This window comes from Zerene cesonia, chromosome 1 (assembly GCF_012273895.1).
Source record: "Zerene cesonia ecotype Mississippi chromosome 1, Zerene_cesonia_1.1, whole genome shotgun sequence".
Taxonomy (NCBI): Eukaryota; Metazoa; Arthropoda; class Insecta; order Lepidoptera; family Pieridae; genus Zerene; species Zerene cesonia.
Window position 1 is genome coordinate 3,924,287 of NC_052102.1, and position 72,089 is coordinate 3,996,375.

At 34.6% G+C, this 72,089-nt stretch overlaps 2 protein-coding genes across 2 annotated transcripts in view; one reads left to right on the forward strand and one right to left on the reverse strand.

The window, feature by feature from the left end:
• Nucleotides 1-8,984, forward strand: part of LOC119828693 (T-box transcription factor TBX20-like) — a 54,722-nt gene extending 45,738 nt beyond the window's left edge. Inside the window, exons 5-6 of the mRNA XM_038350936.1 lie at nt 1,466-1,701; nt 7,545-8,984. Coding sequence (XP_038206864.1) covers nt 1,466-1,701; nt 7,545-7,860 — 552 coding nt within the window. The 3' untranslated portion in view covers nt 7,861-8,984. The remainder of the gene's footprint in view (nt 1-1,465; nt 1,702-7,544) is intronic.
• Nucleotides 8,985-25,870: 16,886 nt separating this feature from the next.
• On the reverse strand, nt 25,871-54,767 carry LOC119829056 (T-box transcription factor TBX20-like). Its single transcript, XM_038351425.1, has 6 exons — nt 54,268-54,767; nt 51,938-52,223; nt 36,191-36,464; nt 35,840-36,004; nt 27,552-27,628; nt 25,871-26,943 (listed from the first exon to the last, which is right to left on the reverse strand). Exons 1-6 carry the CDS (start codon nt 54,494-54,496, stop codon nt 26,505-26,507), a joined length of 1,470 nt encoding a protein of 489 aa, XP_038207353.1. The 5' UTR covers nt 54,497-54,767; the 3' UTR covers nt 25,871-26,504.
• Between the last annotated feature and the right edge of the window lie 17,322 nt (nt 54,768-72,089).

The window sequence follows — 72,089 nt, forward strand, 5'->3', positions numbered from 1 at the left end:
TAGAGGTGAGCTAATGACGCCAGCCACGCCTACGAACCTTTGATTCCAGAGAAGGTTATGTGGAAGTCGAAGCTGGAAACTCAATTAAAATATCACCTCACGTCTACACCTTTTCTGTTTAAGTAAATTACGGATTGGTAGAAATAGATACCCACGTGGCTAAATCTTAGATGTAGTTACATATTAAAATTGCTTAGTAGCTAGCTATGTTACTCAAAAATTATTATAATCCTGTGATAATATTTTGCTAAAACAATATTTAGGTACTATGTTAACGTTGTCTCTCCCAATATTTTTTTTTAAGTTTTTATTACGCGTTCGCATAAGATACAATTATTCTCCACGCACGAATATAAGCACAAAAATAGCTCTAAAACATATTTACATTTTTACACCACAAGCGAAGCAATAGGTAGGTAAGGTACTTATACATTTGCAAATTAGTCCTAAAACCCGTACATTACATATTCAAATTAATTAATTAACAAAGTTAATTATCTCATCAGCGGCGGCAAGTCAGAGCAATTTGCCGACACGGGGACTATCAGCGCGTCACATCGCCTACAACGACGCAGGCCGACAAATTAATTACCGACAATGTAATGTGATGAGAAATCGCCGCCACTGTCATTATAATACGTAGATAACGCACGCAGTTTTAATAAATTAATTAACGGCTGGAAAGCTGCATTTGTTTGGTATTTCTAATGACTTAAGTATGTAGCCATGTAATTGCGTGAGCAAGCGGATTTACAAAGATTGAACAATTCGTAATTAGATCTTTGTTACAGATTGTTTAAATCGGGCTTTCTTACTATTAGCCGTTTAATAGTAAGAAAGCCAGATATTGTAAAAATTTCGGTTCATCCTGCCATTATTATTTCGCACACGCGTCGGCAATTAACCATAACTACAACGCAGCTACCCACTTAGATGTAACTCGATGTCCGTTGGGATCGTAATGATACCATAAAATACAATGTAGCAATATTGTATACCTAATTGTCTAATCGTATGCGTGTCTGCGGTGTACCTAATGACTGTATTTGCATATTGGTGCGCCCGTTGTCCCATTTCGAGCATCTGTCTCTCTGAAGATCTGCATAAGTCAGCCACTGTTGTTAACGAGCTTACGAGTTATTTGTCTTTTAAATGTTATTCATTATTTTACGATGCAGTAACTAACGACATATCTAAATGTATGATATTAATTTCACATAATGAAGACATAATTTAGTGACCGTACTTCATGCAGTAATTCCAGAAGCCATTTACATTTAAGTTGACATTAAAGTTTAGTTTGACAAATAGGATTAAATAAATTGTGTCTATAGAAAGTATAAAACGATACTAAATTAACTTGTATGTTTATCTACATCTAAACTCAAGTTTTTTCTCCGCTTAATCAAAAATATACGCTGTATATAATATATAATATTTCATAAAACTATTCTTCCTTTCACAGATCGTTCTGAACTCAATGCACCGGTACCAACCACGGATCCACCTGGTGAAGATTAGAGAAGGAGGCGGGCCCATCACAGACCTCTCCAGAGAACAACACCGAACCTTCATCTTTCCTGAAACAGTATTCACGGCTGTCACAGCGTATCAGAATCAATTGATAACGAAGCTGAAAATTGACTCCAATCCTTTCGCGAAAGGCTTTCGAGATTCTTCGAGGCTTACAGATTTTGATCGGTAAGTTCAGAATATATTGAATTTTGCTTTAAATGTTACAAAAACGAATAAATGTTAGTAAGAGTATAAAAACATTTATACACATATGTTATATTTCATTGCCCAAAATTGCAAAAGTAAAAGATTTATAACATAATTCGTTTAAATTTTTACCCAATTAATCATCGTGTAAAAGCCCATGTGCTTAGTAATTTGCACCTTTTATACAATGTCAGTCAAGGTAACATCAAAACTGGTGAGGATCGATGCGCTTGAGGCGAGTTTGATAAATTGGCAGGTTATTAGGACCAGTTGAAAGGCATTAGGTTGGCCGCCCTGCAATTTGTGCGGCGTGCGGCACCAACATGAATAAAAGATTAAAAGTGCTTCGCTGATTGCGACCGATACGAAACTGCATGCTGATCGAACCACCGATTTAGGCCCAGTGTTAGCGTATCACCTTAATCGAAACCTAAAACGAAATTACAGGTGTAAAATATTTTTAATTTATCGCATTCCGTGTGGTGCGAGGTAATGCTTCAATGGCATCTTCATGCTTTATGGTGATAAGTTTGACGCAAATTATCAAGATTATTTTATTAAAATCATTTTGAAACTGCATATTGTCGGTTGATATAAAATATACTTTTATAGATAGGACTTATGTTTTCAAGTAAGACTTGAGCGACAATTATGCTTCCGTTACATATGAATTTAATTGTACCTACTTAGATTCCATTTAATTGTATTAATTGAAAAAAAATATGACCAAAGTTTTCTTGTGGTATGTTTTTTGAACGAAGTTTATTTCACTTTTAATGTTAATAACCCAATTGCGTTGATAAGTTGAAATATTGACAGACAGTTTTTGTATATAAGTAATATATACTATCATAACTGCATCGTTTAAGTGTGATTTTAGAATAATATTGAAGAAGCTCTTAAAATAGTGCTGTAGTTGCTCAAAAATATATTGTATTGGTATCATAGGTCAATGTTTCTTCAATGTATTAAAGCTTAGATAAAAACATATAGAAAATTAAATGTCATGATACATTTTACTTTTACTGTTTCGATTACGAAAATGAATTTAACTATACCATAAAAATAACACGTCGCGTCCAGAATTATAGGCACATACTAAAGCGGCGATGATTAAACGATATTTACATTCATAAATGTGAAGTACCCATACTCTTGGAATTATTTCATGTAGCGATTTCGAGTTTCGACTCATTACGTTTAAGCTGTGCCGTCCGGTGCGAGGCGAGAATTAGCCGGAGGCACACCTCGCCGTTCCCATGAGTTCCGCTACTAACCGCACTCGACTCACTCTCACCACGATTTATATCCGCGATGTTCGAAGCTAGTGTAAAATTAAACAACGTAAACGTAATAGTACTGTAGTACTATAGATACAGGTAAAATATTACGATTTTTAACTATATAATGTATAAAATATCTTTGCGGAAGTTCTTATCTATGCCAAATGTAAAGCGGGCATAGGTGAAACATAATGCACATTAAATGAAAGATTTTCAAATCCAATGTAAATAACTAATTCAGAAGATTGTTGCTGTTGAAAAAAAACGCAATAAAACATCGTATACATAATGAATAGCCAGATCGATTCACATTTTCGAGAAGTTGTAGTAGCGTGCACAAGGCATGTGGAAACAGTCGACGTCAACAGCGGCCGAGGCCGGCGGCGGCGCGGCGCGTAATCACAGGGCTCGCTCCTCATTATGCCCTAAACGACAAATTAAAGCGCATTTCTATTAACTGCCCATCGTCGGCCGTCGCGACCGGTTCGAAACATCGTGCCCTGTAAACACGAAACTTGCATCTCTACACGATAAAACTTCCACTCTGTCTTCACTTTAATTTCCAAACTAATAAAGCAATCACAAATATTCTAGAAAGCAAAGTGATGTAGATTTATTGATATTAAACATGATGTATTAGTTTTATTGAACCACTTAAAATTTCAAGCGCATGAATTAGGAAATGATGCAACGAATATCGTCTCTAGTGGTTGAGTCACGCCTACGCTAGATGTAGCGATCAGCAGAATTAGTGAACCTTTTAATAATCTAATCTCGGTGCACGTCAGTACTCGGCTACCGATTCGGATTAATTGATATAGCATCGCCGGCGTTGATAGTTCACCACTCGACTGATTGACGGCTAATTCGAGATGTTATCGACACAATTACGGGGCTTCCTTCATCTCGCTACCGATTCGACCATGAGTAACTCAAATTATTCGTGTTGATACGTGGCGAGTAAAAAATTAAGTACTTACGTTTTTGAAATTAGTTGCTCGTCAGTAAGTTGAAGGTTTTCTTATTTTAACTCTTTTCAACCGTCAGGTATTTCCTCACCGTATTATACTCCCGATAGTCCTAATTTAGTTTTGTTTTTTTACCTAGATCATAGTTTATTATGTAGGTATAAATAATTAGAATAATTGGAGACATCAAAGCACGGCTTTAATCTCACAAGTTGTAAATTGACATACATGAAAAATTACACTGTAAGCATAATATTACATGCGCAGATATGGCGCAGATCATTAAATTTCGACGCTACACTGTCATAATTATCGTTGAGCGCCTTAACAGTCGTCTAAAAAAGCTACAGTTCATTCACACCTAGTAACACTTCACCAGAAGTCTATTAGAAAGTGGAATAATTAATGGTCGTATCGTAAGATCGATGCTGGCTGGCTACTGTTCGGCTCACACTTGTAATTCAGTTCAGCTCGCTGATAATAATCAGGTAGTAAATTGCCACTCTCGTTCTGTCATTTCACTTGATCTGACAGTTTTGACCTTTATGGATGCTTTTAGTGTTGTTTTTTAAGACGAAAATGCTACCGCGTTTGTAGTGATGCCTTCCGATAAATGTTGACGGTATGTTGGTCTTAAAAAGCGGTTTTTTGTTCATTGTTTTTCGATAAAGAAAAATAAACAATTAATGATCTATAAATGGTGTTACTTTTGAGTCTTCCTAATGTATTTATCTACATTCTGCGTCTTTCGCATGGATATTATATAAGAGTGGGTATTTAATGGGCGTGGATTAGCGCCTTGCATAGGTAATATTATATTCTAGCATCGCAACATTTCCTATAACCTACTTAACGTGTCCTCCTTTTAAAGACCTACTACTATCATTTTTATTATCTATGTGCAATGTTATTTATTTTTATTATACATTTCCATCATTTTTTAATTCGTTTTGAAGTAAACAATTACGTAAGTATAAAATCTATTATTTAAACACTATGTTATAACCACCAATGTTATAACCGGTATTTATATTTGTTTTTATATTTACACATTAATTGTAGCATGTTTAGTATCATAACCATGCTAAGAGCCAAGTCTCAACATTAATTACTTGTGATTCACTTACTAGATATTAATAACGACAAGTTGTTAACCGCAAGCGTTAAGGTTTCACCTCGTCAAGAGTTATAGCTGTGATACGGAATTAATTGTGCGACTAGTGGCTGTACCTACATGATAAATTAATGGCCATTCATTCTTTTAACAATTACGTCGATATTCAGTAAGGTTCCGTAGCCAAAGGGTGAATTGGGACATTCCTAAAAATTCGCTGTCCATCTATGTCTCACCAGACTATAGATATCATGAAACGTGGTAGTTAGACATTTGTAATTTTCAAGGGTTGTATTTCTTTAGGCGCTATCATAACAAATTATTAAAAGTCAAGGTTTAGCATACAGCATAGATGAATGTACATACCTTCATATAATTTTTCACGTTTTCGAACCTAAAAATGATTTATGCGCAACATCAAAGAAAGCAATTTAGCTAAATGTCAAAACATTATCAATTATTGCAAATCGTAAAACTCGTATCGATATATCGATAACTCCATTCGACTCGGCCGGCTTCTAAGAGCGGCCGCCCTGTAATTTGTCGGCAAGTGTCGGCAATTACGACTGATACTGAAATCATAATAAATACACCATTAACGCCCCCATAGCACCCGAAACATACACAAGCTCACACAACATTTACGGCTTTAGTTTAACTATAGGATACAAACCCTACTTTTTATATTTTAACCACAATGTTGCGAGTCACAGAAATTATATTAAATTATACTAAAATAGTTTAGTTGTTGAAGGATACAAGTGTGACCAAAACAAAATTTTAAATGCGAAAGTAATGCTGTCTCTTCTTCACGTTTAAGCTGTGAATTAGATAAAATTTTGTACATGGATAGGTTGTCACTCGGGATAAAATATAACATGATTATCCTGGAAATCCAATGGAAATCGAAACCATGCAGGGTATACCCCGGGACTGTTTATCTTTTCCTTCGCTAAAGAAGCAGAAAGCTAGGTAGAAATATCCTGTAACATGGCCGTAAATGCATTTAGTATTGTTAGTAGGATAATTTATTTTTGTTATATTTATGTTACTTAGATGTCTGTCTAATTTTTAAGTTTAAGACGAAATTACAAAATGATGCTATAATTAAAAGCGTATGTTCTTACTCACCAAAATATGTTCCACTACTACAATTACAAAAAAAAAACAATTTGGAATTGTGGCACCTTTACACCTCAATCTTATAATAACATACAATCAAAGTACATTGTCTCTTAAGATAGCGTGTGGAAAGTAAATTCCTGCCACGATACACAGCATCTGTAACATCCCTCTATTATCTATGACATTAGTAGATCTAAATTGTACATTTGGGTTCACACGTGGTCTACCTGATACGAAACACGAAGCGGCGCCCGCGGCCGCGCCGGTGATAGATTAAATTCGACACGCATCTCATATGCCAATTTTGACTCTCCAAGGCCCATAACGTCACGCTTATTTACCGCTCATCATAACTCCGAACGCTTAATAACAATTCCTTACGCTTTAAATTACTAGCCGTTATTTTATTATAGTTCGTAGAGTGTTCAAAATAGCTGGTTAGTGCGAAACGCGATGGCGGTCCTGCATCCGAGAACCGATAAAGGGATCATGCAGTATTCTGTAATAAAGGAGCGGGAGGAACTTTCGCCTCGTTAACTGTAACACTCGTAAACATGCTTCGGCGAAACAATCACCTCTTCGGAAGATGTGCTACGACTTTTCTCACGCTCATAGCAAAGCATTCTAGGCACAGCTAGCCTGTAATTGTTGTTACATACCAAATAATAAACAACTTGTTTCAGTAAGAAAATGAACTAAAATAAGAAACGCTTTAACTTCATAGCCAATTAAAGCTTAATACTAAGTATTTAATCATTGCTCAGTTTTGTAATTTAAAATAGATATCTACATCAAATAATATTTCACAATTTATTTACATCATTTGGTATACTAAAGCAAGCGTTATTAAGTTCCACTTATAAATACAAGTCTTATTAAATATTTGCGTAGTTTACGACGAGCCATCGTTTTATGAGATGCGAAAACACGTGGCCCGTCGGTGGCCGCCGTTCTGCGAATCCAATTTTATAGACCACGCGCTGCTGAAAGCTAACGAACAGGCGAAAACATTGCCTTCGAGGAATCTATCTTGTAATAAGCTCACTCTAAAAGCGCAAATAGTTTCCTATTCACGCATTCTTCCCCTTCCTTTCAAATTCTTCTTCTTGAATATGGTGGTTTTAATATGACTGTTATATGAGATGGTAATGACGTTCTATTGGCTAAATCGTAATTGTAAAATATCAGTATTGAAAGTGAGGAAATTAAGATTAATTTCAAAATAAAGTTTAAGAAATGATGACGACATTGCGTTGATACAATGATGTCATTATACTCACAATGTCAGTTTTGTATATTATGAAAATTAATGTAAACTTCTCTTAATTCCAGAGATCCAATGGAGCTGATGCTAATGGAGCAACAGTTACTGCGGTCACCACTACGCCTGTACGCTGGCGGTGGCGGGGCCAGCGAAGAGGAAGAGAAGCGAGCGGCCTGGGCACGCACCCCACCAGCATTGCAACTTTTGGCCCTCGGTGGCCGAGCTTGGCCCACAGCCTGGCCGCAACCTCTTAGCCTCCCACCAGACCTCTGGCTGCAGAAGCCCCCGGCACCACTGCGCTACTGCCCCTACCCTCCCCCCGCACACCCCTCCGCGCAATCCTCCAGACCCGAACACACCCCCTCACCGAGGCATCCTCTGTAAATACACACGACGTAGCTTAAGTCTTGTCATACGAGATTATGAAAACGTTAATAATATATAAACGGTTAGATTTACTCTAAAATTTTATTGTATGATGGTTCCTACCCGAAAATATTTTATTTGTATAGTTAGATCGATAAAGGCAATAGTTACCTGCACAGATTATCACTAAAATTACCTATATTAATATCTACTACGGGCCCGTTTACGGGAACGAAGTTTCATTTTGTCTCCATTGAATATAAAATCGTGTAACCAAAGATTTTTGTTAAAATAATAAATGTGGATACAACAAAAAATGTACTTATAAAACATTCCATTACAAATTGCAATTCCATTGAAAATATTGTTTAAATGCAGACATATTTGAATTCCTAACAATATTTATGTTAAGAATACATTATTACATAATATTTTTAAACTCTACAGTATATGATAAATAATTAAACACAGAGTATTTTGTTAAACTTTATGTATTTTGATATTTGTTTTTGTTGTAAAATGTAGTATTTCGGAAATAGTTATCCCGGTAAGTCAGTGATACAATTTGACACTAGTGTTAACGTGTGTATATTTAAGTATATTTATATTCCATTATATAAGTTGTATGTATAGTGTATGTATAGTAGTTGATTAAATTATTTTTCTAGAATAAGCAATGTATATAGGGGGTCACGTAGAAAATTCTATTTGATATAAAATTTTAAACTGTAGAATTGAAATCAGTCGCGAAACTGCTCTATACTTACCTTTTTATATATTGAGTTTTTTTTATGAAAAAAGTATACGTTTTGAAAGATTCCTAAATACGTATTTATAATTTGAATTTATTAAGTATAAATCGTTTGAGAGCGAAAATAAAGATAGAGAATGATTTATAATATCGCGAGGGAGTAAAGAGGGGAGGGAAACATACCCTCGATTTGCGCGATTGGAAAAAGTTAAGAATAACTAAGCTTAATTTCCAACAAGCACTTAAAATTATGAATCATTTTGTATTCTTTTCAATGCAAATATTTATATAAATTGACAGTTCCTGTAATTCTGTATGTGCCGAAATGTGAGCAGTCCGCGCGGTAGTACACATATCAGGGTACATCCCTAAGTGTTAATAAATGAAACTAAAATTATATTGTGGTTTTATTTTCTTATAAAATAGTGTTTATAAATTAAAGCTGTCGTTCCATACATAGATTTATAAATTAATTGATGGATATACTTATGGACCATTTGGATAACTTATTTTCATTAATAAAAACAATGATATTTGAATTGTAAAAGTGAAAAAAACGGTCATGAGACGAGATTCGAACCAGCGCCTGCCGCCATACCGGTAGGGCCAAAGACGAAACATTTAATAAATAATTGCATTTAATATTCTTATTAATTAAAATATTATATGAAAATAATTAAATTAAACGAAATAAGTTATCGACAAAACAAGACGGTGACAGCATTTCCTTTTTATCTGCTTTCTTTTTTTAATTTTAATTTTAAATTATGTGTGATAAAGAGGCTATAAAAATTGAAATTTCATATCTGAAATTTAATAAGAATAAATATAATATAGGTACGTCCCTAGTGGTCATTCCGTAAGAACTTTGTGTGTTGTTTTTGCTAAGACTAATAAAATTATAAAAAAAAATTATCAATATCACTGATATTGTAAAATAATTTTATCTGACGCTTCCAAAAACGGGGACCCAACTCGACTATTTTTTTTTGAACCGATCTAACCGAATAATATTTTATGAATTTGAAAATGGTTTATGAAGTATTAGAGAGGTACTGATCATAAAATTATAGAGAGTGTTTTGATATCAGTATTTATTACGAAAGTGTTAAGGTGGGGGTGATTACAAAGTAAGCTTTAAGATATTATATAATTATAAATTTAGGACAGATATGATTCAATTACTATTGTGGGAAGTTTTTATATTTTATGGTTGGAATATATGTATGATATATATGACAGTAATACTTTTCATGTCTATCTACTACCTACCAACTCAGCTTTTGAAGAGTTTTCAGGTAAAATGAAACAGAAAAAGTTATTAGGTATTAAAACTGTATATTCTTTTCTGGTACATTCATCAATATTAGAAATGACTGTGCCGCAATAAGCATTGGTCGAGTTACTTTCAATAATTATTTGAGAAATATTAAAAGCGAGACAAATTATTGCTTATTACCTCGCAATATAGCAAATAATCGTCACACTTCCATTTTCGATCGCCATAAAGTGTCATTAGGCATTATTAAGCGCATATATCGATGATGATCGACCTTCCGTCCGTCCGGTAATTGCTGGCGATGTGGCGGCCTACAAATTGAAAGCGGCCGCGGCCCGAGGCGTGTATTGATGGATCTGCTGCCATCGGGAAATTATAGCCGGCCCTTGCGACAGCTTCGCAAATTGTGCGTATAATGCTAGTAAATAATATGCCGTTCGCTATAAATTCATACGACACTAGAATATATTAAAATATAAGTACGGGTTTCGCGAATCGCGTGTCTAGCACGTGTTCGTTCACACTTCAGACGTGTTCCAAGTGTTTTCCATTAATTTTTTCCGTGACATTTAAAATTATGCAAGTGTGACATCAAAAGACGCAATGCGACTTCATCTCCCTTTGTCTTGCAAAAAACAACTGAACATATTTATGTGAGTGGAGGGAGCGCTGTATGCGCCCGCACTGAGCATAAATTAACGCAAGCGTATTTCGCAGACACCGACTGATTGACTCCTTTCATTACCGTCTCGCATTGTTCGGCTCCAGAGAAAAATTGCTATCCTGTTGGAATCACAACACATTTCATAATTATGGACTATTGTGGCGTTGTCTGAGCTAATTCCTCTTGAACGAACGTTCTTCTCGCCCGAGGTGTGTCCGAGATATATTAGTATACATAACTACCAACTCTGATTCCATAATGGTCTGCGTTGATTAGTTTTCGACGGAAACACTAGTTCGAGGAAAGGTCTTGGGTATTTAATGTTCTGTCAGAGGCAAAGGTACCATCAAAAGTGTATTGTGCGGTGAAACATGTTGGCATTACGAGCTATGAACTTGACAACTATAATGGGAGCTGTTCTAGTATTTTACGAGTGATCATGTGTTTCCCATCGCCCATATGATATCCGAAGATATATTACCAGGGCAGCTCATTTAAGTATATGGCTGCATTAATTGCATTCATTTGTTAGACATTATGGAGTATTGTTCTTTGACGTGTCAGATTATCGAGCGATTAAACGAGCTACAAGGTCCTAGGTTCATGTGCGATCTCCGGTGGGTCGTGGCCTCGCGAGATTATATCTTTTTACATCATATCTGTGAGAGCTGTCTTGTAAACTATTTCATGTTATGTATACGCAACAATATGCCAAGAACCATAATAAATTATGCAATTTCACATCGACCACCATAATTGTTATTTGTTTTGTGTGTAATTAGAATATTTAATTATTATTTTGAATAGCACATAGAATATTGTTTCCTCAACATTCATGTATTAACTTTTTTTTCTGTAATGAGCTTAATTTCTTACCTATCTAAATAATCGTGACAAAACAGCACCATTGGCGAGAAATCGTGAAATTGGGCGCAACGCTAAAGCGAAACAATTTACGATAAGTACCGATTTTCAATCAAGTACCGTTTAGGAATCGAGGAACAATGCAAACGCGGGTAGGTACGTTGAATCGAATTAGCATGGACAAGCTATTTCGTGGCTAACGTTTTTCTAAGTCAGTGTTGCAATTGTAACGGTGTCCGTCTGTCGGGCGCGTCCGGCGTCAGCTGCCAGCTCTGGATAGACAAGTAAATAGAGGAGGCTAATCGTCGCGTCTAGCACGGGAAACGACGAATTACTCCATCACGGAGTGACCAGCGATTGCTTTGTTATGGCCGATAGAAGCGCGATTGATGCGACTCGGCGGCTGCGGTTGTGTGAACTTGGCTAGCTAATTTGTAAATACTCGCAGCTTTAAATAACCTGTTTGTTAATTTGTAACACAAGTATACAAGATAACTCTATGTATATGACGAAAATAATAAATAATTCTGCATGGCGAATATACCTATATAATTTCTCTTTATGTTTTGACCGGATAAGCTTTAGATATTTATTAATTATTTATTGTTTAATTATAAAGAAAATAAGGTGATTAATGTTAATCTCATCAATTATGAAGCGCGGATATGCTCATGAACAATAAAACAAGAAGATTTTTTTCGGTTTCAATCAGGGGTTCGAGCTACCATTTGTGTCCTAAGTTTCTTTTGACATACATTCACTTAGCTTCAGATTAAACTAATATGTATGTCCTAGCTTGGACTTACAAAGCTGACGAATAACATTTCGACATAATTGCTCGATATTATTCATCGAACGCAGATAATTGAGCCGAGATTTGCTAGATTTGCGAGTCAAGGCTAGTCTAGGTGTTTACAAGTCCAGTTGCAATAATTGTATATTGTTAGCGTTTGACTGACAGAACAGTTTGTGTAAAGTATCGTGATTATAGGCATTGTCGTGACTGTTGTTGCGGAGAGGTGCCGTCGTAGCCTTGTGATCGACACCAGACAGTTTAATGGGCGAATACCTACACAATAAATAGCGGCTTCGCGGTTTACTTCCTTGTATGCCTAAAAGGTTCCCTTGTAGAAACTTATTAGAACGCGACAACTTGTAAGCAATCTTGCCATAATGCAATAATGTTTGTTTTAAATCCATAGAACCCATGTGTTTTAGTACAAAAGCATAATTTATCGCTTTTGGTTATTTGTAAATCTATACTACCATAGTAGTTATAGCTAAGATAAAGGTTAGTAATTATCGTTAGTCTATAAACACTTATACATACCGTTGAAGAACAGTAATGAAATAATAAGGTGAAGCAAAATGCTTGAACTTAAATATTTTTATCTTCAAACATTTTGAAAAAACACAGAAAAAAAAGTTAAATAATGGAAATAAAACAATGAAAATTGTATTTTTCATTGTATTGCAGTCATAATTTAACAGCCTGCATAACTTTATGAGCCATTTAGTTTTTTTTTTATTTAAATGCTCTTACTCTTTATGTTTCCCGTACAACATCAATATCTATGAATTTCTTGTGCAACAGTTTTATTGCTTTTTAATTGCAATGAAAGCCGTGCGGCACGGTTCGTTGAGCTCCCGACTCGTCTGTGACCGCGGGATATTTCAACGGTTACTATTTATTTTGATATTTTAAACAAATATATTACTATGTAACAATTATGATATAAAAGTCGTTAAAAAATATGTCACCATATTTTATTCTGTCTTTCGAATATTATAAACGCGATAGTCTGTAATTATAGACGGATGAATGTATGGATGTTTGTTACTCTTTCAAGCGAAAGCAGCGTATCGTATCTGTTTGAAATTTTGTACAGAGATTATAGCCTGGATTAGCCCATAGGTTACTCACCCGGGTTCCACGTGAGTGACGCCATGGGTGACAAGTAGTTCGAATATAAATTCGCCTTCTTTCCATACGGATAGATCTGAGGCGTTAAAAGTTAAATCAAACGATGAATAAAAATTCAACTCCATCTAAGGTAATCCAAGTAAGTAAGAATGTGGTAAACATTCTATTTTAATTGTATATTAAGTATAACATTAAATGCAGAATAGCTAATTTTCATATTCGCTTATGGATTCGCAGCAAAATTATCTTGAATTGTTCGTATAAATTCTGAATATGTACGTAGTACATCGTGTGCACTCTTCATCAGATCGCGATGTGATCCCTCAGGTGCGGGACTCCGCCCTCTTGTTTATTGCTTATTAGCAAGCACCGCGGCGCGTTTGAACCCGTTCTTTGTTCTTACCGACCCCTCCCCGCCCCGCAACCGGTCACGACGCCCGCGCAACATAAATCCTAGTACTTTGACGTTAGGTTGCAAAGACGATATCGATCTAAGCTCAATGATATCTGGATGAAGGAAATGCAAGAGCGTAAATAATAAGCATTCTCATGTTAAACTTATGTGATGTGTTTTTGATAATTTGCTTTGTTATTGTATTTATATAGTTATAATATAAAGCTGAAGACGTTGTTTGTTTAAACATCTTAATCTTTGGCACTTCTTGAACGATTGAAAAAATACATACGCGGTCTTGATCGGAGTGCTATAAGTACCTTTCACGTATGAAGCCCGGGCAGGTCACTAGTATTATATTATTGCGGTCTAATTATTGTAATGTTTTATTCGGGTTTTCTTGTTTAAATTCGCTGTAATGTCTTAATTCTTAACAGGTTATCAAGTTCTAGTTTGCCTTCCACAATAATTTTATTTTTTAAATATCTTATTGTATTCTAATTTTGCAGGTAATTTTACCTAGCATTAACTAAAATTATTAATGTATCATCAAATCCTTTTTCCTAGAAACAGATCTGTATCAGATTGATCAATAAAGAACGCATTAGACATGACACGTGAACTGTGTAGGCGAATTCGTCGAATAACTAACAAGAGAATGACATTTGATGAAGGACTCTCTATTACTAACATTCTATCATCATCGAAAACGGCTGCATCACGCAAATTACTAACTCGCTATCGCGATAGGAGCAAACTGTGAAAAAACTGATCAGTGAAGGATTCGGTCACACAAATTGTGCTCGTAACTCGATTAGTGGCAAAGAAATTTTAACTCTATTTCCGAATAGATTCGGTTGAATTATAGCTGTTGCGGTTCAGATTTATTGTTTGATAGGCGCAGGCGATGCGGTTGAAGCTGGTGGGGCGCGGCACTCACTAATGGGTATGATAAGATCTCGCGACCACGCCTCGTATTAGATGCGATTTTAAGCAGTGCATTCTGACCGATGATAGCGATGTGTTAAAATTCTATATGAGAATTATTTTGGCATCGAGAGCGAGACTTAATTATTATTATTGGTACTACTCCTACACTAATGATGCTTTTTATTCTTGCTTCGTTGTTTTAAATAAAATACGAAAAAACGTTCCATGTGAGGTCTTTGGTTTTCATGTATTATAATCATTGTTTTTAAACGACATAAAAAAGAAGAGGTTGTCAATTCGACTGTATTTTTTGTGTTTGTAACTGGATGAACCGAATATGATGTTTCGTTTCTTATTTGAAAGAGCCTCCTCATTTAAATTTGGTCTAGTTCTGACAGTTTGATCGATTTAGTTATTCGTTAAAAATAATTATGTACAATTTGTAATATACATGACAAATAATTTCCCAATAAGACTTATCATATTAACAATCATGTTAACAACCAAACATTCTAAGGAATTTTCAAGGAAACAAAAGATTTAAGTACCTACCTGCTATGATTGATTTCTTTGAAACAAACTCAGATGAAAGCATGCACCTATAGACATATTGAATACAATAATTACAAGTAGGAGTCCCCTTTTAATTTTCCACACCATACCCAGTCCAGTCATCTTTCCAATCGTCAATCCTTTCCTTATAGCCAACCCGTTAAAAGCAGGCAGCGAATTTACAGACGCACTTCCTCTGCGAATGCGAATCAGACGAACCACTAGCTTAATTGTCCGCTATGACATAAAAAAAGGAAATTCGATGCGAATGTATACAGAATACCGAATTTACGGTTCAAAATTGCACTTAAATGACGTTAAACTATAAGTCTATTTAACCTGAGCTTTAAAATCAAATGTCGTCTATTAAACATCTTATGCATAACACTCATAAAAGTGTGAAATATATACTCGCAAATTTGCCTCTCATGTCGGCTATCGCAGCTTAACAAAGTCCAGACATGTGTTCAGGAACAGGAAGCTATATTAATTTCTTAGAATGAACCCCATCGAGTAGTACGATACACGCAAAATATAATAGGCTTGTTAATTTAGTTGCTTAAATTATAACATTCCGTTGAAAAAAATCTAATACCGCGTGTTAATGTTGGCGTTATAAAGGCATTCACTTTTATTGCTGATTATATCGCGGCTTTCTCATAAGGCGAGCGGTAACTTTTTGTATCGCAATTAAAATAAGCATATTAAATTTACAGCTTAACTGCAGTTAAGTGTACGGGTGCGGAAAATTTTAGGTTTCGTGCTGAACCTCTGATACATATTTTAGCAACTTGCGGTCTTCGGTCTATTTAAAAATCTACCTTATGTGTAAGTGATGTTAAGATTTATTTTTGCGTGATGATATATAATGTGTCAAAAGTCACAGGGACTGATCAAAATCTGTTCAAATTGACTGGTGTATATTGTATAGGGTACGTGGTTTATCTTCTGAAATTATAAACCTAAGCGAAGTGTGGTGATTTGTTGAGTGCAGTCACGCAATCACAGGTGATTACTTATCTGCAATGAAAATACATCAAACTTGGCCTTATGAATTTATTATATATATTTTTGTATACGATATTATATAATTATTCGATATTAGATGCTTAGATCTCGCTCCCAATAAAGGAACATATCTACTTATGAAATTTTCTATCAGCTTAGTGGTTTTCACAAAATCTAGACGAATATTATAAACAGGATACAATGTGTGTATACTTGTAATGTTTTCACACAAAACTACTGGACTGATTCAAAAAAATTTTTTCACCAATTAAAAAGCTGGTTCTTCGCCAAGTGAGCTATACATGTACCTACCATAGAGGAAGGCAGGACGGAGTAATATTTAAAACTAGCGGTCCGCCCCGGCTTCGCATATATAGCCTATAGCCTTCCTCAATAAATGGGCTATCTAACACTGAAAGAATTTTTTCAATCGGACCTGTAGTTCCTGAGATTAGTGCGTTCAAACAAACAAAGAAACTCTTCAGCTTTATAATATTAGTATATATTAATGTTTTCAACGATGCTTTATACAAAAAGAGATATTTATCCAACAATCAAAACTGACTAAAACTGCTATCATTTCAAAAACGCGGGCTGTATTTAAAGCTCATAATATCGTATCTAATTATATAGATAACATAAAGTTGTTAATCGACGTTACAGTATGAGACCGTGACGGAGAATTAAGGTAGCCTAATTATAATAAAAAACGCTTCTTGTACTATAACGAGGAATCAACAATGTATCTTTTATATTTTGTTACCCGCCGAATATTGATGGTAAAGTTTTATAGATTACGACACGATTTAACGATTGTGTTCCGTGATGTTTTTTTACAATTTCTTAATGACTTTAGTCATGAAGAGCTGATTCAATGTTGTATGATTGAATTAAAAAATACCGTTAATAATGTTTATGAAAAATAAACTTAATTGATTGATTAGTAATGTGAATATTATTGTGAATGTGTCATAAAATATATTGACTCCTTTATATATATGAAGAAAAAAAATACCATTAATAGCTTAATAGTAATGTAATTCCAAATATTATTTTCTAGGTAGGTATACGTGAATACAGCAGGCAGTAGGTATATAGCTAGTGCATGAATTATGACCTAATGATACGAATATCGTGTCGCATAGTATAAATGCTACAATTAACCATTGAATCATGTATGGGGTGTATTTAGCAATAAACAATGAAATATGTGAAGGTTTAATTGGAACTTCCGGACAGTGCTAATAAAAATGATAGTAATTCGTTCTACTGTGAATACTAATGAGTAATAACAGTATGCCTTATTAATTGCAAATTTTAATTTTTATGATACGTTAATTAACATCAATCAAGCTACTAATTTGTATAAATGTGCCTTCTGCTTTTTGTAAGGAATTTAAATTAAGAAATGGTGTAAATTACGAGTACATATTTCATTATAGGTAAGTAGGTATAGGTAATAGGTATAGGTAGGTTCAAATAGGTTAACTTCTACATATACTTAATAACTGTATACTTATTTGTGGAATAAAAAGTGGGGTATGGGATAGATGATTTATTTATTTATTTATTTGATTTTTGGATCACCAACAACTAATACATATTACATTCAAGCTACATACATTACATTAAATCATGATATACATCTGTTTCAGTAATCGATTTTCTTTATGAAAGTAGGTGACCAGCCTTATGTGTCCTGGGAATCGAATCTAAGACCCCTCGGTTTTATGCTCGCGAATCAAGAAGGTGAATTGTAGAATAAAGATGTGACAAATTAATACAATCTAGACTTTTGTATTACAATTATTTTGCAAGGTTTCAGTTCGTATATTTTTTTATCTCTTGTTGCTCTATAGGGGATTGAATAAAAATCATTAAATACATTCAAACCCTTTAACTACACGTCCAGACAAATTAGATAAAAAAATGTTACAGCGGAACATAAAACATAGCCTATAGCACTCATGGATCGTATATATCCACGAAATAATTTTTGAAAGCAATCCAGTACCTAGTACCTGAAATCAAACCAACAAACTCTTCAGCTTTATATTATTAGTTTAGGTATAGATGAAAAGAGCCAATCACATAATCCTCCTGCAACAGAATTAGCGAACCTAGCCCACATACTACTTTATAAAATTTTACTCCAATTGGCTCAAATGCTTGTTAATAAAATGCGTAAATACATACATAAAAAAATCTTCAATATTACTTTTTATCTTGCTCTCAATATTCTTACAATACACAGTCACGAAATAATCTCTAATAGGTACAATCCAGGATGCACTATATCATATCGCAGGAAAAGCCTGGATACGAGGATCCTGCTATCGATCGAGATGGGAAGCGATTGCTCTGTCTCCTAAGGCTGAAAATCTCCCAACTAGCTTGCTTAGCGTTTATACATCATATGGCTATTATAATAAGGCATTTAAATTGTAATTTAGTTCGCGATTTATGTGAGATAAGCCGGCACCTGCATCTCGCGATCTGCACGCTTGTACAACACGACCGCTCTTGAGTTAAGGGTATGCGAGATATCTGTTTATGTAGGCTAATTATGTTTATTGATTTTTCTCGCTTGGCAAAAAATGTATTGGTAGAAATTGTATTAATCTATTTGGCTTGAATAAAATTGTTGAAAAATGTATGTGTGATAAGAAAAATATTATAAATGACTAAGATTTAAATCATGAATGATAAAAATTAACGAAAATAATGTAATATATATAATCAATCAATCATATCCCGAATAGCAATGAAAATTATGATTGTTGAATATTGAACGTATTCAAAACGCTTAGGTATATTTGGAGATAAAATTTCCTAATGATCTTAATTTCAAAAGTTATTATTTTAATGATGCATACAATTGTTCGAGATCACAATGTTTTTCTTGTGCGCCTGTGAAACATAGGTCTTACGTGTAGTAGAAATAAGAACAACAATACGCCGCAGTTTCACTGTGACGAATCAGTAAAATTTTTGTTTACTGTAACTTATATTATGATCAATTATGTCATTTATTAAACGATCCCCATAATGTATAACATTTATAATCATTAACATTTTTCCTTGACAATAAAAAGCGATACGTAATCAGTGGTATCGAGATGTGGCACGATGACATCGCACCTTTGCCGAAAGTTATCTCGCATCGATCTGAGTAAAGTCGTGCATTGTGTACAATTCCCAAAAGCCTTGATCAGCTCCAATCCATCACTGCTAAGCCCTCAAGGAGCCGCCGCGAAGACGTCCAGGGTATGATCAAATGTGACGCATCCTTTATAGTATATCAGACTTCTCAATCTAAAATCCATCTTACATTATTGTGTAAACTATAGGTATGTTTTAAGTGAAACAAGAGGTATGTGATAGCATTATAGAAATTGCTTTTCTGAAAATGCTGTAAGGTTAAACAAAAATAAATGAAGTAAACAGAAGCAATACGAAAAAAAATAGCATTCGTTTTTTTGTTGACAGAAGAAGAGTTGTAATTTTATAAGAAAGACATGATTATATTACAAAAGAGATGAAAAAATTTTATTTGAAGTGAAACTGACTATTTAAGAGTAAATGCTATTAAAAAAAATGTAGGTAATAACTCTGCAAGCAGGCGGAGGAATTTCTCTCTCAATCTCATTCTTTTCAATTAGAATTTGTATTCTACAAATTTTCTTTTAAAATCGTATTGCTGCAAATAATTTATCACTACCATTTGTCTAACAAATGCAATAAAACAACGAAGATTAACCATCAAACACAATCGATATTAGCCAATAAAAACACATGCGAAACACATTACATTGCTACATGATATTCGATTGGGAAGTCATAAATATTTAATAGGCATATTCCCACAATGGGGTGGCTATTCACACCCGTTAACCCTCAAGAGCGCAGTAAAAGCAGGACTGATCGGAATCTAATAAATTTCGCTTACTACCCTCTGAGAGCTTACTAAGCGGAATTATTCGCTTGTTTCACTTAGTGCCAGTACTGAGTAACTGTATTTAATACAGCGGCGAATAATTTTGCCATTATTCGATAATTGAATCTGCGTTCGGGATTCGGTTATGATGGTTGGAGAATTGAATTTTGCGTTTTAATGATGTTATTATAAAAGTTACGTGTGTAATGTTTTTAAATTACGAATTTATACGACTTCATTTTGGAAATGATTAACTCTTTTTTTTTTCTTTTTTATTGATTCATCTTTTGACCCAATTAAATTTAGCCCAATTTAATTCAAGTTTAATTGAACAAATAAACTTCGTTAACATGTTTAACTTATACAGGTATATGAATTAACATAGAAAATTACGCAAAATTTTAAAAAGTGACGTTTAGTAGTATTAAAAAAATTCATTTTCTTCTAGCGTCGAAATCGAATCAACTACTTAAATATTTAATTATAAACATGACACACACGAGATGTGACAAACAGATGAAAACATAAAGTATAATTTCCTGCGAGTACTGAACCATACAACTAAACTGGATTCTAGATTCTTATCAACTAATGTATGGCTAAGACTTTTCGTGATAGTTCCTCCTTTAGCGTGTTAATTGACGCCCACGTTTATATATTCCGTCCTCAATTCTGGGACAACATGTTGTCTTTATTGACGTATCAGTAAATAACAATCGCTACTAGTTAAAAATATTTCACAAAAATTTACGCCCACACAGGTTTCACTTGGACAAAAGCGGTGTGACAATCAGAGTGTATTTATTTATTCTTATTATTTTTGTTTTTTTTCCTTATAATTTTGAATTATTTTAGTACTAGTTATAAAATTTAACAAAATTTGCTAATTCCGAGTATGTATGCAAACGACATGGTATTGATTTCTTTTTTTACTATTTCATTGCTAATTCATAAATCATTTCATCATCATCATTAGCATCCCTAATCATTATTAATTAATTTCTTATGCAGGAATCTGTTTAAAAATTAATTGAGTAGTGATTTTTCTTTAACATAAATAATATTTGGTCAACTTTCAACAAATTGCCAATGTACATAAAAGTCACGTAATATAGATGGCGACGTACAATAAAATCCTATTTCAGTTATATTCCTTATCAGTCTGTGCTCCAATAATTCCCTGTAATTATTGTCGATGGAATTGTGAACACAAAAATAACTTTGTACCGTAACCGAAGTACGTACACATCAACGAAGCTTGGTAGCTAAGTGGCACGTGTAACTCCACCATTAGACAACACAATTCACGCCTCCAGCCACTATCAATATTGCGGACCTCAAAACAAAAACAGACTATAATGACGCGTCATCAAGTGAATGCTGTCTTTGTTTTGGGGGCGTACGGTTTGGAATTGTGCGTCGGGCGACTTCTTTTCAATTTTCCTCCAATCGAATTTGGCTGTAACATCAATCGAATTCCCACATTTTCCTGGCGCACTTACACAATATCAATCAGGTTTTATTGGTGTTATGGTGGCGGGAGCGCCGAGGGGCGGGGGTCGGCTATTTGTATCAATAACCTGTCAATAGTCGCTCTCTCCGCTGGGACACCACCTCGCCGCTGCGGTCGCTCTGATTTGATTAGAAGTGTTGCGATAGCCGTGTGAAATGTATTATCGGAACATCTTCATAATTACATTATGCTGAGCTTTAAATATCGATTTGCAGAAAAATCGCTTCAATTAAAACTATGTTCGTTTAGAGATGATGATCATAATGACATTAGGTATCAATAAAACATGTTAAATTATACATTGTGATAATATTGTTACAGTTGTAACAAATTGGGGACAGCTTATTTGCACGGCTGGTTTGCAAAACACGTTCGCGCTTCCCACCTATTCCCACATCTCAACGCTTATAGATACTATCTGTTACACCTATTAAAGCGAAGGTATTCAAGTGAGTTTGAAATACGCGGCTTACATTGCTGTTTCTGTACGTGAATGTTAAGTGGCGACTGTACGTAAGGAGCATACGATGTTGTAGAGTATTCTAATCTCAGCCGTGATGATAGCATTTGGTAGATTTTGGTGCGGGCTCAGGTGGGCTCCATCTTCACACCGATAACACGCTAATGCCCTCAACTTTGCACCGCAAAAGCGGGGGAAGTGGGAGGAGGAAAGCAATCGCGTAGGAAAAATGGGAAAACTCAGACCGTTTGCCGTATTGAACGCAAATAGCTTTATGAAGTTGCAATCGTATATCTAGATTATTATTGACTGCACAAGGTGTATTTGTTCAATAAATGGGTGTCATTTTTGATTTACATATTGTATATTCTGTGGTGATTCAGATGACATTTAAATAATTAGATTTCAATTCATTGATATTATAAAATAGTCCTGTTGCGCTTATCATAGTTTTGAGACATTCGGGTAACTATACAACCCATAACATAGAAAAATATTCTACCTCATAAATTCTACATTTCTATAATTTAGCTTCTACGTCTAAGCAATTATCTATGTCTGTATGTACGAATATTTCAAAATGAATGGTTTATATTACAGATATTATGTTCGTTGTAAACTGTGGGTTGTCGATTTGTTCCAGTAGCGACTCGTGTAAGTCTACTTATACTTATATATTTTGCGGTAATAAACGTGAATTTATTACGCAGTTACGTTTGCAGTTTTCGTGAAATGTGGAGATGTGTGTGTTCACAGTGACATTAGCGCCGGCTGCCTCCCCGTGTGCGTATCTAGACACCTCTATGTAATAAAATTTTATCTGCACGTTTAGTATCTACTGAAGCATAAAAACCATCTCGACGGCGGCTTATATGCCGTTAAGCTGTTATATTTTTGTTAGCGTTCCAACCGCGTTTGGTTATTGATATTGTAATGGATAAATTTTCAATATTTTTATTCACAAATTGTATTTGTGGTAAAAAAAAATAGGAATAGAAACAAGATAGATTCTTATATACTATTCTTTATATATTTCATATTTTCTGTGGAGCTTAAAGCATTCAATATCTAATTTAATTACTATTTCGCATTTATCTGGCGTATCAATATTACGTAGACAATGTATGTAGGTATTTTAGTTTTGTTGACGGCTGAATGTTAAAAGTAAGGAGTGCGAATGTACGGTAGAAAAAGCAAGACATAAAGATTCGAGGCACGTCCACCCGACCCCAGATCCGCAGTTAAATGGGGATTATGAGCAGAGTGGCCAATAACATGGCATTACGTGCGATACGCTCCACTCCATACAAGACGCCTTCTCCATAATCTATACTTAGACAACGCTGTGTTACGGATTCCAAAACCCTACATTCAATTATACTCACACCAGAATAACTATATCGTCAATATAATAATTCGTACTTCACGGAGAAGATTGCGGCGTCAAAATGAAATGAGAAACTCAGTCAAATGGCAAATTCAATCAGACCATATCGAAAGTACGGCGTCATCCGAACAATTTCTACGATTGGAAACAGTTTTACAAGCAATAAATTTGTGCAACCCGCGTCGGTGGGTACAACATTTATTAGCTACAATCGAGATTAGATTAGCGTTGCATCCCTACAGTCCGGAGCCCTCGGGACACGAAATTTGTCCCAGTAATGTGGCCACGCGCCGAACTAATTCGATGGAGTCCTCCGACCCTTCCTCTATGTGACTCGAATGTCGCCTCAGCACTGTTTCATTTTAATTGAATAGTTAGCGTGGGGTGACGCCGTTGTTTTCCTAGAGATAACTTTATAGTCACTTTGCATAATTGCGGGTCGTGACACTCTAATTTGTAACAATTTCGCAATCTGTCACGCTTTGTTTGACGTGTGAATCAATAATACTGATTTACTCTGAATGTAATATACCATTTTTATATATTTGGATGAGTCTTTCTTATGTTGAACACAAATAAATAAATGGGAAAGCATTTCTTTTAAATCCCATGATTTATTTAAAAGTATGTATTGTTTTGAATAATACCTACTCAAATTCTTTTTTAACAGACTTCAAAAAAGTTTCTCAATTCGACCAAGAATTATGAATTGGAACGACATCAGCTATATTTAATAACATTTCTTATTTTGTAGTTTTATTATGTAAAATTTACTTGATTCACATCCTTTCATACTCTGCACCATTTAAATATTGAGATAACATTACGAGCGCTTAATACGAGTAGTAGGTACTAGGCATTTAACGAAACAAGTACTGCCATCTAGTAGCAAACAGCGGCACTGTGAACCGGTTCTGTTTTGGGCCTACTGAAGGTTCACTTTTAGACGAGTGCTTTTATTGATAAACGTACAAGTATTTCCTATTGGAATAACACAATTAAATTAACGTACCGGTTATTTTTTAATAGTTTGTTGGGCAGTCGTTTGAAATTGACATTACTTTTTACAATTTTTTTTAATTTATCTTGAATTACAAGAATACAGCAAATTGACGATAATAAATAATTTGGCGAATTTAAGATGGAATTGAGGATAATATAGATTATGCGTAAAAACGTCTAAATTTATAATGATTAAACTTTAATCATCTCTACTTTTATATTTTAATACTTACGTAGAATTGCCAGGTGCGAGAATTTATCATAATTCGGTTTCTTGCTTTATTGCAGGCCCCAATTCCTAATGTTAAGACTAGCTATTAGTTTCGCCCACATGTATCGGTTACAACTGACTTTTATATTGGTGACCTTTGAGTGACACTATCTTTATAAATTTAGTCAAATTGCATTGCATGCAACTGTTTCGCTGAGAAGCATATTAGTTAGAGCTTTTTATAATTTCTAGTACATACAATTTGTTGCTTTAAAATCGATATAAGAAACTATTGGTACTAGAAATATTAAAAGTTTGAGTAATACTAAATTCCTTACTGAGATAATAAATATAATTGTTTTACTGTATTTATATAGATAGGTAATTTATACGTATGCATTTAACTTTTAAATGATTAGTCTGCACTGCCTATAATTATATCTATTAATACCCCACAATATCGTATTATAAGCAATTCAGTTCAATTCAATGGTATATGAAAAGATGTGGGTCTGAGAGCGACTACCACAATGTACGTTGGTTATTGTTGTATGTTTATTTGTATTGTATTATATTAATTAATTACTTACATTGTATCATATTATGTTAATCTTTCTCTTTTTACTAACCTTTATTCTGGTTTGCTCAGTAGGATCTTATTATAGATATATTTTCAAAATAAGTCATTAGATTAAAATATTGCTATTTTATATATTGAATATTCTTTATTCTTATGATGTCTTCAGTCATAGGTTTCATTTAAGCAATAAATAATGAAACACGGGTGTAATAAAACCAAACAAGTATGTTAACAAACATTTAATTTTATTTCATTAATATATTATTTAAAATAACTATTTTAGCTGCTAAGTCCCTATGTATAGATTCTTCGATATCATTCCGGATAGCCAGGTGGAACAACTCTTAAATATCTTGAAATCTGTAATTGTATCAATGCATCTCTTATGTCTAAACTACTCATTGATCTAACACCTAAATATTATTTTTTTCTGTTGTATTGCACATATCACTTAAACAACCAAAACATTTGCTATTTAATATTTATAAAATAAATATCAAAGACAATTCTATCTAATGATGAATTTTAAATTTTTACACTACCGATTATAACGTGAATAATATTACGAAATTATTGCTACAAAAAAAAAACTTATTAGGAACATAAAATGATGTTACAACAATAATTACAGTCTTAAATAACATTTAAATATTAACTATATTACAATATATTACAGAGGTGCTTTGCGATAGTGTTATAGTGTTAAACATCCATAAAACACAGTTGTTTCAATTCCAGATAAATTTAACATAATCGTAGTTATTGAACTGTCTAAATCAGCCAATTTCTCATACCAACTTTACAATACCAAATTTTTTTCGCTATGATTTTTGTTTTTATCGAGATTCAGTACCTTCTAGCTCTAAATTAGTATATCTTACGTTACTATTCAATGCTAGAATACAATAAGAAAACCACATTTGAGGTAACATTTTATACTGTAGCAATTGCGCTTTTATAGAAATCCTCATGTTTACAGAACACGCGTAAATATTACATTTGTACATTATTGTACTTGTTACTTTATTTACTAGTCATAATACTAAAATCACCAAAATCAAGCACGTTTAAACATAAAATAGTCTTTTTAACATTGATCACAAATGATTCATTTGCCCTGACAAGCTCTACCCATTCTGTCCAAGAACATCACTATACTGCTAAATAATTTGTTTTTGTATAAGGACTAAGAAGGTCTAAGAAGGTTTAAGTTGGACTATGTGGTGGGTGCGGTGTATGTGGCGTGTGCGGTGGATGTGGGGGGAGGGGGTGAGGGCTGGGGTCTCGCAACGAGTCCGGCGACGAACCCGGCGATGACCTTCGCGGAGGGTATGGTGAGAACCGGTGCTGTGACAGAGGCGCGGGCACTCCACCTGGATACACCGGTCGAGGTAGCTGCAGCCCTGATCCGGACGCCAAATGTTGCTGAGCTAGAAGCTGTGGGGCTAAGCACGCCCATTGACCCCAGAGAGCGGCCGCAGGTACTCCATACAGTGGATATGCAGCTCTTAGGAACAATTGGGATCGAGCGGCCAATATTGCTTTCTCTTCTAGTGTCAAGTTGTTGTTGTGCTGGTCGAGATCGAACGGCCGCAAAGGCGATCTTAAGTAGTGCTGTTCCGCCAACATAGACTCCATTGTCTCCCTGAAATTAAATTAGCGTTTAAAACCTTTCACTATTTTGAATAATGCAATAAAGGATGTGGTATGTTTTTTTGTAATAAGATAATGTATCTACCTATAATTCGCCGCGCTGAAACGCGCATCGTCAGGGAATGTTGGTGGCCTTTCGTGCTCTCCGGTGATATAGAATCTCAACAAAGAAAAATAAAAAATGAAATGCATGTTTATAATTGCGCTTTTGCAAATCAGAGTGGAGAGATTGGAAAATATATGAAACTGGCTAAAATTACGCAGTCGTATAAATGAGAGATTGAACAAAATTATAAGCTGCCAATGGTCGGTGCTTACATTTGCATCTTATCGATTATCTATGAAGTAAAGATAGAGACGTAATTGTGTACGCACAGACATCAATCAGTGTCGCTGCGTTTGTTTCTGAGAGCGTGGCCAATGAGATCAGTGAACTGATACCGAATTCTGTCATACAGGTAATGAGGTTTAATGAATGTTCATGCTTTGAATGATACACTGCCAACGTTCCACTGAGCGAGTTTGTTATTACTATATTGAAATACATTATTTTTCACAATTTCTCCATAGCACGGAAAATTCTCGATAGTGGATATTTACCTTTCGAATTCTGTGAGACGAGAAGAGTCGCGGAATCCCTTTGCAAATGGATTACTGTCGATTTTGAGTTTTGTTATCTGAAACAAATAAAGCTTTTTTAGATTTCGATTCATGACATTTAAGAATGTACTGTATAAGTTGTTTATTTTTAGCCTATATATTTCTAAATATTCACATTTACTCCTCTGAACCGAATAAGTAACAAAACAAGTTTGAGTTAATTAAGTACTTTGGTACGGAGCAACACAGTTTAATAATGCGCATTGAATTTACTCGACATACTCGTAAAGTATTTTGTTTGATTTAAATAGAGGCCGAGGTGTTAAAAATGTGTTTGGCTTTGCACAAGTTACCTACACACGATGAGAAATCGCCCCCTCGCTGCGCGGCGCTCCCGCTGGGGCTCCGTACAATTTGTGAATAATATTTACGACAAATATCCACAAACCTGGAGCCATTCAAACGATACTTTGTAAATAGAATGTCTGGTGACCTAAGCTATTTGAATAATCGCAACATTCAATCCAATTTGTCGCTGACATACGAACTGGAATAATTGTACGTAATAATCGGAGTTTACGGGAAACTGAACGGTTATACAAGTCGCCTGGCGGGAAGCAGGTTTAATTATTATCTTATTGGACAGTCGCTCCAATTGGCATAGTGTAAATTTGGCGTAACAGTATTCGCAATAAACAAGTCATCGAGCAGCCGTCTCGCACGTGTCAATCTTTCACCAGTTCGCGTACCAGCCGACGGTGACGGGCCAGTAATTATCTGCCGAGTGATTCGACCAGCCTGATCGGTACAACTATTCTCTAATGGCGATCGCCGCAGTATTATTTTCAACACACTTTTGTCTTGATATTTTATTTAGCGCTTTATTGTTACGTGAGTCATACGAGAATGTTACCTGGTTGAGCTAATTGGAAGGTGTTTTCGCTAGATCGCAGGTACGAAATAATTTGGGCCTAACTGTAAGTGTTTGGCAGGGAGGTTATTATTAAAATGAAAATAACTATAGAGCTTGGGAAACTAATTATTTTCCTCTTAAAAATATTTATGTGTCCGTTTGATCTGTGATAGAGGCGCGTTAACCTATAAAATATCTGAACAAATGCTGCACTAGTATTGTTCCGGATCAAAGAAAATAATAAACATTCCAAATTATCGTCTCGCCCGCGTCAAGTCTACGACACTTTCGATCGTGGCATAATGATTATAAAAATAGAGAGTAGACGATGGGTTTAACGAACAGATCAAACATCGGTTTAGAACATTTCGAAACATGTCACGGGTATGAATGAATGCTTTGTCATGAAGGCACAATGAGCTGCGATTGTCCAAGAGAACACGGCGTTCCGTCAAATTGGGAAGCAGGAACGATGTCGAGGGTCAGGCAGCTACTTACACTTGCACACCCACCTGGTGCATATTGACTACAATGGACTTCGCGCCTTCGGCTGACGTAATGAGTGCGCGTGAGACCGTGTAGTAGCTTTTAAAGAATGTCCTACACAATGCCATAGAACAAATAGGTATCCTATACAATGAAAATTTGCATTTCACTCATGATACATCCATTATTCAAATTACTTTCTGAGATGTTCATAAAAAGTCTATGGAAAGAATATATTCCTATTCTCCAAAAAGGCGTTTTTTATTAAAGTGAATTTTTCAATAAGCAATTAGAATAGTTAAAATGTCAATAACGTAACAAGACATAGTAGCTGTCCGATATCTATAGAAAGTCGTTTAACAAATATAAGAAACATACATCAACGGGAGTACAAACAGTATAATGAATGGATCGCTTTCTCGCTACGAACGTTTATTAGATTTAGTACAAACATAAGGACGAGGCGTGTCAAAACAACCTAATTTAAGTATCAACAAACGTTCGCCTTGGGCGGCATGCCGCTCCTGCTCACTGACAACATTAAAGGCGCCTTAATGACATTATTCTCGCGCCAGAAAAAAGTCCATAAAAAGTCGTAAAGAGGGAAACTTTAGCGGCGTGCATGTGCGTTTTTAATAGACGCCATCATTATCATATACTTAGCGTTTTATTAAAACTTTTGTTAACCAAAGTCTTTCACCAAAATCTTAATAACATATTATTTTTTAACCATACATATAATTACACGTGCTATAATTGAAAGTTGTACTAACATAAATGTCTCAACAGTCAACATGTAGGTATGAAAAATATTGAAGTGAGATGATTTATTTTTCTAATTGTACACCAAAGTTGAAAACAATATTTCACACAAAAGTGAATTTGTTTGTCACAACGGTTTCAAACGGAAAAACAAAAGCGTTTGTCGCCTGTCGTGTAAACAGGGAATGCGGTCTGTTATAAAACGGGAATATTCAGTGGAATAAATAAATGTCACAGCTCTACGCCGCTATTGACTGATGCAGGGCCGTGATGAACGATGCACATATCTATTTATTGTTTCGCATTAATTTGTGGATCCTTATTGTGATCATTAATATTGAATAGTATGTTATTTTTATAAAGGAAATTTTTCAAAAACAGACGCGTCATCATATGTCTCATTAGCCGTATACATGTACAACAATTGGATGTAGTAAGTGGACTTTTAAACAGAATAAATTAATTAAGAAAATAAAGATTTATCAACACGATATTATAGTATACATAGATGAATCAGTAGGTAGGAAATGTCAATGTGTAAATCTAATGTCCAGATAAATAAAACAAGCTTTCTTAAGAATGCAAAATGTTAGAAGATCAAAATTAAAATTAAAATCAACATAGGTACGTATAGCTAACGTGACGCGTTACATTATTATTGCAAAAACAATAAATTTTAAACGGCCAACAGCTGTGAGGCTTGTAAACGACATTTTCGAGAAAACCGATGCTTTATTATTTTGCAAGTGTTCTGGAATTAGTTATGAGGCATTGATAGCTCGCGGAACTGCTTTTATTTATAATGAGATAAAATATGTGGGATGTCTCTTCGAACATTAAATAGTTGAAACTTATGGGGCTGAACTATCATTATTTCACGTTCTGACGTTTCATTTAACAGCCAATGAAGATTTAGGTATTAAGTAAAATGCGTTTAAACTTCAGGCTATATTTTTTTAAAGCTATTGTAAATTCCATATTAAGCCGTCACAAATTTAAAATCTAATAGTTATCAAATATTATAGTTCACTATAAATATCACAACCCTTCATCTTCATCAAGCAATTCAATAAGATGTAAGCTGTCTCGTATGCTCCCAATAGAAATTATTAATGAAATACAATGCAGGTTGTATAAATTCTCTGCTATCTCCATAGCCACCTTTATTAGAACTCTTCCCATCCACATGACAACTCGAAATTTATATTAATTTGCAGATAAATTAAATATTCATTTTAATTATGATCGTCACTATTAAGACGTGTTATCAGATCCTTAAGAGAGCCCACAGTCAATATGAAATCAACTTTACATTCATGTCCGCAGTTATTGTTGTAGAGTCGGAATATTATTGAATAGGCTATTTGCCACATTTCAAATAGAAATGATTTTAAAATTGAAGAACATAATATTATTTACATTTATACTTTAACTGATGGACTGATCTGCCAAATTTGACATACAGATAAATTCGGACTTAGGCACCATGCTTCGGCATAAATCATGAGTTACAATGAAGTGCAGAAAGGAGTTCGCACTACGGCCATGAATACGAATTTAATTCACACGTCCTTTGAGCACAAACATGCTGTGTATACTGAATTGAATATGAAAGATGAAGTTAAACTAACGTTTGAAGAATGCAGACCATAAATATGTATTTTGAAATATTAACATAATTTTCTGAGATATGACAATTAAATTAAAGATATAGAGAGTTAAAGGTAAATATTTTATGTAAATAATTATAAAGCTCATTGTGGGTACAATAAATGTAGTTCTTCTGTGGTGGCTGGGTGCGCAGACGCAATAAATTCAAACCGGCCGCACACGACGGCTCTGCGTGACGTCACACCTCGTGTGATCGATGGCAAGTAAGAAAGAGATCACAGTTTCCCACTAACTCTCCAATGACATGAGACAGAAAGAGATGCAACAACGATAAATAATTTCATGTTAAATTATTTTAAATCCTCTCTTAAGCAAGTACGTTGACTTCTTGTATTTTTGACTTATGTCTGTTTCGAGTTATCGCACCGTAGATAATATTCAATGAAAAATGAACGGATGTAGTAAATATTTTATTAAAGCCAATAGCTTTAATAAAATATTCTATCACACAAAAAATACATCGTCCCGCATTTTTACTAATTTTCTACATCCTTAAGTTATATTTCAATGGATCAGTTAAAATAATATATGCAAATTTCGTATAAAACAGTATTTAAATAAATATACAGGTAATATTGCGTTGGGTCTTCAATACATTTGTCATTTTATAAGCTTACTTTTTATAATCTCATGGACGTAGCACGTTGACAAATATAAAAGTATCGTATTCATAAAAAGGAATCGATTATTTGAAGAAAAAGAGATGTGAGGGGGTGAGGCGAGCGGGTCGAGGGGGGGAGGGACACCTCATGACACCTGACCGCAGCCATTTTGGCCCGTGAAATATGTTTATTTGTCATGGCTCCCTTTTGTTATTGAAATTGTGTTTGCCTTTACTCCTTCTTTATATTGTTCGATTGTGTCTGAGTGAAACCCGTTTATAGATGCTCAATGCGAGAATAGCTTTGGATTTAGTTTTAGAATATTGATTATTGATACTGAGAAATGAGATATAAATTTCAATTAAGTAGCTATTGATCGCATTAACGCATAGATGCTCACGGTTAAGTGCGAGGTATTCTGTTATTATCTTTTCATTCTTTGAAATCGTACGAATCGTGTGACTAAGAACCAATACGAATGTTACTTATGGGAATTAAGAACATTTCATGTTTGTATTATTAATGAATTATTTTACAAACAAAACATTGACACGTTCAAAGACGTTAAGTATGTTTGCATACTCCCAATCAGTCACCGCAGGTTGCCATCCGCGATCCTCCACGGAACAATCAATCATAACAAATTCACAAGTCATCGGCTATTAAAAAAGTGCATTGTGTCGAGAATGCGTAAACTCTAACAAACATTGTCACCTACTCCGAATCGAATTCCATACAAAGGATTGTTCACGAACATTGTGGTGGGTGTAAAGCATAGGTTTAGTTGGAAACCACCCCGCGGCGCTCTCGGCGACGCTGCGTCTCGCTGCGACGCACATAAAAACACTATTCATATTTTTTTATCCAACGATCTTATCTTGTCTTATATCTACGGCCAGGAATGATAAAGCACCAATAATGATGTTTCATTTTGTATCGATGCTTACGTCAGCTATAAAGTTAGTGACAGATTTTACAATATTTAAAGAAATCGGTTATGGGTATATTTTATCCGCTTAAGTTCATTTTATTTGTATTTATAAAAACAATGTCATATCAAACAATAATAAGACCGATCCAAACTAAGAATTACTTTTTAATAAAGCTAAACCCGTTTTGAGATCAGACTGTCAGTCCCTGAGTGTGTAAAACATTTTATTTAAGATGCGTTTAATTTTCCGGTTCCATTAGCGTTAACTAAAAGCGCGGTAGCCAAATGATATAAATATATCGTGTAATATTATTTAAAAGTGTTGATGTGCTCTTATTTTTATAACGCTTTTTAGTTATAATACTGAAATGGCTTAATGGCCAAGGCTTTATATTTTATTTATTTTTTTAATAAATGCCTCAGCTCGATCTGTCTCCACCTAGTTTTACAGGTTATAAGTAAAAAATGCTTACACGATATTGGATCTTAAGTCTACACTACAACGGTTGTTTTTTATCATACTACTGACTAACTCGTTTCAAATGATAAAAACGATATTTCCACCGATGGTTGCTTACATGTTTTATATATACACCAATAGAAGTAAATTAACAAAAACGTCGCAAGGAATCCCATGTAGAGGTGTTACTTTCTATTCGAATCGTATATATCACAATTTGAATATGTAAATGGTGCGATTGCTTCTAGATATCAGATTTTTTGTCACGCGTCAAGTTATGCGGGCGTAAGATATATCGAGAGGCGCAGGTGCAAACACGTTAAGTGTTTTCTTATTGTTGTAAGGGATTGGCTTATCACTGACACTATCTGTGTTCGACAAATGTTTTAACTGTCAGAGATGTGACGTCAGCCAAATTGAGCTGATCGAAGGAGCGATATCGGTCCACATTCTGTGGTAGTGGGACTTATTGAATAAGACGAATTATAACATTTTTAAATTCTTTAAATTTCGTATTGCTAATTTGTATGATCGATGGTAGTGTATGATATAACCATACTTTTTTACAGCTTTTTAATATACAGTTATGGCTAGGTAAATGTACAAAATTGATGTCATATTTATGCCTAAACTTAAGGAATTCGTATTATTCATCTGTCGAAAACTTAAGAAAAATCAACATATCTATGATTATAAAAGCCCTTCTCAATACATTAATGACTAAACGATGTAGGTAAGGAAATATAGCATCCCCAATAATTTAGTAGATTTTAGGCACGTCTAAATCAATAGCTATCAATAATGTTACACAAGGGAGTCATTTTCCTATTAAACCTAGGTGGTCAATTGGCTATTGGAATTATCATCTGAATTAGTCTGTTGCTAATTTAGATCCAAAGATATTTGTTTTATTTGATGACATATTCAATATTGTGTTTTAGCCTTATAATATGAGAAAACAAAGCACAAAACAAAAGTCACTTACAAGCAACTAACTATTTTAGTAAATTCTAAGTCAGCCCACAATAGACTTAATTTAAGAAACCACGAACTTCATGTAAATAATTACAGAAGCGCAGTAGTCAATTAACGAATGAATGAAGATTTATGTGCCGCGTTGTCGATATAAAGTAACGCTTCCTTTATGAACCTCAAAACGTCCTAATTACCGCGCGGGAGAAACAAAACGAGGAGCACGGAGACGCCCAAACGCTTCTGTGACAGGGAATTAATTGCTCGTGGCGACATGTGCGCCGATATGAGGCGATACTAAGATACTGCGTGCACCCTAGACGATAACGGATAAGCGAAACGCATGTTGTAAATGATTATGGAATGCGTAATGGATGCATGCAAAGTATTGGAACAAATTGAATTATGTAAATTTAAACTAAGTTTGGCTAGAATGATAGTAGAATAGTGAATAACTGATTGCTCTGTTTGCAGTATATTTTGATGTGATCTTTTTATATCATGAATAATTTTATATATGTTCTATATATTTCTTAGTATAAGGTATTCACTGGGTACACCTTAATTGTCGAAAGTTAATGAGACATTTACAAAAAAAAACCGAATATTGAGTGATATACTTGAAAAACTAGCGGTTACACCTATTCGATAGTCAATTAGAATACTGTCCCCAAACAATGGAGCACATTAAACACACACACATTAGCGAATGCCCAATCGGTTCGCCTATATTTAGTCTGGGTGAAAACTTTACTCGTCACCCTGGTCCGGTGTCGGACGCGCCGTCCGTCCGTCAACATCGCCGCCCGCGTGTGGCCGCTCGATAGACAAAAATGCGTTCCTTTGTGAACAAAGTCAGGCTGGACATGCCTTTCAGCGAGATGCAATTAGTGCGACCGAAATACATGTCGATACGCTGAGCAACCCACTGCCATTTCAGATATGTCCTGTGATCTATTTTCGAGATCGCCGAGATAATACTAGAACACCTATAGGACTGTCACGTGCTCAAACTGGTCGGTAGTGTAGTGAAGTTTACTAAATTTGATTCCCTACTGTTCATTTTTCTGGGTTTTATCATTATTGTTTGTTTGCTATTTTATAAAATTTGATTTTCAATATTAGCTAGGTTTCCTCTTTGGATCGATCGAATTCGAAACGAACAGGCCGCTCATTGCATGTTTATTGTTTATTTAAATGCAAAGATTTATATGTTTTAAGTGCAATATAGTTATTTTCATTAATTTATTCATTCATCATCAACCAATATCGTAAGTTTATCATATTGTATGGCTCTACATATACTTATATACCTACTAAAACATTAATACCAATTTTTGCAAACATATTTTATGTTTTACGTGCATTCATACGTCACCGCAAATTTTAACAATGCCTTAAAAATAATAATTACTTGACGATTGCTTGTCAGCAATTTTGTCAAATCGAGTGTCATTCTAACAAATAATAAAAATTAGCTGTCTTACTTACCAGTTGGTTCTGGTAGGCTGTGACTGCGGTGAAAACGCATTCGGGGAATATAAACGTCTTGAATTCTTCTTGTTCAAGATCAGTTATTGGAGCATTGATAGCGCCCTCCCGTCGGAGCACCAGGTGAATTCGTGGTTGGTATTTGTGCATGGAATTTAATACCAACTGAAACAATTATTACTCATTAGGTCCTGTATAGAAAAGGAAGTAAAGTAAGTAAGTTTTATAAAACATTTTTTAATGTGAAACTATTTTGTATCTAAGTTTTATAAAAAAAAAACAACGCTTAGTATAGAGCGACTCCGTGCGGCTATCCGCTCCATCGGCAACATGCGTGTCGAATTGTCTAACCTGTCCATTCTTGTCCATCTCGTTGTTGGTGAGCTTGACCTTCTCGAAGGAGACGACCTGCTTGCGCAGCTGGTCGCCGGAGAAGGGCGAGTCGGGGTGCGGGTAGAGGCGCGCGGGCGCGGGCGGGTCCGCCTTGCCGGCCACCAGCCACGAGGAGCGGTGGTACGCGTAGCGGTAGCGCTTGCCGTCCACCGGCACCACGTCCAGCAGCACGGCGTAGCGCGCCTCCGCGCGGCACCCGCCGAACGACACGCGCACCGTCGGGAACATGCGCCTACAAATAAAGCAAATAAACTCATATAAACTAGAACCTTAAAGAACATCATAACTATAATATCTATAAAGTTGTGTCTTAAATAATTCGGTAAATATTGCATTATTGATTTCAATTAAAATTTGAAATTTAAATTATTTTTTTTTTCAATTTTAATTTACAAAACATAGCAAAATAAGTAATAAACAATAACACAAGAAAATAAGACCTTAATAAAATAATAACCAAATTTCAATTCATCAAGAAATATGAAAATGGAAAAGTTAGCTTATTAGCGCAATCCAAAGAATTTAATATTATTACCATCAGTGCGTGAAAAATGAGTTTAAATTCACATAGGTACTTAATACGCGTTTAAATGGAAGAATTTTTGACGCCAAGTGTCGTAAAACCTTTATTTAAAACATTTTTCGTCATGCATAACTTCTCATTCTTTTGTTTAATTAAAGCGTATATTTTCACGTTAACGCAATTATTCGATAATTACTCGGCTCCACAGCAGTTATTGAGACCGGCACCAATCGTCTTTGCATTAACTCGATGACTTCGCAAATTATACCGAGCAATTTATTTTAATACATTGTACCGGTATTGTACCCATTTCAGGCCTTTAATATACATTTGCGTTAAAAATTTAACGTCTCGGGCTATCAACACGATTCCTACATTTCTTATGTAGGTACTCTATCTTGATCTAATTATAGAGAATTCTAGTAATGGAATGTTGTAAAAGTTTTCCATAATTTGGGGAAAATAAGTGATAAAAAATTGTGTGTAGATACTTATTAATAATTGTGCATCGAAAGCGAATATAAAAATTAAAAAAATAAATATGGAAATAAATAAAACATATGTAACATTCTCAAACCCCATATTTAACTAATGTTTTAGCTTAACTATCCAAGGGCAATAATCGAGATTATTATTGTAAATGGAACGATAACAATCATCAAACGTTGAATAACATAATTTATTTAAGAGGTAGGTTCACGATCACATTATTTCTGTTTCAATATTCCTAAAAATATGACTGAATTTCTTTTATTTTTATACGAGTCTTAACAATTCTCCTTCCCCTTCATATAACGGAGACATTCTTTAATGTCTCCCATTGGAGAAAGATGAATGGGTAGACATTTTTATAAAGGCGTATGTTTTTGTTTACTGTTAGTAAAATTGCTTGTGGTTGGTCGGAGTAATGGCTCTTATTACACCCATCTATGTCGCTGTGGTTTCCTGTTGTATTTATATTTAACAAGGGGAATCGCAATAATAATATTTCAATTCACTTTGTAACTGAAGATGGGATAACTTGCTAACAAGAAACAGACTGGTCACCGCTGAAAGTCGTCACAAAAAATTCAAGAAATGAAATCTATCAAAGATAATAAACTCATTGTTACTAGAAAGGAGTGCTCATAAAAAGTGGTGTCAGTAGCGCGCTCGTGAAACACTATCTCCTAATCGACATAAAATGGTAGTCATTGAGGCGCGAGAACGGAAATAACAAATCTTTAGCTGTAACCTGAGACGTACATCGAAGTGGCCATTCGTTTTTTGTTGGTGTCGCTCAAGCTGCGAGCGATTGTCAATTCGCTATCGCACCTTACGCAATACGAACGCGGAATGCGGCTTCTGACCCGGAAATCTTCAACCTTCGACCACCCAGGTTGTTATTGTACATATCCCTCGTTAGTTTGAGGAATCATAATAGGATTTTGATTGACTGGATATCAATTGGCAGGCTAGATGATACGCGTTGTAAAACGATTTAATCTCTTAACAAAAGCGCATCGCTTGTAATATTCGTTGTTAAGATCGTAAGCTCGAGGGAGGACAAAAATAAGAATGCCATTAAAAAGATTTATGCGCGTTTAGTCGCGGTCGCGTCGATTTGTGAGACTCCTTATAGTTCACGATAGAGCGCGCCTGCGCTTGGGCAATTGCACGCATGCGTTAATGGCGACACTCGACGCACACCAATATATATTATCTCGATGATATATGACCACCGACGTCGTCCATCATCCTACCACCCGAAAGTTAGCGGAAAACTGCGAAAGCAAAAGGACACCGCTGTGTATGAGCTTTAATGAGCATGCTGTGGACAGAAATAAGGCGCTCTACAACGAATCACTGGTACATTTAAATTGAGAGATTTTATGACATAATTAGGTGGTAATTGAAATAAAAATTCAGATGTTTACCTGCTAAAGTTTGAGGTACAAATAGCTATAGTTATTCCTCACATTATTCTATAGAATAAAATCATTTATATATGACGAATATTTTGTGAATACCTTCGTAATAAATTAATATTGCTTTAAAAGTGTAATTACATAATCTCTTTAAACATAACTTTTCACAATGTTACAGAAGCAATTTGACTTACATTTTCCGTTACTAATAAATAACGCAATTAATTAAGCGCATGTGTGCAAAAATTTGATTGCAAGTTAAATGCGAGTTGCAGCGATGCGCAGGCGCATGTCGTCTTAATTAGCGGCACGGAGCGAGGTGCGAACTCGTCAATCATTGTTCCCGCGTGACGGCCGTGATGGATCTGCTCTACGCGCTATTGGTTATCGTTAGACCATGAATCCTTATCATATTTCTTTTATCAATGTTATATTTTCGGGTAGGAAAGCATATTTGTATCTGATATTAAAGACGATCTTAATAAACCTTGATTGGCATTTGTTTTGAAGCATCACGACTTTATAAAGCATGCACAATAATTTCCTTATCTACAACTGTATCCCACGGTAGCCAATAATACCTGTTTTATTCAACACCTTCAAGTGTAGCTAAATGCATGATAACGGATATATAAACTTCATCAGCTACGATTATGAAATAGGAAGCCGAACGCCATAAGTGCAGTGTTATCACGTCGTGATTAGGGTCCCGGCGACCAATCGGCAAACGCCTGTCTAATTATACAGGAAAGCGCTTTATTAATAGCAATTATACCCGCCGCCATATTGCAAGCGCGATTTAATTAACTCGATCCGCTGATTGGGGACATATGGCGCTAGATTGCGGGTCCAACGAAATGCTGCGTCTACACGGAGCTATTTAAGACGAGTGGGAATTGTTGAAGGATTTCACCACCTATGTATATATGGCGATTGGTGTCGGAGGCAAACCATTTCACTTAAATGCGCACTTCGGTTTTAGCTCTGCATCAACCCACCATAAACGTGGTTACATTTCATTTCTTTTATGAATATCAAATAGACGTACATATTTTAATAGTGAATGTGAGTCATGTATTAATGTATAATTGTGTAAAATGTAATAAAAAATATTATTGTTATTTTATTGCAATCTACAAGATAATTTATATTGTATTATTATGTTGAATGCTCAGGATATTGATTATACCAAATTATGTATACGAAATAATAAAACGAATACAAATTAAATGAAATTTACACGTTAGCATTAATCAAAACATTATGTAAAATCGGTGTACATTACGCTTTCATTATATCACGCAATACGTATAATTAACTGTTACTACCTCCGATTATAGCGAATTAGTACAAATGGTAAGTGATTTCTGCTGCATAATTCAAGTGACAACAATCCGCATGGTGGCCAATGAATATTTCATATCCAATAATGCTACCACTTATAGTTAATTTTATGGTCACTGCCGCCCTATGTCCCACCGCTGCCTAACTGTTATTATCTGACATGTATACACTTTGTTCAGCATTGCATCATTTATAGATAATCACGTATCGGGAATGTCACATAAACTTGACTCATCGGGAAATACTGTTTCTATCAATGACAAAACGTTCCTGCTTAAAATGTGAAGATAAAAATCTCACTAGTGAATGTACGGCTTAAGGAAGCTTGCTTTCAAATATACGTTCTTTAGTTTGCGTATTAATAACAGCTATCAACTCGCACTTGACCAGTTATGGATTACGGCCTAAGCCAACATTGAAGCATGATATGAAATTTACGCGTTTGCCTTTAATTTTATTTCTTTAATTACTTTAAACTGCTTTATAAAAAAATCTTCAAAGAATACAAAATATAAATGGATCATGAGGCGAAATTTGAACTCGCATCTTGTGCCTGTGGTGACCTTTGGCAAGACCAGGACCTACACTATTATCTAATTTCTTCTGTCCGGTTTCATATTAATACTTTTCAGTGTACCTTTTTATTTATTAATTATTTAAATGACGTTTACTAAATACAGAAAAGTAAATTAGTTAAGTTTAAGAACCTTACTTAAATATGTAATAATGTGGAAACTGTGTTATAGGTCTACTCGTTAAGGACATTTAAAACTGCTTCATAACAAAATAATTGCCAATTAGAGCAAATCAAAAATAGAATTAGCATAATTACTCTACACAGAGTACTTAAATAGAATTTTATTAGAGCATTTAATGAAACAATAGGTTTTTACGATTCGCATATGGGATATTGAATTAGGTAAATGCTGATAATCCAAATAATCCAATAATAATAATGACTAAGCCATTGTACGCAAATACTAAATAAACATAAAATTTTGTGGTAACGTTCCTTTAAACAATTCAATTAAAATCATACGGTTAAATACAACAAATTTAAATTTTGTTTAAACGCCATACTTAAGAAAATACAACATAATTTTATATACAGAATTTCCACGCAATACTGAAAATAAATCACATAGAGAGTGATTTATGTAAATTCAGTTAAAGTAAGTTTCTGTTATAGCTTCGATATTTATTTCATCTGCATGAAAAAAATACAATCAAGTGTGAGTCAAACTCTTGACACTAGGTTCTGAACAAATAAACTAAAGAGCAACTGTAAAAATTGTTCACGCACGTACGTACATAGGTATTAAATAGCAATTAAATGACAACATAAGCGAGCACCATCATTCCGTGTTACGGAGCGTCGAATTCTGACTGAGCGTCAGTCTGAATTCGATACTCCGTAGATGACGCGAAGCAAGCCTTGATCGACACTTGACGTTGTTACGAATCGTCGCCTGCTCGACTGACGTGGAAATCTGATACACGTGACAGTTCATCGTGACATTTAAAAAAGCGTCTTTCCCTTTATGTATTTTGTTAATTGGTTTGTTTATGTTTGCCATTAATGATTGAAAACGTTATTTATACGTCAGACAAAGTAATGTACGCTTTTTATTTTTTTGTCTATTAAATATGCATATTGTCTTCGTAATTACACTTAAATAGGCAATACACACAGTTCTTATTTTGTAAGATGCAGATAACTTTGACGATTTTGTATGGAGTTCCGCTCAACATTTTTTTCATATTACCTATATAGAAAGCTACCCATAACATCCACATAATCCGCAATTATATTTTAGATAATTATTCGGTTGAGCAAGACGTCTTGAACAGAGTAATGAGCACTTGGGTTTGCAGATGCAGTTATGATGGAAAAGGGCGGACGCTGACGCCCGAGAGACGCGATGACAAATTGCCATGTCTCAAAATAAGATTATTGGGAAACAAGTCAACGTACAGGATTCCTGTGCCAATAGGCTGATGAATATACCGTGGCACGAACTTTTTGTGTCCTGTAAACTATTATAATTATTAAAGTGAAATATTATACTAGATTATTGTCAATAATACTCAGAACATTTTACACAGATTTCACTAGTAATATCGATTAATCGCAATATACAAAACTAGACATTTAAGCACATCTATCATTTAATAATTTGTACCGGATATTACATATGAAAATAAATCAGGCGTGTAAGATTATTAAGACGTATATAATTAAATAACACCACACCACAATTACTATTGCATAAATAAGGTAATGATATAATAACTTCGCTGGTGTGTTTGACATCTCAAATTCGAATACCCTTTTTTAGAAGGTATGTGTGAAAGATTGATGAGAATTAGTTGCTTAATGAGCTGAGTGGGCGGGGCTGGGCGGTTGGCGCATAGGGTGAAATATCGTTCTTCCTGTGAGGTCTGCGGCCGTCAAATTTTCGACACTTGCACGATTTTGTCAATCCCATTGATTAATATCTCGAAGGCACAGTGAGATCTCAGTTACGAGATTACTACTGAATAGAAACGGAACCGGTACGGTGTACGCAAAAAATATACGTTTTACAATTGTTGTCGATTTGTTATGTAATACTGAAATCCGTGATGGTGGCAGTTAGTACTGCAGGTAAAATGAACACTGCGAGCGAATTTGAGTGTTTTGTTTATTTATGCATACTATCCGATTTTCCATGTGAATCTATCTTATTAAATAAGTAAACTTCGTAATACTATATAACTGCTTGTTTGGAAATATTCGTATATGATATACAATAATTTACTCTATCTTTACGTAACCTTCATACTATCAAAGCTATATCATCAACAAACATATTTACTTACTTTCAACTGAGTATAAAATACTCATTTCCTAAAGCCTTGTTTACACACATAGAAAATTATATGTTCCTATCACGCGTAAGGATAGCAAATAAAACATTTCTACAGCACAACACAATCGACCATTACGACGCAGATGTTGCGTTTAAGTATTTATTAGTGGTGAAGTAATTAGTGATTTTAAACAAATATTACGATCGTACGGTTTTGTGACGTGGTGTAATTACATAGTATGTGTAGGCTCAATAAGTCTACTGAAGAGAAACAACCCGTCTTCTTTTAATGTTATTATATTATATCACCACAAATTAAATTGGTTGCATGTGAATTGTTAAATAATGTGCGCTCTCATTAGCATTATGGCATTTTTTTTATTAGTAGCATTTATTATTTATGGTAAATAATAAGACATCAAATAAAAATAGTCGCCTACATTACATAAGCCCTTTGAAAAAAAATATTAATTTGACGTACATATAACTGCTATAAAGTGCTTACTATTTTTGTTACAGGACACGGGTTGGGATTTCTGGAGAGAGTAGACCGTTGGTATTCGCGCCACGCTGCGCGAAATTCCGACGCATTTTGCTTTTATTGTCAACTCACAGCACTAATGGAGTCGCATTGCGCGACAAACTATAAGAAACGGTGCTTTGCTTAACTTATTTCAGTCCAACTCCAGAAAAACGAGAACACGAGGAAGCGAAACGTGTTGAAATAATTTTCCGCGAATTCGCGTTAATGCCTGCAAAGCCCGCAATTTAGTCACGTAATCGCCAGCTATAGATATGTAGTCACACTTGTGTTTTCGGGCACAAACGTGGCGTGGAGTTGCTCAAGTCGACACCGAAATTGGGAACTTTGGCGACAATATTGCTTAAACTGTCGCCTGGGGCTAAGCACCTTCCTTGTTCATTTTGAAGTTTCGCAATATTCTTATTTAGCGTTTAACTTTTTGGTGACGAGACATTGTGAAAGATTGTGAACCGAGTAGATAAGAGAAGCTTTATTAAATAAGCCTCAAAACAGTCGCGTGGTTTCATTCAGCATTGGATATAAAATTAACGCTCTTTACATTATATTAATATGCGTTTTGAATAAAAAAATCAATATTATTAAGCACAGTTAATTAACTCATGCATAAGTAACATGGTAGCGATAAAACTACGAAGGTAGCAGTGAATTGATGACTTTCTTTTTATGAAACACGGCTAATAACAGACTAGCAAGTGTTACTGTCGTCCTATTAGTCTCTAAATAGACATATTATTAAACCGTAACTGGTACTAGCCAGTCTATAGTTAGATTGTTTTCACTTCCACGATCCAGCGTTGGTGTGAAATCGTTCTTGAGAATGAACTCTTACCATAATTTTAATGAAAAACTTAATTTTAACATTAATTAATGTGATTTTTATTCAATCTTTAACAATATTGCAATTGTTTAAGAGATTAAAAAGGAGCTGGATATCTTTTAAGGGCAAAAATAGCTGTTTTCGCGTATTAAAAGAAAACTAACAGTTGTAATACATGTAAAATTTTTAATATAGCAAATTTGCGAATTTTGGAGTGAATCGTATGGGCATAATGGGATTTAACGTCTAATGGGAATGTTATGTTTTTCCTTTTTTTAAAGTATTATGATATCATTCAATATCGTCCAAACTATCTTCAAACGCAAATACAATAACAAAATTATCTTTTATATAAAAAAACATACAAAAAGAAAATATATAGAAGTAAGAATAAGGAGGGTATTCAAATAATTCGTCCTCAGTTTATATTCGCACACATACGTCGAATACCATAACAACCTACTGATACATCGCAGTTGAAATATACAACTAGAGTGTACTAGTCCCACATAACAGGTCGCCTTATGTGCCCATATCAACGTATGAGCGACGTTCGTGTCTGCTAATGTCGTCAGCTCAGACCAGAGGTTACACGTACCGACTGTTAAAACGGGACATGTCAGCGGTTAGAGAATGTCCTTGTGAGTTCAAATGTCTAGATAGCACTATCTAGACGATAGTATCTGAATTTTAGTGGTCCGTAGTAAAGAAAATTAAATCATGAACCGGTCTCTATGAGTGCTATTGTATCTTTCAAATATGATTGGGGGAATTGGTAAGGTTTTTGGGGGAGTAACTAGCCACTACTGGGCCACTATAACAAGCTGAAAATTTATTTTATTTAAAAATTAAAATTATTTATTAGCCTGAGAATATCTGATACCAACGTTCAGCTTCCCTTTATTAACAAAAACGAAAGGTTTATGAAAATCATAACCAATTATTAAAGGATATTTCAAATTATCAGTATAGAGCTAATTAGAATATAAATGATTGTCGTCGCTGTAAAACATGGTGGTCGTCTGAACGATAATAATCATTTAATCGCCTCTAAATCTGCTAACAGCTACGTTGGTCGTGGAACATCAAACGACAGAACTTTCTTCGAAGCACAACATCAAAGAGAATACGATCTACGACTGTGACTCAATTGGAAGCCATTACATTGAATTATATTTGATTATTGAGTTCTTCGATATATAGACGGAATTAACGATGCCTCAATTATGGATAAATATGCACATGGGTTACGTTGTGTTTACTCAGCCATGCTGATATAGAAGTAATTGGCGTAATGATAGTACAATGCGGTTACATAAAGGTTCCCTGCGTATATCGGGAGGTTAGCGGATGTCAACGGAGGGCGGACCGCAGTAAGTATATAAACATTTTCCGCGTACTTACTTCCATAAATTAGTTCCCGCTAAGGCGCGGTATAAATACGCGTATACACTCGACCGTTCTGTCATTGCGTACTAATCGTTTTAATTATTCACATTCTATAAGACGAACACAAAAATCTTTACAGTTTGTCGCTTTATTAGAATTAAACATAGGTGAACAAAAAAACGTATAATAAGCACCTATAAAATTGTCGGGCAACAGCCGAAAGTGTTCTTTGAAAGAAAATTTTAAATTACACGCTATGAGGACCTCAAAAAATACTCGTTCGACAATCACCTATCATTACTCGTAGGAGGCGTCCGTTAACGCACACAAAGGGTGGCAGGAGAGACGAAAATTAAAAGTTTCCACAAAATAAAACGAACAGATGTCAAATTAAACCGTCAAAGTAAAGATTACAAATGAAATATTCACGGTGAAAGCGGGGCTCAGGCCCTGGTTATGTAAATAAGTGGCTACGAAAATGTACACAATTAGTTTACACGTTTTCTCCGTAGCGCCCTGTCACCCCTCGCGGCATATTGCGCGGTGGTTGGGTGGAGGAGGCAGATTAGCCCACGATACACTCGCTAAGGGTACATTTACATGAATCATACATCTATTACACACTGTGTTCGGATAGGCTGCATGTGTTCTCTTCACATAACCTAGATAACAACCGATAGGGTTGAACAAACCTTTTTATAAACCACTAATTAAAAACAGAACAATGTATATTTTAACAGTCGTTTGTCCATTTAACGCTGACATGTGTATTTCCATACATCTACTTCTCAATTTTATATGCGTTATTAAGTCCTTTACTAATAGGCCCTTTGTGTAATATTATAGGTTTTATTTGTTGGCTATTTTCTGTACTTAATCCATTTAGTTTTAAGTAAAAGTGTACTTTGCAAGAAAATTCATTTGAACAAGATTCGTTATTAATGAATTACGCCATTTGTACACAATTCACTTGACAATCAGTATTGTATTGCCTTGTACCTAAAGATATTATAAAACATAAAATACAAATATCGTATCACTACAGTTTGTCGGTTTATATAATCGTAACTAATTAAAGGACACCAACAAATATGTTTTCAAATTACTCACAGCTAAAAGAATAGGGTTGTTACATGGAACAAAGAACATGGAAATGTTTTATTTAAATGAAAGACAAAGAGTAAGATGCGACTAGAGTGACAGCTAATCTCTTAATAAGACACAAAGTAAAGTGAATTTGCAATGAGACAGCGCCTTTGAGGGGCGGTGTCGGCGCGTCAGCGTCGCGGCGCGGGGGCGACGTGCCTCCTTAATTCTTTTGTCGTTTTCAGCCCCGTCAAATATCGCGTTTCCTGTTTGCATACATTTACACTGACGCCCGCACTTACCCCAGCACCGCTCCGTCCGTCTCTCAAGAATAAAATTAGTGTCGGCAGCGTGACACCAACTGAATTTAAGCTTAATAAGATATTTATAAAGAAATTTCCGATTCAGCAGCAAAGTTCAAAATTTGACTCGAACTACGTAAAGAGTTCGTAGCATTTTCAATTTAAACTTGGAACAAGTTAAATAATGTTCGCGTTTTGCAAAACTCCATTCATTTAAGTAATTTAAGTAGATTAGCTTTTGAATCTATGGATTGCGTAGTCGTTCTCTAAAAAGCTTGTTTATAAGGTGTTCAATTAGTATTTTTTCAACAATTACTTAGCAAAATACATAACGAGGACGAAAACTAAACGAATGTGCTCTACTCATAGGAGCTCGGCTAACCCAAGTGAGCTTTCACGTAGAAGCTTTTGTATGCACTTTGCGCGTTTCCCTCGCGAAGTCGCGGCTAATGTGCACATAAATCAGCAGTAACACGGTCACCCGGGCCTCCTCGCTGCCGATAAAATTCCAAATTGTTTCCTCGCCCCCGGTGGGCGCCGCCCGCGCCCTCGGTTCGCTCTTAAACGCCGTTTCAAGTTGCACTTGTGAATCGCACTTTTTACTGTTCTCGAAATTGGCGTTGCGAATTGCTTTTCTTCCTCGCAACTTTTATGGGCGCTCAGCGTCGCGGGATCGCGCTTTACGAATGTAACCGAAATTGGTACGCGATTTTACTTTTTTCAACTCGCGAACTATCGCGAATCGAACAGGCACAATGGCATTGGCAAATGCGAGCCAATTAGAAGATTAAGCGTTGACAATTACAGTGTTGGATCGCGATCGTATATCAACAATTATCGTACGAGAGCGATAAATGGGCAACGAGACTCGTGTACGTGTAAGCGCGGTGCACCCAGCGCAACCTCATCGAATATTATCAACGTGCACTGTCCACTGACCAGTTGACCGCCATTTTTATTTTCTTTACAAATTTATAGTGAATTATTAACATCAAAATAGGATGTTCTTTATAACAAGACTTTCGAAAAACATTCCTACTTCAAACTGCGCACATTTTATACGCTGAACATCGGTCACAAAATTCGAAACAAAATTGAATAATTTGACAGTAAAATCATAACATTTCACAATGTGTCCATTCTATAGCTATTCTACAGATCTTGGTGAGTTATACTAGTTCTTTCGTCGTTTTAAATAATGTTTACGACTCAATTTTCTACAATCCACTTGTAAACATTTAACATCAAAGCGATTCCGTGGAAACAATTAGATCACAATATTGTCTCGGGAGATATCCAGTGTAAAATATGGCGAACCATTTATCATACAAAATGTGAATGTTTATATAAAGAATGGTGGTGAGAAGTAAATCAAGGCGGTTGTCGTGTGCCAAGATTGTGATTATGTGTTGGCAGAGTTCGCCGCGGAGACATCTTCACTACGTATTTCTTTGATTACACTAAATAAATGTGCTATGAGAATTAAATAGATGACCACATCAAATATATCGTACTTACATATTTTGTAAGGCTAAGTTTTATTTTACATTCATACAAATGATCGTCCTGAAGAACTAAACCCAACTAATTTAACATACTAGTAAACAACGATAAAAAATAATTAATTTAATTGTCATAACAAAAAAACTATCTCCACCCTTTAGCTCCATGTGCACCCGACGTGTAACAATATTTGCAGAGCAAATGAAAAATGAGTCCGCGTTAAACAAACTTAAAGCGTTCGTTTACAATGAGACAGGTTTTAAAACGCAGCTTACCGCATTAGCTCTACCGCTTAGCTTGGCAACTAGCAGCCGACGGACGGACATATTTACATTATTCTATTACGCCTGTTATGATAATCTCTTGGGGATGAATGCAGCTAATGTGGTCGGATTTAGCATACCGCATTTTTGCTTTATTCGTTTTGATATGCAGATTTAATCTCCGCAGCGGAAAATTTAAACTTTGCGCGTTAATGTCGACCGATTCGTATTCTTTATTGGCATGGCTAGGAGACAGTTCAGTTATAGTATAAAATTCTTTGGCCTGATTGAAAATTTTCATCTTTTGGTGCATAGAAGTAGATTCTACCAGAAATTATAAATGTAGAAATTATAAACGTATTATTGTAATCATTGGCTATCACGGCAGGCATTTAAAACATACCTAGCACTTGATTTAGAACATTCTCGCGACAATTCGGCAGATCTCAGTGGAGCAATTCAATTACATCGAAAGATCCCTCATAAGCGAATCGTTTTTCCGTGTCATTAATTTTTTCGAACGGCACAGGGCTCGGCGCGATATGGCGGGGTGGGTCCGCGGCTATCTTGTTAGATAATGCTGATTTATACGGGCGGGCGACGGCCACGATTCGTCGCGCATCGTCACCGGGCGACGCGAATGTCGCGCGAAATCGCCACGTCGCGTCCTGTTTATTTAGCGACGCGAGTACGCCTGAGTCCGTCGTTCATTTGTGACGGTTAGTTGGCGAGATTTATGCTAATCGACGAGGCCGAGTCGGATAAGCCCGCGTGTGGCAAATTATCCCCCATTGTGATGTTCATCTCTTTTTATGCGATATTTTCACGGTTTAATTAATAGCATTTTGGAGGATGCGCGGTATCGCAAACGTAAAATAATTATATCCAATAGTACAATTCTTATACCGACACGTTAGTATTATCGAATAAGTACTTAAAGACGCTTGTTTTAACATTTTTACCATAAGGTAACATAAGCTATCTGCATAACTATGATACAGATGTAATAAATGAGTTCCATAGAAGTTCAATGAATAACGTGTGATCGATATGACGAATCAAGTTTACATTTAAAATGATTGCCAGATCGATACATTCTTTAATACAGGTACATATGAGATACATTAAACAACATCATCGCTAATAAAATTTCAAAACAAGCTTTATTTAGACGACTCAGAAGTTGTACTTATATTGATGCCATTTGTAAAGAAATAAAGACATAAAGCGTGTGTGATAAGCCGTGTTTCTAACATGGCCGCATACGTTATCAGAGGTCACGTTAGCGAATTTGTCACGATCGGTGAGCTGTCGCCTTGATTTACGCAGCCCGCGATAACGTCGCCGACTGTGGAGCCTATGGCCAGCTTCATGTGAGAATGCAACTAAATAAATTTAAAGCTGAATACATACGCACATATAAAACTTGAAAGTCTAAACGTTTTCGCGGCTTAAACACAACTTTCTTCGTGTGTGTGTGTGTGTGTGTGTGTGTGTGTGTGTGTTGTTGCATGGAAATAGATAGTGAAAGATGTTGATGTCCATGAGACAAAAATTTTTCGAAAGTCATCACAAAATTCCTTATAAATACTTTATTTTTCATAACTTTGGTTGCTTGTGTAACAAAAGATGCAATAGAAAGCATTTATAACCTCAAAAATTATACCTACCATAAAAATATTAAAATATCTCTAACCGAATACATAATCACTATGTTAGGGTTATAAATATGTTCATTATCCATACGTAACCGTGTTTATGAATGATTGCAACTAAATTATATATTAATAAAGGTTATGGGCTAAATGCATAAGTTCCTACGAACTACGATAAATTACTAATAATAAGCAGGCTGTGCAGAAATTAATTACGATAAAGTTACACGATGATTATAATAATTATCTTGTTGACATTTATTGTTATCAGATGTCTAGACGGGCCCTTAACCAATAGATGCCTAGTTGCAATATATATGTATTTTTTTAATCACTGTAAAGATTCATTGTTATTAAAAAAAAAAATCACAGATTCACAATAAATTTAGTTTAGTATGATATTTGATATGTAAATTTTTTGTTTAAACAAAAAAATTGAGGTTTAGTTTTCGCTCTAATCAATTCAATAAAAAAACATTTTCATTTCATTACAGCGATTGATTCAAAATTGCGGCTGATTTTTCGTTAGATGTGAACTTTGAAATTGACCTATAATAGCCCAAGTAGGACGGTTTGGAAGCAAACAAATCTGATTAACTTTTATTTTCACTCACGATCGAAATCAATAACACTTTTTACTTTAATTAGGGCGCGTTTTACAGCGTTTTGGTTTGTTCGGTTGTAGTCTGAGTGTCGGGCAATTGGCCATTGTTTCTTTGAGGCGCGACGGCCACGCTTCGCGCCGCTGCAACCTACCACCTACCTTATCGTCTATCGTCGCATATTGCCTTGATCTCGTTAAACAATCGCTTTTAAATCTTTTTAATTTTAAAATTTCCTATCGTTTTACTTTTTTAATTCCTTAATGAAAGAATAAAGTAAACCTTATTACAAGCGTACAATTAAGCACAAATTCGCCTGCCCCGCTATAAGATGATTGAGCCTATCATGATAAAAATCACATCATATCAAAACTGTGTTTTTCATTTATAATTTTTGTATTGAATTCTTAATACCAGTCTCCATCCATTCATTATTTTTATTACTACTGTAAAGCTCAAATGTAAAAGGATGAAATTGAATGAATTGGAATTTACAGGTACTTTTAATTAACCTATAAATCGCTAACTGTATTCATTATCAAAACATAAATCCTATTGATGTTTAAATTTTTTCAAGTAAATTAAATTTTTATTAATTATTCCGAATCTATTTATTTTAATTAGGGAAAAGTATTCTTAAAAATGATTCATTCCTAATCAATCTTATATCTTTAATTTTTAGTTTTATAGCATTGAATTGCTTTATAAATGAGAAATTTTGAAAGAATAGAAAAAATTTGATCACGAGGCAGGATTCGTACCTGCGTTTCTTGCCTAACCGTTGCTACCTACGGTTACGGAACGGTACGGAAACGCAGGTCAATCTTATATCTTGTTTACAGCGCTCCTAGAAAAAATTCGCTGCTGAGGTCAGATAACCAATATACACCTAGTACAAGATAATCTCCCGGCACTTACCTTCCAGTTTTGGTGATAATCATTTCAGTGCCGAGTTCATTGAATTTATCCCACAACTCCTTTGTCTCGAGGTGACACTGTATGTGTTTCATCTCTTCACTGGACCATCGTTCAATCAGCTGTGGGTTCCTGGGCGTTGGGGACATGGCCCTGGAGCCACCGGGCCCTCCGCTCATAGACCCAGCTTCGGATGTAGAGGACACATCCACAGGGGAATCACGCTCATATTCTGGTAACGGTGGCGAAGGAGACCCCGATGCTGACGCGGCAGCGTCTACGAATTTTTCTGAAAACATATTAGTTATGTTACTCCTTTATTTAATATATGATAATACACATTATGTATATTAAAAATACTTCGATAGAGAAGAGACATATGGTAGTGTGGATCTATTATTCCCTTAAACTTTGAATCCATTTACCAAGTCTTAAAATACAAGAATTTTAAAAATACAATAATTGGTTATGATTATTCTTATTAGAATAGACAGAGAAATTATTCTTATTAGAATATTTTTTAAGTCGATTTTTTTTATATTCATCTACATAATCTTACTGTTTATGAATTATCCATACCTAAGTCTAGAAGCAAGCTACATAACCATTCTGAAAATAAAATACTTGAAAATCTTAATAAAATCTTTACTATACACAAAAAGAGTTATTGCAATGTGAATTAAAAATATAAATATTATTAGCATCAAAATATGTATGTATTTAAAAACACATTTGTAATTTTTTTTTTATTAAATAAAATAATTAAAGTTGATTTGAATATTTCGGCGTTTTTTATTAATTATTTTTAAAAATTTAAATAAGTATTATTTCAAATACATGACAGAATGAATTTATTAAATAATTATAAACGATTAAAGGAACGCATTCATAAATCACCGAAAAAAAAAGATTTAATTTTACTAAACAAGAATGAGTGACCTACCAGCACAAGAACCTATTCAACTATATTTTTTTGCAATAAAAAAATGAGATTACAATATAAACACAAAATTTCCTATATAACATATATAACATAGACGTGTGAGATAAGATCATTGAATGATATTTATTAATAAAATGAATAATAATCAATATCCTCTTACTTTTTCATACGTATATTTTCTACAATGTATTGAAGAAACAAATTTATCCTTTGTAAAAGTTCTAGAAAGTTCACTTATGCCTCCCTATTTTTAAAGATTCGTTCAATGTTAAATGGTTTTTTATTAACCCTTATTATTTAATTTTTTAAATAATAGAAAGGTATACAATATAATTTCATTTAACATTCGTGACACATTTCTACGTTGGTATTACACAAAACAGAACTTTATTTGTATTTTGTGTAGAGATAAATCTTATTTAATCACGTATTATTTTTTTATTTTTTATTAACGTATTATTGAAAGTTTTAAAGATTTTTATAAGAATAGGTACCGCATATAACTATAACTTATTCTGCGATTTTGTTCTTATTGTAATACTTAATTTATCAGGTCAGTAGGCAGAATATTTATTTTATTCTTCTGATACCTAATTGGAATAAAGGTACAGGTATTACATTTTAATGCATATTATTAGAAAGCAATATGTTATTGAACAGTTGTATATTATGTAGGTATTGTATTAATAATTCCAGATTTTTTTCTCAATATATATAATACATTTCTAGACCAAAAATTTTAGCTACAGTCGTTCTTTCGAATTCACTCGGTAAGTATACTGGGTGGAGACGATACAATATTAAATTAAACTACTCATACATACAGACGCTCGTAGTCTTCATGCCAGAAATGAATTAAACAAAAACCAATAATTTTGTCAGATAACGTCATTGTTTGTTTTCATGATTTAATATATTCAATCATCATTGATTTAATATATAAGTATTTACAAAACGAAGTATTCAAACTTGTAACGAACCTGCGCTGTAGAATATGACACTGCGCCGGTGCCACATATCTAGTGACTATATCACAGATTAGTAAACGAATTGTTACAAATGATGATCTATTTTGTTTCCGTTTAGTACAAATTAATTTGTAAGTTTTTCTTTTTTAAATTTTTGTGACATGTTTTCAAAATTCTGTTATCAAATATATTTCATTTGTCTAAAAAAGTTATACTGCAGTTAGTACATAGGTGTTTTGTTGTCAAATAGTCATTCATCTAAAAAATCAAACAAGTTTTTCTTAAAATCGATTTTTTTTACATAGATTATTAAATTATCTCTAGGTAGAGCTGAAATATTAATCAACTGACACAAGACTTTTCAAAAGCATTAAAATTATATTTTTGCTGCACATATAAATTATTTCTTATTGAAAGCTTACCCAATGGAGTCAAAGTGTCTTCTCTAGGGTCTCTTAGTCTTCGCCGCTCTCGTCTCTCCTGTCTATCCCTGGCCATAATGGCTGCAATGGAGAAGTCAGTGGCACATGGCCTCGCCGAGCACTCCTCCTCCATGGCTGGCCGCTCCCGGCCCTCACTCTGCAGCAGCATCAAGCTCACAGCCTCAGGAAACCGGCTTCGGGCCCACACGTCACCGACCGTGCATCCCATTACAGATCATAATATTCGAAACCACGACTAATTTATAATTTATAAACCACTACGATTCGAACCTGAAATACATGCAACGTAATCTGACTGTTCCGAAACTTTAAAAAGTTTAAACTATCGTAAAATAGTTCGCAGACACTATTTGGAAATAATAAAACGAACTACAATCAGTTTTATCGTGAATGTGTTGTCACCGCGATCGGAAGTTTCGGAATAGAGGGAAAACTTTTTACGCGCGCAAAGGACGCAGAGAGAGCAGACCGGTGCGACTTCGCGCGTTGTGGACCAGACTGAGGCGGTGGCGAGGCGGCGACGAGGCGCAGGGAGGGGCCTGCATCGCCGCCCTACGCCACCACACTTCGACCACGCACACACAACCGCTTTTTTATTATTTCTTTCTTACGTCTGCCGTCTCTTTCGCACCTCAAGCGCTCGCAACTCTGCGTCTCGCTCGCGAGGTGAGTTTTTCTCCGCGTGATAACTATTGAAATTCGCTAAATGGCTCACCGCGGCACTGAAAAGGCTCTCGTTAAACGGTGAGTCGATCCTATCAAAGTATTTATTCGTAACTTTCGCATACTATTTATGCATTGTGAGAGATCGCTGGGCCAGTTCCGTCGATTACTTATGGATACTCGCGGTTATATTTCGAATAAATAAATAACCCTTTAGTTTATAGCCGCTTTGGCATGCCTTTAAGCGTATAGGCTATTATGATATAAAACATTAATGGGCTATGATAAACTGCGGCATTACTTGTTTCTCTTCTGGTGTAAAGTAGTCTTATCGAAGTTTACCTCCATAATATATTATAACGATCACTTTTATTACAATTTTTACTTCCAGTGCCTAAGTAAGGTATAGTTTTTCTGACGTCCATCATAAAGTCTTAAATTGTAAATAACGCATAAGCAAACATTTTAAATAACGTGAAGAAATCAAAAGATAATTAATCTATTTCGACAGCTTTAGAATAATGTCAATAGACTAATTTAGAAACTTTTTTAACGTCAAAGATTATATCAAAACAATTAGCTTTGCAACTAACCAATCACTCGAAAAATAATACTATAATAAAAGGTACAAACAGAATTATAGCTCACACGAAACATTGACGTCGTTCGCGAAATGCAAATATTTATAGAGTCGATGCAAATTTGCGGAAAATTAAACTTGGAAACTTTCTGCTTTCGTATTTATAATAATTTATTAAGTGCGATGAGATCAAACTAACCATGTCGCTTTCTCGTAAACCTTATCGCCGGTAGGTCGGTAATTGTTTTACGAATGGCGTTCAGTTTATTAAGCGAATAACGCAATAATTTGTTTTGTCACTGATTACTTACTGTGAGTGCAATTATTTTCTCGAGCTTTTGTGAAATTCTTTAGCACGTTTTGCAACTTTCAGCCTTTGATTATTACCAGTTTACCAATGAGATATATAAATTAAATATTTAAATCGCTCTTTAACTCTACTTATCATGCTACAATCAATGTTTTTCGTAATAACCGAGGAATAATATTTGTATATAAATAATTATTTTTTACCAGATTTCATAGTATAACAAAATTTGATTAATTAAAATCATTTACTTTAATAAAATATACAACATTATACTTACAACTTAAATATTCATGCTACGCTGCATAATTTCTTCAGAAAATAACTTGGTTTTCCCATATTTATCATTTTTAGTTAATACGTACCAACAAATTGTATCTTTGATAGGTATATATACATATTTAATTATTTTAATATCTATATTATTTGCAGTATGAAACATAAAGAAAATTGTACAAAAATTTCAAAAGTCAAATCAATAATAAACACTACAATTTTTATTTCTGTATGTGTTTCTTTCTATTTTTAAAGACTGTAACGTAATAAGCCAAAGATTTCAGAAACTCGATATTAATTTTTCATTGCATTCATAAGACGATATACGGGCTATAACTAAGCTCGAGCACTTATCAGGGCTTTTAACTTGTCAGTGGACACGCTTTTTGTACAAATCAACATACGAGTGCTGATTAAAAATTTAAAAGAAGCGACTTGTGTGAACGCACTCGTTGTGACTAGACGTAGAGGGGATCGACGCCCCTTTGAGGCGGGCCGGAAATTTGCCGTGCGAAATTGAGCTTTAGTACCCCGATAAATTGAGTGGTTATTCGGTTAGCGGTTGTGAGTGCATCAGTGCAAGCTGTGTAGGAGTGAGGGCTTTGCTAAGTAGCGTAATAAGCATTCGGGTAGCGGCGTGTTTTTTCTTGCATCTCTTCACGGTATCATCAGTGTTCTATTGTGACATTCAATTTTCCATTTCCACGACGAGAATTGCTGGATATGATCCAAGTTTAAGCGTTGACTTTTTAATTTTCTTCCACTGATTTTAAATACGTTTTATCAAATGGGTTTGTTTCGAATGTATCTATGCATGATGGGATGTGAGTAGTTTTTATTGATTCTACCCTACGTATGCTAATAACTACGTAGTACCTATACAGGTGATAGAAGAGTGAAGACAGTAATAATTATTGATTTATTTGGCAGAAAATTAAATTTTAAATTTTCATTTCGCAGTTTTTAGTTTAATTTTTAGTGGATTAAGAAATAAAACATAAAAAGGAGACGATCAGTAAATGTCACACATTTTTGTTATTTTTACATTATTTTAAGTACTATTAGAAAAAATTGCCCAAAGCTATAAGGTAGGCACCTAGCTATCTAATAGAATGAACTATATTCCTACAAATAAATATATGAAGATGGTATATATGCTATATATACTTGAAGGCGAAACAATAACAGATATTGTTTTATTTCAATATCTGCACTAGTAATGAAATTTTAGCACCGTGCTATATTGAAACAAGTAAATCTCCGGGAATTCGTTACGGGAGCCATGTTTATACACATATTCACAGAAATGTACTTTTTATTCATATTTCGGGATAGGACTAGAATTATTTGTATCGGATCGTTTCCCATGGATCATACAAAGACTAATAGTATAAGTTGTGTTGTTAGTTTTTACATATCTATAAAACTATAAATAAAATTTGCCTATATGTTATTATAAAATCTTACGTGTGTTAAATATTTAGTTAATAGATTTGAATTTGATGTAGTTGTTTTATTGAACGTACTGTTCTTTAAGCGTAAATAAATAATCAGACTCTATTTTTCTAAGTTTCGAGCTAGAACCTCTCACGTATAACGCTCACGCGCTCTACAGTTGAGTAAACATTGACTAAGGAAAATAGGCTTTATAGAAAATACTAGGTGTTTACTAAGAAAACACAAGAAATTCAGTAAAAAGAAAAATATATATTGATTGTATTGCATGAAATTTCATTTTTAGAATATTTTATTCTGTTTCGTTTTTATGTCATAAATATGCCGTTTGAAGGAGTGAAACAAACCCAGTACTATTTTTTTTTTAATGTATAGGTAGGTACATCAATAAAAAATATTTAATTGAGGATTCCTCTTCGCTTTCAATATCTCGTAAGTACCTAGATTGATATGGAAAACAGGAAGCGTAAGATAACACAAGATTCAACAATAAACCTAAAGATATCCAAAAAATGCGATTAAAACGAATAAAGTTGTATATAAATCTAGCAGTTGATTGTGTGCCATTCGATTTCTTTAGTGTCCCTCGAGTGGGGGACAACACAGACACGTCCTGCGGGACTCACTAAATCGTATCGGTTACCCAACCTTTTAACCTTTTTCCTTCCTTTTCGCATTCGACTCGAGCCATAACTTTTCCTGATGATTAAAGAACGGTTTATATTGGCGAGCTTTTTGGTTTTATTGTGACTTTGTTGCTTTTGTTATGACTGCATTTTTGACTCGAAGAGCTTTCAATTCGTAATAAGTGAAGCGCCGTGTCCACTAGTAGGGTATGGGGTAGATGATACATATATATATGATTTTCTTTTAAAAATAAAGTGTTACTTCGCTAGATTTGTTTATTCTCATTCGTTTTTATTAAATACATATGATTAAATTTCAACCAATATCTTTGTATCAGATAATCAGATCCCATCATTATAGTAGTAGTCCTGGTAGATAAGACTTTTATTTTCAGCGTATTTTCATAAATAAAATGCACAAAAATTGATCCGACCTAAAATTACCAGGCATTTACTTTTCCACTATATTGGTCAGTGAGTGATGTTATAATAGAGCAGTATTCACGTATTCATAATGTGCAAACGCCAAGCTCTCCGCGTTTGGCTGACACTGTTTCAGGCTACTAGAGACGTAGGGCTGTGCTTTTAGCGTTTTCTAAACCTTTACAACTGTGATTACACTTGTTTTTTGTATTTTCAAAATTCATAATCGGGTTCTGTATTGGAATTTAAATACGACCCTTAAAAGCAGAACGAAATATTGCAGTAAAATTTAGAATGTACTTTATTTTATTGTGTATCACTTTCTATTTTAAATAAATAATAAGACTATATTAACATTGAATTTCTCAACTCATCTAAACCAAAAGTACATTAAATAAATATTATTACCATGATCTTCCTTAGTTTATTGAAACGTTTTGACACTATTTGACAACTATGAATTTCATTATTAGTCTCAAACTGAAGCCACCCACTGACAAACAAATCTTTACAGATATTCACAGTATTTTTACAGCAATTTAGCAGATTTATTACATCATATTTTTTTCAAAATTTCATATTCCAATTAGCTTCATCGTCCATAGACAACGCTCAAAACAAGCATCGCTCTCAAAGAGACAACCCGGAGGCACCGAGGCGCGAGCTTGCTTTATCTGCGCTGGCTTCGCGCGAAACAATATATTTATTGGACAGTAGCACGGCGCGACCCGATCCGGGATGATCTATTCACCCTACACTTATGCTGCTTTTATACGTACGTATGCACAAAGATGCTCTTTTGTACGCTACACGTAATACTGTTGGGCAGTTGCTACTGAGGGGTGTTTGAACGAATTCTGGTATGCATAGTCTAAGGTTGAATTGCTATTAGGGGTATACATATGTTTATATTCAGAAAATCTTATATAAATTACACGAAAACGAACATGCGTCCATATAAGTATAGGATAGATAATTAAGCGCTAATTAAATTGAAATGAATGACTAATTTCACTTGTCATAAGACAAATCTTTTTCCAACTCTTCTAAAAGTATAAATGTTAAAGATATGTATAGTATATTTTTTTATCTATAATTTAATGACAGCACTCGACAGTACAAATTGAATCGTGGCTTTAAATTTAACGTCAATTTTGATAATTCTTATGAGTATTAAAATGTTACTCGCTATTATTTATAACATTATATTCATATTTATTCCATATTCCATAATAAAGCTTTTTCAAATAGCCATCAACTGAAGGTCAAAATAAACCTTAACGATTAAGAATCTATTGAGATTTATTTTTTAAATGCTTAATATGTTGGCTTGGCTTGTGCATCGAAGCGGAGGCCATCCTTCATTCGAGAAGGTCACAGTGTGCCCAGCCCGCCCCCGGGATGTCGAGATGCTTGTATTTTACGACACCTCGCCAATTCGTTTCCAAGATTATACGAAAATACGGGAGCATTCCAACTGCTTTGCAATTTTACGGGGATTTTAAAACAATACTGTAGCCACGAGCTTATTTTTATAATTGGGAAAATATGTGGAAATTGAATTTTTAAGTTTGCATATATTCTGAAATGATATTTCTCACATAATGGAAAGGCCACTAGCTACTTTAATTTACAATCTAGTATTATAATAGTATAATAAATCAACAGCTCAACATTTATCATTAAACTAGAAATACATTTAACATTCGTAGCAACAAATAAAGAGCAGAACGTCTCAATCACGGTTGTATTTGTTCTAGAACGGGTCTCCGGAGAGGCGAACAAGATGGATCGCGGTGTCAACACGAATTTGCATCCCTTGTTTGTCTCGGGACCTCGATAGAAAAACACCGCAATCTCATTGGGAGGTGCACCGAGTTCACATCACTTATTCGCCGGTGCGGCCGGCTAACACGATTATCTGTCGTTTCAACCGAGACGCTCTTTTTTCCATTCCCTTGTTTTCCGACTTCATGTCTACCCCGTGTTTTTCTGAATAGGAAATGGGATATGTCAGACGAAAAATTGACAAAAATATGGCCTACTCCGATGGAAAATAGTGGGTTTTGCGATAGCATCAGTCGGATACCGCAGGACGGTGTAGAAATTTATTTATAAGAGTATGTTTTGTTTTCGTTTCAATAGCGCCCACAAAGATTTCATGTTTACCAAAAATTCCTTTTATTATATTGTGCGTGACAGGGCGACGTATAATTTAACCATTTTAGCATTAAATATTATCTGATTCGTTTAACATGTACTTTAACTTTGTTGAAATGCTAACAGTTTAAAATATTACTATTTTTTGAAGAACCGTTGCAACAATAACAAAAATGCTAATTAGTTATAAGTTATTGGCTTTTAAATATTGTGTGGGTGTACCTATTGAAATGGAAGTCAAGTCATTAGGTAGATAGCAAGTATTTACATAAAATAACGTTATTCTTTTTTGTTATTTCGGATCCATCTTGTTGTTTGTTAGCGTACCAGCAGTTTTACACACAAAGATTTGTGATCAATAGAGAAAATAACTTTTCGCATTTCAAAGTATCATATAATATTAAAAGATTTTTCGTATATTAATTTTAAATTAAGAAATATTGAAACAAGTTAAATAATAATCGAACACAGAATATAATCACGAGACAAAACCTTAAACAATACGATTATTTCTCTGCCGTCTCATTAGCAAGCGCGGGAGCCAACGTCAACAAAAACGCTGCAGCTAAAAAACCAAAAAGTTAACCCCGAGATGACAGATCCGTTTCTAAATATTTCAGCAATCCAACGTTCCTCCGAAACAAGATACCCAACTGTGATTTATTATGCATCGTAAACCATTACAAATTGTTTTGGAAGACGTAAAATCGTTAATTAATTTTTTCATCCACGAAATTCCCGGAAATGTTGGCGCGGAGCGGAATAATGTTTTGTAAAGGTTTTGACATGTGGAATAAGTAGTGGCTAAATGAGCGCTAAGGTTGGTGACGCTAATGTATTTATTTATATTTGTGACATTGGAATAATTTAATATGTGTTAGATTATTGTTTTTGTTAAGCCTTTTAATTTTTTCATGTCAGTAGGTACACTGCGACAAACTATATTTTAAAGCCAAATAATGAATCAGGGTATTTGATTAGTAGTTTTTGAATTTGAAATAATTGTGATTTTCAAATGGAACTTACTCAAATTATTAATTAGCATATGGCATTTACATTTCATGCAATAAGACTGCAGAATCAAATATATTTTTCTCAACTATTCCTGTGAATCGTAACTTCAATGCTTTTTTATTTATACTTTAAATTCTCATGTTAATCTATGAATGACCTAAATGGTTCTAAAAAATAACACGTGATTATTCATACCTTAAAATTTAAAAAAGAAAAATCAAATTTAAACAGGGCAGATGTTTCTACGGAGGCAATCTTTTTTTTGGGGGCAAATTTAAGAAAACGGGCCTCCGGCTTCCTCACTTTCCCACACAAAACAGTGGCATGCCACTATTTCACGCCGGTTTTCTGTGGGGGTGTGGTCCTTCCCCGGTGCAACCTAGCCCAATTCGTGTCTAAACGTGCTCGACACACACATAGGTACACAATTCTTGAAAGAGAACGAACACTGGGTATGATCTCCAATTTTAAGTAAACAAATATAGCAATTTGAAAATACACACTGGTGTATTAAACAGTAAACACTTTACCATTGTGCCCGTGAGAATCATGATTGAGCTTCAAATGACGAACACGCATAAAGATCATTTTAATGTCTTTATTCTCCGACCGCCAAGAGTCCGGGTGTACAGATCTAACAGATAATGTCCACGAATCGCCTCACACGCTCCTAAACCACTGATTACTTTGATTATATCTCACAAAAACGTAACCCGGAACTTCTGTGAACATTAGTGACCAAAAAAGTAATTACGTTACATGATAGCAATTAGCACCCATCTGTTGTTAGTTCGTTACTTTAAGTCTTCATTTTTTTAAATAATATCACAGTTTTAATATCTTTTACTGTCGTGATTAGGTGTTGGAATTTAATCTTTTATGTCTTTGATTTAAAGACGAGTTTTCGTTTTCTCGTTTTCTATATCTGTGTGATGTATAGAGGTGTGAAGCTTACGCCTCTCGCAGGCGGCACACGCTTGGACCACCCGCGTTCGGCCACCGGCCGCACGACTTCACATACCTCTATGGCACGGACTTTTTGTGCAAAAAACCCTAGATCGATTCACACATAAAAACAACCACTGTCAATGACCCAATCGGAGAATACAAATTTAAACTTTTTTGCCTTCAAACTCATACCATCGTTTCGGTCATTAAGAACGATTCGTTACATGCGATGACTTAGATCTTAAGATTATCTAACGTTCCTGATAATGCAGGTCAACATCAGATGAAGATAATGATCGCCAGAATATTATATTTACATACGTCAACAAGGAAGGTAAGTTCTCATGGGCAAGTTACATTGTGTGGTCCACAGACGCCAGTTCTGTCGGCGCATGCAGCTCGGCACGCGAGCTATGCGGCTGTACGAACGAACCTCGTCCACTTTCTGCTTAATAAATGACCAGTGCGCAGTATTAGGCGGATCAAATATATCATTTATGTAAATTATGACGAAGACATATTCAGCTGGCTCGCTCGCTGCCTTCGTTGTACACGACTCGCATTCCACACTTTATAAGCTATTTTAGTTATCTTTTATATAAATCGATGCCAGGTGTATACAGCGTCTTGATGACTTTTAAGTTATAATGTAGGCTATTATTGTGGCTATGTTTATTTCGCATCGTTCAATTGCCCCATTGAGGTTGCAAAGATGTCTCTATTGTGACGAATTTCCCATTGTTACTGTGACAACTATTTGGTGACTCAATATAAACAAGATTGATCTCTCGCTGTGAAGTATTTATATGGCTATTTAACCTAAGTATTCTTGTACAAAACAACTTAGATTTTTATTTAAATAGCATTATTTATCATTCATTCTTGTTGATCTCAAAATTGTGAACTAAAATAAACTGAATGTTATTTTTCTATCATGTTTACATTCTAGCGTAATGTATGATAGCGCGATCATATTATTATTATTTTTGATACATTATTTCAATACCCTTTTCATTTATTATAGAGACATTAGCGAAATTATATGAGAATAAAATGTTATATTTTCATACAAAAGTATATTTTATTTTCTTTAAGTATTACTTACTTCATTAATTCATTGTTTAGAATAAACATTACACGAGCCACATTTCATGTCAAATACTGAATATAAATAATTAATCACTAAGGTGATCGAAATTAGATTCAACAAATATTACGCTTTATTATGATGCATGTACTAAAAATATCAATTTTATGATTGGGAAATATACTATCTATAAAATTCACTTTTATTATATTACATATGCTTAATTATTAAAATATTTATTTTATGAGTTCTTAATTACCCTTTAAGACTTTATAACGCAATATAAATCCCCTAACAATGATATTGTATCTAAACATATGTCCATAACCCGAACCGTAAGTACCCACAGGAGCCAAATCGAAATAACATTTTGCACTAGCAGCATCCAGTAAGATCATCAAAATCCCATTCGCCACGTGTTTCCTAGACTGTTTGGACGCTCCACGTCATTAGGAGCCCGCACCCCTGCGGTTTCGTGAAACTCGTGTTTTTTTCTCGGTTTGTCAACTGGCACATTAGCCAAGGTGTTTTCCACGGCGGTGGTCTAATTTTTTGCGGGTTGTTAATTGGTGACAATAGTGATCATCAACCGTTTGAGTGGAGAGAGATGTTTCCGTAACAGATGCTGTGCGGTCTAGATTGAGGTGTGTTTGAAAACATGAACTAGGTTAGAATAAAAGTAGTATTGAAACATGGTTGTAATTTATTTAGCGATAAACACTTGCAAAAATTAAGTTCTATTTTAGCTGACCGCTGAAAAACACTTTCGTCTGTTCACAAAACGAAAACGTTTTTGCCATTTTACACATTCATTAACTTTATCTTATATATGTATGTATGTACGTGTGTTTGTATGTAACCAAAATCTTTGGACTCGATATTGACCAACTTTGAAGAACAGATATTATTTAAATTTGTACACTTATCCAGGGTTGGTGTAAAAATACAAAAATATTATGAAATAATCTTTTTATCCTGATGGGGATGGCCGGGATAAAAAAAAATCATTACGTGAGATATTGAAGTGAGACAATTTATATATAATGATTTTATCATTATATTATTAGTTTATTGGTAATATTTATTGCACCGTTTTTCGCTTCTGTTTGTACAAGAAGTAGACCTTTATACAGCTCTGCAGCCTTTCCCTGAGACTAACTTGTTCAACCATAAAAGCCCATCAGTTCATTATGTTAGTATGGATAAAATAACTAATGAGCATAATTTGCGATCACGCTACACTTGCTATAGATCAAAATTCAAAGATAGTACTGAAGTTTTCATATAAACATCTTAGCTTGATTCACAGCAGACATTCACCATTCAATTATTATATTATCAAAACACATAAACATCACATTGAGAAATGTACCAATTTAAACCATTAATCAACGGTTCGGTTTATCCAAAAACAGCTCAAAGAGGCCCCATTAATGCGAGGCAAGTGCACGATCGGTTCGTTTTAAGATAAGACGGGCATATGCAGTTTTTCGACATATCTATTTCAGGGGCTACTCGACGGCTTTCCTGAGGATTATAAGTAATCTCGTGCTACTGGTTTCATTACGGTTACAATATGGTGAAGCCTTGTAGCTTTTAACGCTAATTGATTTCGGGTAGTTTTGCTTGATGAATTTACATTCATGTAAATGAAGTTTTAAATTTTTCTCACTACTATAAAAATTTGTTTCAGTTACACAAAATATAAGGTTATGTCCACTACTATATAATTATTATGAACGTTAAGTATAAAAAAATTATTACAAAAAAATAATAGTAATATCCGATTTTGTAGAAAGTAGTAACTATGTAAGTGTATGTTCATATAAGGTACACATCCCAACTGATATTATCATATAGGATAAGACTTTAATTTGAGTTATAAATTTAATATAATATAAATAATGTCTTCATAAGGCATTGTAAACTAATTGCAAGTCATTTAAAAATAAATGCCTAGATATCAAAAATAATTATCATTTTATACCTATCATTAAATAATCATAATATCAATTATTCTTCAATACAAATTCCATATAATTATGCTTGTACTTACTTATTTCGCAATTATCTTTACGTTCAATTAAATAATTTTTCACCTCAAGCAAAACATACCTAGAGTAATTTATGACATGACGGCCCGTGTCCCCTTTTGTTTTTTGGGGACAGATGCATTTCACATCAGCTGTCTCACTGGTTAATTTGCTTTAATCAATAGTAGATTTGTTTTCTAGGCCCAGCTACATCTATATTGCAGTTGCTGTATCTGTAAATGCTCAAGGGTACCATTGATTCTCTATCAATCAGGCCCGATATTCCAATATAGTTAAAACAAAAAGAATATAATATTATATGCGTCTGTTTTTTATATTGTATTAACAATTGAAACTTTAAAAATTAACGTCAAAAATTCATTATGGGCCCAATACAATATATTGCCTTTTTTATTTATGCTTCGATTTTTCAATCTATACCTACTCCTATAATTGGATAAGTTTTTTTTTTTGTTTTTACCAAATGAGCTATGAAGCCAATCAATCGATTTTATTTATCTTTCGCTAGAGGAAAGATACAACTATTCCTAAGTGCCACATTTTTTCACTTAATTTTTTTTTATATCAAGTAAACAAGAGCAGAATCAGGGCGAACGGTTAGTTCAAAAAGTTATTGTTTTCTCTTTATCCTTCGGTATGAAGAGCATTCAATTGAATAAGTCTTACTGTCATGGTTGAGTGTAGGAATTGCATTATCAATCGCTTTGATTCACTTGCCAAACGAATGAAGATTGTAAAACGTATATATCAATTAATCTTCGACCATTATTACTGATAATAATTTGCTTTAATGTCTAACACATACACGTGTGGTTTGATTAAATTGTAATGAATTTAATTTAGTTAAATAATTGTAACGTGGATAATGTGCCAAATATCGGAAAGGTTCGATTTTCAAATAATCATAGACGTTTCAATAAAAATATTGCGTTTTTATTGAAAGAAAAAAATATGTATTACATATTTTACGATACAATTTTTTCTGTTCTAGAACACCTACATACTATTTCTTGAGAAAAATCTTTAAAGACATCATTGGGTATCTATAATAACATGAGGTATAATGAAATGTCTGACTAAATATTTTTTGATTCTATCACCTAAAGGCAATTCTTATTCAAATGTTTCTGTTATTTACAAAACTTTCTTTTTTATCACCAGCAATCTTCCCTCGTCCACTTAATCAAAATTAAGTTGTCCACGGCGTGTAAATGGTCATTAAAATAATGTCATTAAAGGGACAAACAATGAAAAATTCAACATTATTCGACACGAAGCCGCTTATTCGCAATCAAGACTAATTACCGTCCCGTCCGGCAATGGTGCTGATGAAATACAGTTTTTCCACCGGAGATCCGCGGTAGTCGCCTTATAGGCTATTGCGCGTGAACAACACGCCCACATAATGAGCCTAAAAATGTTACATGACAACCGCCTCTTATCATACGCAAGCCCTAATTGTTGTAAGACAAGAGAAAATGAAAGTAATTTATGCGCTGTAATAATATGCTGTATTGTGTGTTTTTTTTTACTATTCTGTTACAGAAGTAGCTTTCTGTAACAGAATAATAAAAAAGCTATTTATTTATTAGTTATATTTATTTAAAAACAAACTAATAAATAAATAGCTTTTTTACAAACTAAGTAGATATTGAAGACAAAATGCAATCGGTATATCGGTAAGTCGGTATGCAAATAATACTAATGAGTGCTCGCTGTTACCATCTTGTAGTTTGGCTAATAGCCATTCACGCTTATTGATTGAAGCTGGGAGTCGGGTAATAAAAGCCGTCGGTGCTCGTAAACTCGCACTCGAAGCCATTGCTACTGGCGCCCGCGCACCGATCAAAGCCGGGCACCGACAAAGACGCCGAAAACACTCCTCTTCCCCTGTCAACGCAGTCACGGTACATACGTAATGCTTGCCTACGGCCAAACTCATAAACGATGACTGGTTACCGACAATTGAATATTAATAACCGATTTACATAACATTTTCATGATACAAGATAAAAACCAACGTTACAAATTATCCACGCCAATTAATGTAAAAATAAATTAAAACTCTCATTCCGTAAGCAATTATCTGACATTGAATGGCCTGCGTATTTCGCCAGACGTTGTGATAGATATGCAACACTAAATAAGATGAGTTTATAGTAAAAACTGTTTCACTTGTTTAAATCTGCAGAGTCGCGAGTAATCCTAATCCGACTGGAACGATCCCAAAAACTGTGGGCGTCTTAAGATGGGAGACGTCGTTTTAATTGGTCGCATTATACTTGATCCCTTTATTAATAGGTTGATTACTTGCGGGCCTGCGGTAAAGCGGCGGCTTGAGAACGTCGGACGCTCAAGAATAGTGCATCCCTCGCAAGAATCCCATGCGACAACGTTAAGAAAATCTCCGTAAGTGCCAGCCGCTGCAATTTCCACAACTCACAATCTAAATCTGTTTAAGAACGCTAAAGAAGCTCTTAAAATTCCGTAAGCAATTACTGCGAATCCAATTGAAACGATTGATTGTTATTTATTCTGTTTATTTGACTCGGTGGAGTACTTTAACGCATCGGTGGTTCATAGGTGTGGAGCGAGCTGAAAATATCAATATTGTCCGGAAATAGCTGTGATCTGCGTTGCGGCTATAAATCTGCGAGGTGTCGGCTGCTATCGGACGCTCATTCCTTAGCTGATGGTTTGCATCATTTGCCATACACAAGAAGTTTTAAGTGATTTTTTAAAGTGATACGCTGATGTCGATTTCATTTTCCAATATTTAGTCATTATATCGTGAAACAGAGCATACAATTGTGTATAGTAGAGCAATATTATGTGCTCAAATTTATGTCCGTATGTACATTATGGATATAGATTTAGAATTAATTTTGTTTGTACCTCAATCCGTTGTCACAAGAATTACAAAAAAGCAGATTTCACTTACATGCGTAGAAGAAGTTAATATGAGAAATGGGACATGTTACCTACAATGGAAACGAAGTCGTAGGATAAGCTAGTATCAAAAAGATAAAAATAAATTTTATTTTATATATTCCTGTATCTCATCGTTTCCCACGTTCATGATTTAGCGTACCAACAGAAAAATATATGTAAGTATATATTTAAATACAAGGACCTATTTCTAATTTTTCATATGTAATAAAGCAATTAATTATATATTTAAATGTGATAGATTAGCACTAAGTATTGATTTACAGCGCAATTTTTGAAGTTATTTATTTGAACCATCGATTCTGGTAGACTGTAACAGCACGTGCTGTTTGAGTCAGCGAGGCAAGTGCTGCCCACAATTAAGATAACACCAATGAAGACACACGCTGAAGTGTTTTCTAATTATGTTCGCCATCAATCACGGCTCAGCCAGTCTCGACCAGATCACCGCCAATCAAGTAATTGCATCGCGTGCATCGACTTTTCGGCCCTCGATAATAATACCATTTTATTGCCCGTAATGAATTCTCTAGGGTTACGGCTAATGCTTCGCGTTTGGTAACCTCTGCTTTTAATTTCGATTAACATATTTAGGGACGGAAAGTATCGTCCGTAATCAATTAAACCGATTTGTTTATTGATATTGCACGATAATGGAAAGCTGATATCGTTGAGTGCAAGTTGATTGCTCGTGAGGGCACGCAACGTTTGGACAATTTGGGCATGGTATCAAGGATTGGTATGAGTCAGCGCCTAATCCAGCGGCATTTCTTGTCAGCTAGTTCCCTTGATGTGGCATAACGAAACAGATTTCAATTTGTTGTACGGTATGCGCGCCAGTGACCCATAAAAAATAGGTGATGTTAATCGGACAGGTGAACCGTTGGAGCTGACGGGCTGACGCGGGCTAGGCTCGCACGTCGCACACGATTTCAAAGGGATCGCAATCCCAACGTGATCGATTGTTTACTAAAAATGTATCAAAATAAAACTCTTAAAAATATTGTGGCTGTGACTCTTGCAGTTTCCCGTTCGTGAACTATAAATTATTATTTTCATATCGTTTCTATAAATAGTTATTTATAGTAATAATAAAAAAATGTACAAATTTAGTAAATAATGCAAACAGCGTTTTTGAAAAAATGTAGCACGTTAAGCCATTACAAAATAATACGGTTAGAGAAATTGTAAGACAAATCATTGTTATTATTTGAATTATCAATTTTCTACCAATCTCCACCAATGATTCCACAATCGAGATTTGAATTCGTAAGAGATCTATCAGCGTGAGATGTTCGTAAATCATGATCAGCCGATGATCGGACGTGATGCGACGTCAGATTACAATGCTCCTAGCTTTCTGTTTGTAATTTGTGAGCCGCCGGGATGCCTGGATGACTTGCGCGCGCGTACCAGTGGCCCAATCAACTCAACTTTTAACAACTCCCATCCGCACGACAAATGTTCTGAACCGATCGAAAATATTGAGCAGACGAAGTTCATTGCCGGCTGTGAAGGGAATGGTATCACAACAATGTATTGCTAATCGCCAATAGAATGTTAAGTGTGTGATAACATCGCAAATAAATTTTAGTTTAGCTTTACATTGTTCAACACGCCAGATACAAATATTGTTAGAATTCGTTTAGACCACTTATCAGTTAGTTATTTATCAATTATTTACCATTGTTTCATTTTATTGATGGTCTCTGGTAATGTGCTCTATCATTTTTATGCCTTGAAATATCTTACCATATTATATTGTATACAACTTTTAAATGACTTGAAAAACACATAAGTCATGAAAAAAAGTAAATAATAGGTTCGGTAAAGAAATAAATACTCGTAATATATATCACGCTTGAATAAAAAGTTCATTCAAACAGCAATGTAAGCGGATAAGTGAAGGTAATCCGTCACTGAACGACAAGCGGCTTTTTTTCACAATTACAATGGACTCGAACAATTGCCGCTCATACTTTGGGACCACCTCTAACATATGAGCCACTTTTTAATTTATATAAAAATATAATACAACAAGTATTAGTTACTACAAGAAGTTTGCGTGTTATGATATAAAAAATAAGCTTTAACAGAGGCGGCAAAAGTTATTACATAGACATGCATGCATAAGTATTATTCTAAGCACGAAATTTCGAATATAACTTTGAAGAGCAAAAAAATGAAAACTGACACACCTTGCTATGTTATCTATTGATTCATTATATGGAATGTCCATCAATGTCGAACACCATCAAAACAGTTTTATTATAAAATGATGAATTGCCAAGAAAATGCGTAACAACTGCTCTCACTAGAACAGAATTTTTAATTCGTGACTCAGATGCATAACAATGATAATGCCTATTTAATATAGTAAGCCTTTTTAAATCCAATAATCATTACACTTTTCTGATCGCGTGAACACGATCTGAGCAAATTGTAAGTACATCAACATCATCATCAGCCCATATATGTTCCTACTGCTGGGACACAGGCCTCCTATGACGGTTTAAAAAATTGTAAGTACAAAATAATATTAATTTTACAGATAATATTTTGATATATAATACTGATAATTTAATACTATTAAAGAAAATACTTTAGATTATGCACTATTAATGTATTTGCAAAATGCGTGAACATCCCAAATATTGATTAGCACTTCGCCAAAAAAACAGATCCCAACCACAAAAATGTGACCAAATGTTATTCCTACAAAAACAACGTTTACAAAGCATTGTAATTCTTTATTTATATGTGAGTTTATTGTGTAACGCTAAACATGAATAAGGGAAGAACACCGCAGCATTTATTCCGTTCCGCTAAATGTTTATTGAAAGTAACTGTCAGTCAAACGTCAAAACATCATCTGAGTATGAAATTCTCACATAATTTGAAATACAATGCAATATTTTGGTCAAAAAAGCTGCTTTTGTTGTAATTTTACCAGGATCTACACTAGAATTGTTGCATTAAATGAGAAAGTTATAATATCTAATGTAATGAGAAATATTGTCGTTGAATTTTAAATCCACTTTTATGTATACTAACTTAGGTATACTTTGTTAAAACAGATCGTTATATTTATTTATTATTATTTATTATTCCCAAAAAAGTGGGCAGCGCATTCGCAGAGGCCCAACCTTTGCGAATGTTCATGGGCAGTGGTGATCGCTTACCATCAGGCGAACCACCAGCTCAGTTGCCCGCTATGACATAAAAAAAAAATTAACAAAAATTGTACAGGAAACTTAAA

What these genes read in the sequence shown, in the direction of transcription:
- LOC119829056 (XM_038351425.1), bottom strand. Translation starts at nt 54,496, where the DNA reads ATGGGATGCACGGTCGGTGACGTGTGGGCCCGAAGCCGGTTTCCTGAG. An exon ending in AGACACTTTGACTCCATTGG is followed by an intron (nt 52,224 to 54,267) that starts GTAAGCTTTCAA and finishes ATATGTTTTCAG; the next exon opens with AAAAATTCGTAGACGCTGCC. An exon ending in CGTCTCACAGAATTCGAAAG is followed by an intron (nt 26,944 to 27,551) that starts GTAAATATCCAC and finishes ATTTAATTTCAG; the next exon opens with GGAGACAATGGAGTCTATGT.